At 49.1% G+C, this 60,981-nt stretch overlaps 4 protein-coding genes and 1 long non-coding RNA gene across 13 annotated transcripts; 4 read left to right on the top strand and 1 right to left on the bottom strand.

Moving 5' to 3' along the window:
- Positions 1 to 16,187: 16,187 nt before the first annotated feature.
- LOC120712829 lies at positions 16,188 to 18,704 on the top strand. The gene is made up of 3 exons (XR_005691027.1): positions 16,188 to 16,669; positions 16,903 to 17,002; positions 18,207 to 18,704. It is a non-coding gene; the product is annotated as an uncharacterized LOC120712829 (long non-coding RNA).
- A 4,350-nt stretch (positions 18,705 to 23,054) lies between these two features.
- On the bottom strand, positions 23,055 to 33,119 carry LOC120712830. 8 transcript variants are annotated; one of them, XR_005691033.1, is made up of 6 exons: positions 32,945 to 33,119; positions 32,668 to 32,726; positions 29,669 to 29,726; positions 25,689 to 25,806; positions 25,090 to 25,204; positions 24,616 to 24,813 (listed from the first exon to the last, which is right to left on the bottom strand). XR_005691033.1 is itself a non-coding variant. In XM_039998724.1 (2 exons), exon 2 carries the CDS (start codon positions 23,846 to 23,848, stop codon positions 23,126 to 23,128), a length of 723 nt encoding a protein of 240 aa, XP_039854658.1. In that variant the 5' UTR covers positions 23,849 to 25,204; positions 26,272 to 27,092; the 3' UTR covers positions 23,055 to 23,125. The 8 variants fall into 8 exon arrangements, 2 of the variants coding, with proteins under 2 accessions (XP_039854658.1, XP_039854657.1); XR_005691028.1 differs by having other exon boundaries at positions 24,620 to 25,204; XR_005691030.1 differs by lacking the exon at positions 32,668 to 32,726 and having other exon boundaries at positions 24,620 to 25,204.
- A 4,519-nt stretch (positions 33,120 to 37,638) lies between these two features.
- Positions 37,639 to 46,149, top strand: LOC120712833 (psbP domain-containing protein 3, chloroplastic-like). 2 transcript variants are annotated; one of them, XR_005691034.1, is made up of 9 exons: positions 37,639 to 37,997; positions 38,123 to 38,188; positions 38,348 to 38,428; positions 38,551 to 38,633; positions 38,739 to 38,814; positions 38,900 to 39,018; positions 39,126 to 39,173; positions 39,260 to 39,369; positions 45,987 to 46,149. XR_005691034.1 is itself a non-coding variant. In XM_039998727.1 (8 exons), the coding sequence occupies exons 1-8, from the start codon at positions 37,724 to 37,726 to the stop codon at positions 39,284 to 39,286; spliced, it is 774 nt and encodes a 257-aa protein (XP_039854661.1). In that variant the 5' UTR covers positions 37,639 to 37,723; the 3' UTR covers positions 39,287 to 39,447. The 2 variants fall into 2 exon arrangements, 1 of the variants encoding a protein (XP_039854661.1); XM_039998727.1 differs by lacking the exon at positions 45,987 to 46,149 and having other exon boundaries at positions 39,260 to 39,447.
- Positions 45,432 to 48,783, top strand: LOC120712832 (cyclin-dependent kinase B2-1). The gene is made up of 7 exons (XM_039998725.1): positions 45,432 to 45,666; positions 45,785 to 47,394; positions 47,531 to 47,704; positions 47,807 to 47,900; positions 48,001 to 48,070; positions 48,167 to 48,305; positions 48,391 to 48,783. Exons 2-7 carry the CDS (start codon positions 46,984 to 46,986, stop codon positions 48,481 to 48,483), a joined length of 981 nt encoding a protein of 326 aa, XP_039854659.1. The 5' UTR covers positions 45,432 to 45,666; positions 45,785 to 46,983; the 3' UTR covers positions 48,484 to 48,783.
- Positions 48,784 to 53,951: 5,168 nt separating this feature from the next.
- Positions 53,952 to 59,062, top strand: LOC120712834 (3-hydroxy-3-methylglutaryl-coenzyme A reductase). Its single transcript, XM_039998728.1, has 4 exons — positions 53,952 to 55,052; positions 55,442 to 55,623; positions 56,899 to 57,245; positions 58,216 to 59,062. The coding sequence occupies exons 1-4, from the start codon at positions 54,157 to 54,159 to the stop codon at positions 58,456 to 58,458; spliced, it is 1,668 nt and encodes a 555-aa protein (XP_039854662.1). The 5' UTR covers positions 53,952 to 54,156; the 3' UTR covers positions 58,459 to 59,062.
- The last annotated feature ends 1,919 nt before the right edge of the window (positions 59,063 to 60,981 follow it).

A 60,981-nucleotide genomic window follows, 5' to 3' on the forward strand; every position in this document is an offset into this window, starting at 1 on the left:
ATGCAAGACGGGAAAGTAGTTGCATATGCTTCCCGCCAACTCAGGCCTCATGAGCAGAATTATCCAACCCATGATTTGGAACTTGCAGCCGTAATGCATGCCCTTAAGATTTGGAGACATTATTTGATTGGAAATAAGTGTGAGATTTACACCGACCATAAGAGTTTGAAGTATATCTTCACCCAGCCGGACTTGAATTTAAGGCAAAGAAGGTGGTTAGAACTGGTTAAGGATTATAATGTGGAAATTCATTACCACCCTGGCAAGGCTAACGTGGTAGCCGATGCCCTAAGCCGGAAATCCTATGGACCCAAGGATGAGCATCTGCAAGAGGAAATAGCACGATTGAATGTGCACATTATCCCTCGAGGCTCCAGCCATGTGCTGAACGTCCAATCTACACTAGAAGACAGAATCAAAAAGGCTCAAAGTTTGGACAAGGACTTGATGGGAATCCGAACACAAACTGGAGAAAATAAGGCGCCATAATTTAGAGTGGATAATGAGGGAACCTTATGGTATAAAGATAGAATTTGTGTGCCCCAGAAGGGAGACTTACGATAAATAATTATGGACGAGGCTCATAACTCAGCATATTCTATTCACCCAAGATCCACCAAGATGTATATGGACTTAAGACAAAAATATTGGTGGAATGGAATGAAGGCGGACATTGCACGATTTGTCGCCCGTTGTGATACTTGCCAAAGGATCAAGACAGAACATCAGAAGCCAGCAGGATTGCTGCAACCCCTACCCATTCCGGTTTGGAAATGAGATGAGATAGGAATGGACTTCGTAGTGGGTTTGCCCAAAACACAAATAGGACATGACTCCATATGGGTAATAGTGGACCGACTCACTAAATTGGCTCATTTCATACCCGTACGGACAAATTACGGTGGAGAAAAACAGGCCAAGCTTTATGTAGAAAACATAGTAAAGTTGCATGGAGTACCTAGCAGAATTGTTTCAGATAGAGGGACCCAATTCACCTCTCGGTTTTGGAAGAGTTTGCATAAAGCCATGGGCACAAAATTGGATTTCAGCTCCGCTTATCACCCACAGACGGATGGCCAGACAAAAAGAGTAAATCAGATTATGGAGGATATGTTGAGAGCATGTGTTCTTGCCTATGGCAAAGATTGGGAGCAGAGTTTACCCTATGCCGAGTTTTCATACAACAACAGCTACCAAGCAAGCTTGGGCATGTCACCGTTCGAAGCTCTCTATGGGAGAAAATGCAGGACTCCCCTGATGTGGTCAGAGGTTGGAGAATGTGCCCTAGTCAGACCCGCACTCATAAAAGAAGCAGAAGAAAGAGTAGCAGAGATCCGCGAAAAATTGAAAGTAGCCCAGTCCCGACAAAAGAGCTACGCTGACAAGAAGAGACGGGAAATAAGTTTCAACCCAGGAGACTTCGTTTATCTCAAGGTTTCGCCTATTCGGGGAATGCAAAGATTTCAAGTACAAGGGAAGTTGGCCCCTCGGTACATTGGACCGTACCGAGTACTGAAGAAGGTTGGAGCAGTAGCGTACCGTCTAGAGCTACCAGAAGAAATGTCGGACATACACGTAGTGTTTCATGTCTCGCAATTAAAAAGGTGTTTGAGAGTACCCGAGGCAGAACACGTGCCAATGGAAGTAATAGATCTACAGCCAGACTTGCGATATCAGGAGATACCGGTCAAGATTCTGGACACTGTCACCAGGAGGACAAGAAACTCCGAAGTACGGATTTGCAGAGTCCAGTGGAGCAGACATGGAGTAGAAGAGGCGACATGGGAACGTGAAGACGCTCTGAAGAAAGAATTTCCCCACCTGTTTAGGAGCCAGCCGAATCTTGAGGACGAGATTCATTTTAAGTGGGGTAGGTTTGTAACATCCCAAAAATCCATAAAATTAAATCACGCGCTAAGTTATTTTCAAAATTATTTTTCATCGTTGAGCTCAAGACCCTCCGAAAGCCCTAAACCCTAAATTCCGGGAATTTTTCCTGTCCCGAACAACCGATGTCCCATCTCCTTTTTCCTCTCCGAGCAACGCGCTGCGTGTCGCCCGACAACGCGCGCGTGGCCGACAGCCGCGGTCGACACCGCGATCAGCACCGGCAAAAATCCCTCCCTCTCTCTCTCTCTTTTTCTCTTTCTCCTCTCCTTTTTCCTTTTTCATTTTTCATTTTCTTTTTCCCATATTTCTTTTCTCTTTTCTTCTTTTCTTTTCTTTTCTTTCCTTCTCTCTCCTTCCTTTCTCCTCTGCGCGCGCTCGGCCTGGCCCCCCTCGCTTCCTGCCCGCACGTGCCGCTCCACAGCCCGCTCGGCACACCGCCCCTCCTCCCCACGCGCACGACCTCGGCCGCCTCCTGCTCCGCCCGGCCATGCTCCCCACCCCTGCACGCGCGCCCCACCCCGGCCGTCCCACGCGCGGCCCGTGCACGCCCACGCGCGCGTGCACCGCCGCCAGTCGCTCTCTGCCTCATCGCGAGGGCCGCCGCTGCACGCACGAGCTCGCCGCTCCACTCGGTGCAGCCCGCGCACACGCGCGCGCACCCGCACTGCCTTTGCCCCTCTGCGGGCCACGACGCGCCCACCTGCCCACGCACGCGCGTGTACTGCTCGCCCCGCCTCGCCGCTCGCGCCAAGCATAGCGCCCGGCCCCCCACCTCACGTGCCAACACGCCTGCCCGACTCGTCCCGTCCCGCCTCGCCGCTTGCGCCGCTCCACGACGGCCGCAAGCAGCCGGAGCGCCATTAAAGGCACTCCGCGCCGCTTACCGGCCACCCTCACCGCTGTGGCCCTCCTCCAGCGACCTAAATCGCCTATAAAAGGGCTCCCCGCGCAGCTCCCCACCCCCCACATGCTCCCCCGCCACCCTTAGCTCTCTCCCAAGCCATGCAGCGCCGACGCCGCAAGCTTGCTCCGCCGCCGCGCCTGCCTCCCGTGGACCGACCTCCCTGCTCCACTCCAATCCAAGGTGAGCGGGGGAAACCGAGCCCCCGACTCCCCTGGTGCTCCTCCCCCACTCCCAGGCCGCCGACGAGCTCTGCGGTGCTGGCCCAGCGCCGCCCGCCGCCCGCTGCCGCCGGCCGTCGACGCCAGGCCACCTCGGGCCGCCTCTGGCCGAGCTGAGGCCAGGGATCAGACCCCCACACCTCCCTGCCTCTTTCCCCTCGCATCCCGACCACCCCCGAGCCCCCAGGTCACCGGCCCTGGCCGCCGCCGGCGAGCTGCCCTCCCTCCCCTGTTCTGCGGTCGGGAGGAAGGAGAGGGGGGCACATTTGCCCAAAACCCCTTCCTCTCTATTCAATTTAATTAAGAATCCTTCCACTTTGTGGCCTTTTGCAAATAAAGCCCCATCCTTTATTATATTTACAAACGAACCCTCCACAATATAAACTTATTTATAAATAGAACCCGACCCTTTTCCATAATAACCCAAACCTTCCCCGAAATTCTAATCAAGTCCTTTCACTAATTACAAGCAAGTCCCTGAACCCTTGTTTAACCCCTAAACCTTTATACAACCTATCATTTCATGCGCCAAACGACCTCGGATCGACCTAAAACTTTATCACGCCTCTCATAACATAGTTTTGACCGTGCCATTAGGAAACCACCCAAAAATATTACTCCGAACTCCATATCTTAAATGTTTCCGATTCGAGCTCAACGATAAAACTTTTATTTCTGTTTCTTGATTGTGTGCATGTTTGTATACGTCGTAGATCACGGTGTGAACGAGGGAGAACCCGTCGACGAGCAGTACTGTGAGCAGGCGAATGAGGACCAGTTCCGCAACCCCGAACCCGAAGGCCAGTGCTTCGATCAGGACCTCCCGGAAGGATTTGAAGACGGCAAGTTCAATCCCATCCTTTAATGCATGCTTTTGTCCTAGTTTTTATAAACACAACCTATTGGCCTGTTTTAGAAAATTGCATATGTTTTGCCTGCTGAAAACACGGTTGGATAGCTACCCCTTGATTTGTTATACCCATTCCTTGACCACCTAGATTAATGTCTGAATGTGTTTTGTTTGGACGTTAATCGCCGCTAGAACGCTTAGGATCTTATACACAATACAACTTGTTTTATAAAGAAAAGGTGTGTGTGGGAAGGGATAAAAGTGGAATTTTCGAAAGATAAGTTTAGACGGGATGGATGGCATTTCTGTGTGATTTGCCGATTGGTGTGCTCGTGCCTGTGTGGCAGGGCAAGGAAGGGAGATATCCATCTTGTCACAATTAAGGACCGAGTTGGTGTGTCATCTCACCAAACTCCACTATCGTGCAAACCACTCGACCGTTGAGTGGGCAACGGCTTAGCATAAACCCCACTAGTTAGTCTGATAGCCATCAGGAAAACTGAGAGCAACAGGTGATCAAGGAGAAGGGATTAGCTCTGTGTGACTTATACCCCGGTTAAAACCTCTGTGATAGGTCAATGACCCCTTGGTGGATCCCGTGATGGCTAGTCAGGTCTAGCTAAGGTGGGTAATGACTTTGTTGGGATCTGCACCGACACTACGGTGATCGTGTTGTGGTACCCACTTGTGGGTAAAGTTGCACACTTCTGCATAGTTAAAACCTATTCGAATAGCCGTGCCCACGGTACTGGGCGAGTTACGGTGTGGTCACATAACTAGTGTTTATTTTGGGATGGGTTGGTGTGAGTTGTTTCGGAAATGTGTCCGGCAGTTGTGCCGTGTGCTACGGCGGATGAGGAGTCCGGTAGCAGCTTAAAACTTGGATCCTGTGTGGATCAACCCTTCGTGTTACTCGGTACAAGAAAACTGGTTTTGGAAATGCTTTCTCTCAAACGAACCCATGCATAAAATCTAGTTTTCCGCAAAAGTAAACCTTAACCTTATCCTTGAATTACCCTGTGCATTATATTATGTTATTCCCCCTCCGTGGGTGTGGTTGAACATGCTGAGTACGTTTGTACTCACCCCATCCTTTATTTTTACAGAAGAAGATCCTGACTTTGTTCCTGACGACATTGAGTAGTGGTACCGTCCTGCACCCAGCCTTGCCTGTGGATTAGGGTCACCCGCAGGAGATACCGCATGGCGCAAGACTCTGATGATCCCCTTTTTATAATTAATATCGTTGTGTGGGTGTGGGTTTTAATCCTCGCGATAGGGGCGCTTCTCTGCCCATTACCGCGTAGAGTTGTACGGTGATGAACCATCTGATGTAATAAATGTGTCATCAGCCTCCTGGGACTGATGTTTGTGTCACATTTAAGTCTTCTCTTATGAGGGGACGCTTTAGGTGGTATCAGAGCCGTAGGTTGGCCGTAGGACGTGACCCTAGGAGCGAAACCCGTTTTCAAGCCCTTTCACACTAGGACCTTTCTTTCCTTAATCCTTCTTTCGCACAAACACTCACCACTGGTTCTTGCCCTGTTCCAGATGGCTGACAATGGATGGATTGACGGAATCTGTCACGCAGAGCCCGGCCTTCCTAAGTTATTGATACTCAGCCTGGAATGTATTGGAGTGGTTGACCCACCAGAGTACGTCTACTGAGAGTACGACTCCAAGGGCACTCTTCGGTGCGACGTGATGATTTTCATGGGAAAGAGCACCCGCTACCCTGATGTGGATCCCTTGTTCATCTCCACCACTAGATTTTGTTTCCCTGACACCTACCGGAAAGCCGACCGTAAAGCCCTCCGACGTCTGCGTGTTTTCTACAAGCATCATCTTCAGCAGACTCCTATGGGATTTTTCCCGCCTACTGAAGGAAGAGGACGCACATGGATTGCCCGGATGAGATGACTTGGAAGAGAAGAAGAAGACCTATAAGATACGGTCTCCCACCTATCCATCTATCTCACCGGTCTGGATGAGCTCTACCGCGAACAAGCGGCACAACTGAAGCAACAAGTCCACAGAGCAGAAAAGGCAACCCAAGAACTGGATGAACAACGGACAAGAGCCGCACGCGCCGAGTACTCCCTAGCCGCTCTCCAAGCCCAAATGCAAGAATGTGAGGCAGAACTGGAAGAACAACGGACAAGAGCCACACGCGCCGAGAATTCCCTAGCCGCTCTCCAAGCCCGAATGCAAGAATACGAGGCTCGCAGAGGAATAGGTGGGTGGATAGAGGAAGAAGAAGAAGAACCCGAAGAAACCCAATGGGATGTAGGCACTCAGACCGAAGAAAAAGAACCCGAAGAAACCCATTGGGACATAGGCACTCAGACTGAAGAGGAAGAACTCGAAGAAACCCATTGGGATAGGGGTACTCAGACTGAAGATGATGTGATGGGTCAGTGTCTTCCACTGAAGAAGCGCCCTATCAGGATCGAGGAAGAATCCCCATGATAGGAGTAGCACCCCAAGCTAGAACCTTTGCCCTAATAATCGTGTATCCATGAAGTCTGTATCCCACCATGTTGCAATAATAAATATCATCTACTCCTTTTGTGTACCCCAAATAATTGTGCAAGTTTATTCACCCTATCTTTATTTTCAGATGGCTGAGAAAGGATGGACCCAGAACAATTGCCAAGCTGCACTTGGCTTCCCCAGCCTCTAGATCAATGCCCTAGAAAGCTTTGGCGTCACGGAACGCACCGGTGCAACCAAGCGAAAACCCCAAAAACCAAGCAAAAACCCCAAAAACTATAAGAACACACCGGTTGATCCATTGACGAGCGTTGGTTCAACCGGTGATAAGGAAAATTCTTCCCGAGCGCAGAACTGCTTTTTCAGCCCGCAACCTTTGGAAAACTTGATGATTGGAGGATCAAATCAAGTCCAAAGGAGCTCAAATTTTGGGGAGATGAAGATGATGACTTCGAGGACACATCCCCAAAAGATTTCAACGAAATTCCTCACGAATAAAGAGGAATCGAAGGAAATCAGAGCAAGAACGGGGTTTTGTGAAAAGCTCAAGAATGTCAAATTAAAGGAGCTCGTGAATCCTGCGGGTTTTGCACTAGGCAAGAGAGTATGGATTCACTACAAGGTGCTCAAAGAATCACTACAAACTTGTGCTCAAGAACAATCAAAGCGGAAACGAAAATCAACGCAAAGACAAGCACACAAAGTATGGAATTGATTCGAAATCAAAAACCTGGAGGGCACGAGGAGGATAGGGCCTCATTTCCCAATCAATCCCAGTACAAAGTCTCAAGAACCATAGCCCTAAAATCTACTCCTATGAAGGGGAGGAGAAGAATAGGGAGGAGGAAGAGGAGACGCAAGGGGGAGGGGGCGGCTCGTCTGGGCACCAGGCAGAGAGAGAGGGAGAGGAGAGAGTGGGGAGAGATATTTAAGCCCACTAACTCTAGAACTAAAAGACTAAAATACCCCTAGACTTAACTAGACACTAGAAATCTCGTAGGGGCAAAACCGGAAAAAGATACAAGGACTCATTCGACAGCCAAGGTTCTTTCTTCGAGTCGAAGTCTTCTCCGCGATGCCGCCGTGGAGATGAAGATCCGGTTCGCGGTTTTGGAGGGTCCACGAAACCCGGTTAGGTGGCCGGTTTTGAGAAAACCGGCAAAACTCCACGCGCGGGAAGATTCCCGCCTCCACGCCGTGGCCCTGTATGCCGTTCCCGCCTCGGCCTTCTGACGGTCCTAGACGCCGCCCGACGCCCGTCACCTCCTCGCCCGCAGCGAGGCCCTAGACGCCGTCGACGTCTGTTCCTCCGCCAGTCCCGAGACCGACGCCCATGCCTCCACAACTTGGCGTCTTCAACCGCCGTCCGCCAACTTGGTTTTGTGGCACAAACCAAGAAACCCGCCATCCACCGGTGCTTGCGCCCTCGATCCAGGATTGGACGCCACAGCTGCCGCCCAGCCCGAGCTCCGGTCCCGGCTGCCCTTCACCGCCGTCCATCGCACGGTCCATTGGCCACAACACCTCCACGGCAGCTCTCCGTCGACACTCAACGCCCGTGTACCTGCAACCAAAGATCAAGCACACGATTATACCGCACGGTTGACAATTCACTCATCACAGCCAGGAGAAGGTACTCAACATTCCTCACATGTATAACTTTCTTTTAGAAAAGTTATCAGGGGATTTTTAGCATAACTCCCATGATAATATTATTAGCAAAATTTTCCGCACAACTTTTACGCATAAGTTCACTATCCAACTTTCTATGAAATATTTTAGCATAATTTCATTAAAACATTATTATCAAACAAAAACTTCTCAGGAGATAACGTAATAGAAAGTAAAAAAAGAACTTAGTTTAACAAAAACTCAAAGGAACGCCTTTAGAAAGAACAAGAAAAATAAAAATTAACTAATACATATGTATGAGAGTCTCACCTACAGGGACTCAAGCTGGAATACCCGAGTCACTCGCGCAGAGCGCGGGCAGCGTGCATCGCTGTCTCGTCGTGCGTCAAGAAGCCTGCTAACGCGTGCTTGCGGAATTGGATTCGCGGCCCCCTGGGCACCTACCAGCCGTCCAATTGGGCTTCTACGGCCCAGATCTGCGCATCGTGGGAGGTCTCCCTGTTCCTCGTCAGGCAGGCCGCAGCCGAAGGCTGTGGTGACGCTGAAGATTTGCTCGCTTCAGCGGTGACGGCCATCGGTCATGGCACGAGCGCGATCGGAAGTGCCGCAGACGCTCGGCCCTCTGGCGAGGGTTTTGTTTCATCTTGGTGTCGTGCGCCCCGGATGCACCGCCTGGACAGGAGGCGAGCCGCGAGCAGAAGATGCTCCGTCGTGACCGGGCATCGGCGTGCCAGGCGAGACCTCAGGCACCGAACTTCGGCGCGGCACGATGGCGGCACTCTCGCCAGCCAGGGCGTGCCGCGGGGATAGGCGCGGCGGCGGCGTACTGGCCGCCGCCGTACTGGCCGCCGAACCAATCGCAGGCGCGGGCGTTCAGCCGTCCACTCTGTCCTCGTCATGGTCAGAACCTCAGGCCATGGATGGAGGACGTGATCCGCCGTGCGCGCTACGGCGGCGGCAGAAACAGCTAGAGGCCATGGCAGCCGCCACCTCGCAAGAAGTTCGGCCACATGTGAGTGTGACGTGTCGGCATAGTCTTACTGACCGCCTGAGCAGAGTCTTTTTAAAAAAAAAGAGAGACCAGAGCCTTAAGATACAAAACATTTTAGGTGCGATGATCTCTTGAAAAGCGCCCGAACTGTTTAGTTTCTTCCAAATTCCAGCGTTGTTTTGCTTCACCGAATTAGAAATTACTGGTAGGGACTAGGTGAGCAGCAAGGGGACATCGTCTCTACTGTCGCCATCACAAATTGCAGGATGGCTGATCGGCACGGGCGAGTCCAGCGGCATCAAGTCCGTCACTGCATTCTACCCCAATCAGGCCGCCGACTCCACCGGTACGCCGCCGCCGCCGACTCCTCCTCCTCCTTCCGCCTTTGTTGACATCAATTTTGGCATAGTCCAAAATATGAGCACTAATTATACCTTATCAAATATTCACTAGAACATTGCGCGGCGTTGCCGCGCAGAAATATGCCCTCCAGTTCAGTTTTATTTTAAAAATTTGAACTACAAAAAGTCCGGGGGGATTTTCGTAAAATTGGTAGACTGCGGGGGTTATTTGATAAATTTGGCGTTGACGGAGTACCGGTCGATTATTGAAAAGTTCAAGGGGTTTTTCATAAAATTGATGGACTTCAGAATCATTTTAACAAAGTAAAGGGTTTTTCTTACAAAATTCACGGAGTACGGCACGATTACTAAAAGTTCAGGTTTTTTTTAAAGTAAGGCTCCACGAAGTCCGAGGGGTTTTCCATTAAATTGATGGACTCCGTGTTCATTTTAACAAAGCTCGGGTTTTTTTTTCAAAATTTACGTCCCTATCTATTCTGACCGTCGGATCGCGATCCGACGGCCAAAATTTTCGGAGCCGACGTGGCCCCTCTCCCTGGCCTTGAGCGCGACGCGCTTTCAGTAAAGAAAGATGACTAGATTTTATCCAAATCAAATAGCATAAATAAAAATGAATAAAAGTAAAGTTATGAATATGGCCCACTCGGCCCAAATACGCGGTCAGCAGGCCGGGCGTGAGTACGAGCAATATAGGGAAGTATATTTGTATATACTCCACAAGCAAATACGGTATATGTGTTTTGATAAGTATGCGGCTGGCCGGCCGACTACTATGGAAATATCAAGAATATATGAAAGAAAATATTGTCTTGATTCATCATTAAATAAATAACAAATTAATTGGCTCACGTAATCTACTATATGAGTTACGTGTTCATCAATGTAAATAAAGATAAGTTCTCAAAAAAAATGTAAATAAAGATAAAAGGAAAAGCAAAAGAAATAAATAAACGCATACGTGCTCAAAAGTAAAACTATGAATATGGCCCACCCGGTCCAAATACGCGGTCAGCTGGCCGGGTACTCCTCCGTGAGTCCGAGCTGGAAGTATATTTGTATCTACTCCCATGCAAATACAGTATGTTTCGATGAGTATGCCACTGGCCGGCCGACGACTCCGGAAATACCATGACCCGCGCAAATAGCGCGGGTAGCTATTTTTTTTCTTTCTAATCTCTATATTTTTCGATAATGTTACTGTAATTTGTTTTCCAAATAGTTCAAATTGAGGGTCATCTATATCATTTTACATCATTTATATTTTATGAAATATTTTTGGAACATGAATTTAAGAGAAAATAGAATCTCTTATGTACAAACATATATTTTTATATTTTCATGCTCATGCTTTAATATTATTTGTATGAATATTTTTAAAATTTTTGATTGGCGGTGTATACCAGTAAAAGCAAGTAGTCTTCTTTCTTTTTTGTATATGACTATTTTTTTTGTGTCACTTGTCGTCCATATGCGGTCTACAAATTTAGTATTAATGCTGACAAGGTACAAACTTCTCCTTTATGCTCACCACTCTTACACTGTTCGGCTGACTGCAAGTTGTTTGGGTTGAATTCGGCTGGGCTGACACAGCTCAGCTGTTCGGCTACAAGACAGCAGCCGTTCGGTTGGCCAACTTGCCAATTAGTAGTCTTGATCGCCGTCTGTCGCTCGCTCACTCAGTCCAGATCCAAAATTGAGTCCACGGCTCGCTCACATAGTCCACGGCGGAATCAGCAAGCTAGCTGCTCGTTGGCTACGACGGTCTACAACACCTCCAGTCCAGAGCAGCCATAAGTTGACCAGCCGAACGCAGAGTCTGTATATTCGTCATCACCCTCTTGGAATTCGAGAAATTTTTAAAAAAAATTCTTCGTTGTTCTCATCGTAGTTGTTCCATATAAGATATTACTGTTAAGTTGTGCTTCTCCGCAGCCACTCCAATGATTTTTCATGGTTGTTATTAGCACGCTCTCTAAATTGCACAATGATGGCCTGTATGGTAGGTTTCAAAACCTTCAAAAATAGTTTTAGCTTTGGTTTCATTTATAAAACTACTTTTTTGAGTCAAAGTTATTTTTAAAAAAATATTTAGGAAATCAGCTTCTTAATGATAATTTGGTAATTCTAAGAATATTTTAGAGCTAAAGGAAAGAGGATAAGTCGATGAAGCCGCTTTTTAGCTGCTTCCCTCTTTTGTAAGTTATTTTGGAAATCCATGTGGGCTTATTGTGTGAAGCTGTTTAATCTTTTTAACTTATTTGGTAGGACTTCATCTGATGTTAGAGAAGTCCAGTCAAATACACCCTAACAATCACAAGGATTACTTGTGGTATCATCAACAGCATTGGTGTTTGAGACGTTGCCAATATGATGTAAGTGCACATCAAGGCTCGATGAACGCCATGGTCGAGCCTCAACCTAGCTACTGATCTATGACGATTGATTCGTAATGTATTTCAAACTATATTGTAGAGTAAAGCTTGATGTTAGAAGGTAGCAATTACTATAACGTAGTTGATGTACTCCACGATACTGGACAATTGGTGAAGCAAGCAGTACACATACGCAAATGGACATGTGCTTTTATTTAACTAATTTGGTTCCAAATATTAATGGAAATAAAACATCATTTTTCGTTATATATTTTGTAATATAGTCATATATTCATTTGATATTTACATGGAATTTATATTTTTAATTCCTTCCAAATTCAAGTAAAATAGTACATTTTTTTCTATTTTTTATTTTCAAGTTAACCCATATATTAAATATATTTATAGAACCTTTTGCATTAGCCTAAAACATTAGATGATTATAAAAGTAACATTGTAAATATTTATCTATTATCTTGACAATTCAACCCATACTTTTGAACATAGCTTAAATAAATTTTCTCTATATGGACTATTCACACATGTCATTTTCTTTCCCAACTTAAAATAAATCAAAATATCTATTTTTATTATTTTTATTTCCAAATCTAGTTCTTTATTAATTGTAGTTCACAAATACTTTTATGTAGACATTTTTCCTAAAATTCATATACAAATTAACTACTTTTTTATTATTTTTATTCTAGATTTAACTATTTATTAATTATATTTGATATGAAGTATTTAGTGAATTCGTAGTTTTTCTTCTTAACTTCAAATTTATTATTTATTAGTTATATTTGACATATACAATTTATTAAACTATTTTCCTTCCTAATCGGTATACAAAATAACTACTGATATATTATTTTTTAAAATACAAAATTTGCTCATTAGTCATATTAAAGATGGTCTCTTCAGTCAATTGCTAATATTTTTATATTTTTTGTTTGTACTCTTTTTCCAATTGCTATTTTCATTTTTTTAGTTTCCAATTTAGCTATTGGATATGCTAATATTATTTTTCATGGACTCTTTGGTCAAGCTGTTTCTATTTTTTAAATTTCGAATTTAACTATTTAGTAAACATATTTGGCAATTATTATGGTATTTTATATAGATTATTTGTGTTAGCCTAAACAGATAGATCTTTATAAATGCAACGCTATAAATTTTTAGTTTTCTAAAATAACATGTGAATTTTAAAATATTTTAGCAAATGTGGTGGCTTTCTTTTAACGGTCCGTCGCTCCCTCAGCACCACAGCCGAGGAGGACAGACGATCTTGGGCGGGATGGCTGGGTCAACCTTGACGATCTGTGGTGGCTTTCTTTTAACGGTCCCTCGGCACCACAACCGAGGAGGACAGACGATCTTGGGCGGGATGGTCGGGTCAACCTTGAAGACCTGTGGTGGCTTTCTTTTAACAGTCCCTCAGTCCCTCGGCACCGTAGCCGAGGAGGACAGACGATCTTGGACGGGATGGCCGGGTCGACCTTAACGACCTGTGGTGGCTTTCTTTTAACGGGTCCTCAGTCCCTCGGCATCGCGGCCGATTCTTCTTAACTTCAAATTTATTATTTATTAGTTATATTTGACATATACAATTTATTAAACTATTTTCCTTTCTAATCGGTATACAAACTAACTACTGATATATTATTTTTTAAAATACAAAATTTGCTCATTAGTCATATTAAAGGTGGTCTCTTCAGTCAATTGCTAATATTTTTATATTTTTTGTTTGTACTCTTTTTCCAATTGCTATTTTCATTTTTTAGTTTCTAATTTAGCTATTGGATATGCTAATATTATTTTTCATGGACTCTTTGGTCAAGCTGTTTCTACTTTTTAAATTTCGAATTTAACTATTTAGTAAACATATTTGGCAATTATTATGGTATTTGATATAGATTATTTGTGTTAGCCTAAACAGATAGATCTTTATAAATACAACGGTATAAATTTTTAGTTTTCTAAAATAACATGCGAATTTTAAAATATTTTAGCAAATGTGGTGGCTTTCTTTTAACGGTCCGTCGGTCCCTCAGCACCACAGCTGAGGAGGACAGACGATCTTGGGCGGGATGGCTGGGTCAACCTTGACGATCTGTGGTGGCTTTCTTTTAACGGTCCCTCGGCACCACAACCGAGGAGGACAGACGATCTTGGGCGGGATGGTCGGGTCAACCTTGAAGACCTGTGGTGGCTTTCTTTTAACAGTCCCTCAGTCCCTCGGCACCGTAGCCGAGGAGGACAGACGATCTTGGACGGGATGGCCGGGTCGACCTTAACGACCTGTGGTGGCTTTCTTTTAACGGGTCCTCAGTCCCTCGGCATCGCGGCCGATTCTTCTTAACTTCAAATTTATTATTTATTAGTTATATTTGACATATACAATTTATTAAACTATTTTCCTTTCTAATCGGTATACAAACTAACTACTGATATATTATTTTTTAAAATACAAAATTTGCTCATTAGTCATATTAAAGGTGGTCTCTTCAGTCAATTGCTAATATTTTTATATTTTTTGTTTGTACTCTTTTTCCAATTGCTATTTTCATTTTTTAGTTTCTAATTTAGCTATTGGATATGCTAATATTATTTTTCATGGATTCTTTGGTCAAGCTGTTTCTACTTTTTAAATTTCGAATTTAACTATTTAGTAAACATATTTGGCAATTATTATGGTATTTGATATAGATTATTTGTGTTAGCCTAAACAGATAGATCTTTATAAATACAACGGTATAAATTTTTAGTTTTCTAAAATAACATGCGAATTTTAAAATATTTTAGCAAATGTGGTGGCTTTCTTTTAACGGTCCCTCGGTCCCTCGGCACCGCAGCCGAGGAGGACAGACGATTTTGGGCGGGATGGCTGGGTCAACTTTGACGATCTGTGGTGGCTTTCTTTTAATGGTCCCTCGGCACCACAACCGAGGAGGACAGACGATCTTGGGCGGGATGGTCGGGTCGACCTTGAAGACCTGTGGTGGCTTTCTTTTAACTGTCCCTCAGTCCCTCGGCACCGTAGCCGAGGAGGACAGACGATCTTGGACGGGATGGCCAGGTCGACCTTAACGACCTGTGGTGACTTTCTTTTAACGGTTCCTCAGTCCCTCGGCATCGCGACCGAGGAGGACAGACAATTTTGGGCGGGATGGCCGGGTCAACCTTGACGACCTGGATCAGATCGACGATAATGCTCGCTAAAGCTGGACACACCTAAGCGGTCATGCAGCGGGTTACCGGATGGTGCCGTCATGCCGCATCCCGGGGGGCCAAGGTCGCCAGCATTGAGCCGCACATGTTGTTGTGCTTGGATGTGCAGTAGCAACGTCAGCACCATCACGTCGTGGGCGGCGAAGCCCTCTACCGCTCTACGTGCTTGCCAACGCTCTCCACCCTGTTGCATCTCTGTCAGCAGCCGTTTTGCAGCACGCGATTATTGTTTTTCAATAGCTATTAGTTATTCTAATCGTATTCATTATGGACTCTTTGGTCAAGTATTTTTTTATTTTTAAATTATGAATTTAGGTGGTTACTTGTTATATTTGTTAAGGACTCTTTAGGTTAGTCTAGACCGTTAGATCTTCATAAAATCCAACGGTCTAAATTCTTCTTTTTTTTAGATTAATGTGGGAATTTCTAGCCTCTCTCAATGAACTGCATCTCTGTCAGCAGCCGTTTTGCAGCACGCGATTATTGTTTTTCAATAGTTATTAGTTATTCTAATCGTATTCATTATGGACTCTTTGGTCAAGTATTTTTTTATTTTTAAATTATGAATTTAAATGGTTACTTGTTATATTTGTTAAGGACTCTTTAGGTTAGTCTAGACCGTTAGATCTTCATAAAATCCAACAGTCCAAATTCTTCTCTTTTTTAGATTAATGTGGGAATTTCTAGCCTCTCTCAATGAACGTGGTGGCTTCTTTTAACACTCAAATATTTATATAATAGATATATGAAAGAAAATATTCTCTTGGTTCATCATTAAATAAATAACAAATTAATTGGCTCACGTAATCTACTATATGAGTTACGTGTTCATCAATATAAAGGTAAAAAGAAAAGCAAAAGAAATAAATAAACGCAGACGTGCTCACATGCATGACTCATTAGCCATGGCTTCATGCATAAAACTTGCGTGTTGGCCTAGATACGACAAAAGGAATTGATTTTAAATCTTAGAGGACTTTTACTTGCGTGTTGGCCTAGATACGACAAAAGGAATTGATTTTAAATTTTAGAGGATTTTTACTGTGCACAATGCTACTATCAGAAAAGGATTTGTATGTAAGCATTGTACGGTCTAGATTTATTCTATATTATTGAAATATTGATTAGTAGTATGAGGTAGTATAGTTAGGTAGTATAGGTAGTATATGGGTAATGTAGGAAAGATAATTATCATTTTTGTTGTTTAATTATCATAATCCTCTTTTCATAATTTGATTTCCAATCCTTCGTTTCTCACATTCGCCATTTCTGTCACGAGCGACGCCTAGGGTTCCTGCGGCCACGCCGGAATCGCCGCCAGGAATCGTCCAGCGGACGCCGCCGCCGGTCGCCGAATCGAGACCCGACGCCCTCGAATATTTGATTCCCATCCGCCGCCCCTGCCCAAAGCCAGCATCGAGTTGTCTTTGGGCGAGGGGGCCGCGAGCCGCTGTCCGCTCGCCGCCCGTTCCACGAGCACCGCCGGCCTCAAGTTGGACGAGAGCGCCATCGGCCCTCAAGGTGGGCTGCCTGCGTGCCGCGTTTAGGACGGATCAGCCATGGCGGCGGCCGGATCGAGCAGGCGCACATGAGGCCGACCACTTCCCAGGCGGCCGGATCGGCCATGGCGGTGCAGCGCTGGGGCCAGGCCGATGTTCTTGGCACCGTTGCCCCTGCGTGATGGATCAGGGGCCCTTGCCTCCGTCACCCGCCCCTTCTGGTCTTGCAAGTAAATTACTGCAGTTTCCTTGGTATAGTCATACAAAATTACATATAGCTTTTTGTGCTAGCCTTTGTGGAAACTTGAAGCATAACTGTAGAAGATTCTAGCCTATAGTTGTCGTTTGCCCTAGATTTTTTTCTGTCTTAGGTGCTCAAGATTTCTAGTCTTTTGTTCAAATTGCTATACAGGCCAGAGTTGGGTGCTCAAGATTTCTAATATTTTGTTCAATTGCTATACAGGTCGATGGAGTCTATGTTAGCTCCCCAAATGTAGTAGCAGTTCTTGACCATGCGAGGAAACACTCATTTGTCATAAGAGAGGAAGGACTTCCTGACTTTGGTAAGATATGTTGCCCTTGGTTACCTGCTAGAAAAGTTGTCAGTACCCCAGGACTGGGGTACCCCCTCTTGCTGTGGCTAGACAAGGGCCTTATAGTTATCCTTAACTACGTCCAAACAGCCGGACCCCTGTGGTCCGGAGTCCTGATCTCTCGACAAACAGTCCCGGACCTGTCTCACGACTGGGAAAGGCCCAGGAACGACGCGTGTCCCGGAAGAGGCGGGCCGCCCGAACAGCCGGGGCTCCGGACCTCCCGAGGAGTCCGGACCCCCGCGGAAGCCCCGGACCCCTCATGGGGTCCCAGACCACCTGTATAGTAACCGGACCCCTCACTAAGGGAAGAAGTCGATGCCCTACATCGGGGTGGTCCGGAGCCGACACGTGTCTACAAGCACGGACACGTATACAAGGACGCTTGGTCTCCATACTAAGCCTCACCCACCACTGCATTCATTGTGGTAGGTGGACACCCGCATTGATGCAGCGAAAGCCGAGGCGATTCTTTAACCAGGGGGCACTATTGATCGCATATTACCAAGGTGCATAATGGAGCCGCTGGCGCCGCCCACGCCGCGCCTGTCAGTCTGCCATAACAGATGGATACGACGGCTCGACTCCACCCATTATGACGCCTACATAATAGCCTCAGCAGGTCACGCCGCAAGCTACGTTCCCCCAACGGGCACCTTGCTGACGGGACAAGAGAAGACCTCCTTTCGTCAGAGAGTCAGCAGGGCATGGAAGCATATCGGAGGAAAGATTTGTAACCACTGTAGTCATTTGAGTACTCTGCGCAGTATGCTACACAGTACGTTGGGCCCACTTGTCGGGGCCCCAACATCCTATGTATCCGCACCCCTTGGTCTATAAAAGGGGGGCGCCCGCTAGAAGAAAACCTCAGGCTGGTGAAAGCCAAGACCCGGCAGAGGATAGGTTCATACACAACCAAGAACAATAGTTCTCCCAGTGGACGTAGGGTATTACGCTTCGGCGGCCCGAACCACTCTAAATCTTGTGTTCTTGTGTGCTTGTCTCAAAGCTAGATCAGCTCAATCGCCAAAGTACTTCCCCGAGTCCTCTCTCACTGGGAATAGGCGGGTGCGCTCCGCCACCCGGCTGTGGGTACCCTAGAAATCCCGCGACAAAAGTAATTGTTAACAGCATGATGGATTTCTCATTGTAATCATATATGTATTCCTATCAGTTGTGTGGAATCCGTGGGAAAAGAAATCAAAGACTATGGTGGACTTTGCTGATGAGGAGTACAAGCAGATGCTTTGTATTGATGCGGCCGTGGTGAAGAGAGTGATCGCCCTGAAATGAGGAGTGGACAGGGAAACTGGAGCTATCTGCAGTTTCATCCACCAGCTGCAGCGATCATCCCGTCAGCATCTAGCGTATAGTGTGGAAGTTCACATTTCATAGTGCTATATGGTGTTCGCATTATTAGAGAAGTGAGAACCTCCTTTGTACATCAGTAATAACTGATAAGTAGGTGCACGTGCACCTATGATCAGTCAGCTGCTCGAATTGATCTAGAATCGGGGCAACGGAAATTTGTGACCTGGTCTCTAGAATCTAGTGGTAGTAGTGCCTTGCTTCAGGCATAAGCATAATGCACCCAAATGGCAAGATTACGTTTTTGCCTTGTTTTCTCAAGATTTCTGGTCATATAATGTAGCCATCATGATTTGACTGGACATCTGAAGAAATTCATAGCATAACCAGTAAATGACATCCAAGAGTCCTTATTTAGACTAGCACCTACAAGTTCGGTTGTCGTAACTCATAAGCTGAACATCCTGGCATATAATCGCACGAGAATCCGTTGGTAGCTAGCCAGCGCGTGGAAGCGTTGATATGCCGAACAGTTACCAAATACCAACTGACGAGAGATCCTCCAGAGTGATGCCTCCAACAGTCAAGCTCTATGTGATAAGCATTTTTGGCATCCGTATGAAAGAAACGTTGAAGAAAAATAACTGGCATTCGAACACTTAGTCAGTCATTGTAAAAGAAACATCAATTGATATGCAAAGGTTCTAGTCACAGAATCAATTATTGGCACGACAAATGATATTGATACACATGCAACATTGGCCAAGAAGTCATGTCCCTACTTTCTTGCCGTTCCAGAACAGATAATGCAAGTCGACCTCTCCAGTTCAGTTCAAAAAGGAAATTAAGAAGGCATATCCTCACGAGTTCAGAAAGGGCAGGCAAAACTAAAAATACAGAGTAACAGAGAATGATAAGTGCCAGTAAACACTACTAGGCTTACTGATTTTTGCATTAATAATCATCTGCACAACACTACAGGATACAAAACAATCCACATTGTGTACATAGCAAAGGAGGTACGACTGAACTAAGAAAAAGAACAAAGTTCAGTTATCAGTAACGCATAATCCAACAAAAGTTGGGCTTGGGCATGGTCTTCAGACTTCAGTGTTCCTTTTGCATAGAGCCTCGGAAGAGGCACTAAGGCCCCGTTTGGCAAAGCTTTAGTTTCTCTTAAAACAGTTTGTGAAGCGGCTTTTCTGGTGAAGCAGCTTTTCTGGTGAAGCTAAAGCTGTTTTGAAAAACGTCTGGCGAAATAGCTTCTTCCTAGTGAAACTGGGTGAAGCCATGTTTTTTAGCTTCGCCCCACTAGTGGAAGCACATGGATGGCTTCACAGGTTGCTTCAAGGGAGAAACTGCTGCAGTTTTACCTCTTTAGCATAGCTTCACAGCTCTTTTTGAAGCTATGCCAAAGGGGCCTTAAGTTATCCCATTGCATCTTGCATAGTCAACTATTGCATCTTGCATAGTCAACTGCACTTCAGTCATTTGGACGTAATCCACTTCATGACATAAATATTAAACTAAGTGTTTCAGCAATGAAATTCATATAAAGCTATAGTGTGCCAGAAAGTATGGAAATTATAAGTATAAATAGACCCACAGTAATTTTCATGGATACTAACAAATATTAACGCAGATTCAGAGAGAGAGAGAGAGAGAGAGAGAGAGAGAGAGAATATTCACATTCAGTACAAACTAGTCCTACTTCAGTAACTTCTCAAAGATATATACGAACATTATTAAAAAAAATCTCTGACAAGCAAATGAGTCACTGAATTATAAATCTAGCATTTCAGATAGAAAAAAACGAGAAGCAATGCTACCAGTTAGTTAATGAAGACTCTGCAATTCAGATTAGAGCACCAAAACCTTTGCAAAATAGTACTTCAGTAGTTAATTAAGTAATCACAAGCATCCCCATGCTGAACTTGTAGTCATCAGTCTAAAACCAAATGAACATGAGGATGCAAGGGATTCATGATCAGAGTTGAAATGTCGTGCTAAGCCCCTTCATGCAATGAGCAATTATAAACATTCTATTGGAAGGAAAAACACCGATCACAAATTATAACCAAACTCAGCATGTTGTGACGTGCGAAGTAAGGGAAAGCAACGCGCGCGGCGGCGCCGGCGGCGCCTGTCAAATGGCAGGAACCAATCTTCAGGTAGGCGCCGACACCGACGAGGACGGCCGACGCAGGCGAGCGCGGGGAGGAGGCGGCCGCCGCTCAGGGGAGACGCCACAAATGGAGCACCCACGATGAGGGCCGACGGCCTGGAAGGGAGGAGGCACACGGCACCTGCGAGATGCAGAGGATTGGCGGTAGCCAAGAAGGGGGACGGAGATCGCTTGCAGTCGCTACTGCAAGATAGCGACTGCTCGCGATATGAGCCATCCATTCTCCTAGTGAACGGAACAGATGGATTGCTACAGTGATGCTACAGTTGTAAACAGTACCAATGAATAGTGATGCTACAGTGTTCCATAGTGTGAAGTGATCCCTATGCTCCGGCGACCGTTTAAGTTGCAGTCACTATAGCGACTGCACAGGGACTCGGTCCCAAGAAGGGAGGAGGCGAGCTCGTTGGGAGATGCAGATGTGCGGCGGCCTGGGACTAGGAGGGAGAAGGGACACAGAGAGGGGGATGGGGGCTAATTTGCAAAAAAAACATAAAAGTGCCCTCAATTTATATTAAACTACTAATGACAATCTTACCCGTTCTAATGAATGATTGGATGTTTTCTATACTACATACTAACAATTGGTAGTATTGTGCACTGTAAAAGGACTCAAATCTTAATCACCATCATTTAAAAGAAAAGAAAAGAAAATAAGTAAGAGAACGTATCAAATGCAAACCAACCTCTGTGCAAACTATGAAAATTTCTATATGAGTCATTGGATCAACATCACACTTAGCTGTGCATGCATAGCTAAGTGTGATGTGCAGCAAACGACGTAAGGGTACAAGCTAGCCGGAAATTAATTAATTAGCCATTTTCCTTAATCACACGATTAAAAGGAGAGCGTGCTAGTTGTTTTGATTGTGTACGTCTCTAGATGCAGAGAGGATTTATTTATACTCATGCGTTCTGAGGAGTCATGAGTTTTCGCCAAATGGTGCGTGATGCACGGCGAGATATCCAATGGCCGGCGGCGCCGGCAGGCGGCATTGTATCTGTATATCGATCGATCTTGTAGTCGTCGTCGCCGCTAGTTTGTCTCATACAGCTAGAGACGAAAGGGACCCATCGGCAGGTCTGATTAGCAACGCGAGGAAGCAAAAGGCATCGATCGATCCTCGCTTGATTGGCTTCCATCTATGGCGTCTCTGAGGAGGCACCGCCGCGGCGGAATCGCAGAGGCGGAGGATTACGACGACGGCGACGATGGCAGCAGCGGCACGGCGCCTGACATTGACACCGCCACGGAGCAGGAGGAGGAAGACCAAGAGGAGGAAGAGGAGGACCACTACCTGCTGCACCACCTGGGACTCCACTCCATGACTGCAAAGGTTCCGTTCCTCTCCGATCCATCTTAAATATTGTTGTTCGTTAATTACCAATTGGGCCTCTTCCATCTATCCTAACCGTTGTTTCAACTAATTAACCAATAATGAAAACTAGTAGCTAATTCGTTCGTTCGATCAGGGCATACAACACCTGTGCTCTGAGCTCCTGGAGATCAAGAAGGCCTCGGAGCAAGACTTCCGCGCTAATGTCTATCTCAGCTACCTCTCCTTCATGAGGTATGGACCGTATTTGCAATTTTGCATTTGCTTCATTCAGTTCCTTCCAAGAACACTTGACTCCATCTGACCGATCATCCATCGAGCAGGATGTTGCAAGAAGCTGGTGATCTGGACAAGGACGTCCAGCGCCTGAAACATCAGGTGATAGCACGCAGGCGGATGATCCAGCATGTGAGCAGCAACTGCTGCTTGCTGCTTGCTGCTGGTTCAGGTGCAGGTGGTGGTTCTTCCAAGGACGAGGAGGCCGACACGAGTATGATGGGGGCACGACGACGAGGAGCTGGAGCTGGAGCTGGACGTGCTTCTGTCCGAGCACCGGATCGAAGAGGCCCTGGAGCTCCTGATGCGTAGGCAGCAGGGCGGCGGCTGCGGCATCGCCGGTGACGCCGCCGCCCTGTCCGCTAGGAAGGCGAGGGTTGCCGACCGTTTGGCTTCCGTGGCCGGCAACCTGCGGACGCCATGGCCGGAGCTACTCAAGGCGCTCTCCGGCCTGTGCAGGCTCGGCGACCCGGAGCGGGCGAACCACCTGCTCTTCAGCTCGTACCGTGCGATACCATCACAGCAAGCAGCGGCAGCAGGTGACTGCTGGTACATCAAGGACCTGGCGCGCACGGTTTTCTTCTCCATTGCCGACGCGTCGAGGTGCTTCGTGGCGCTGCACGGGCACCCGTCCCCCCACACCCCCCAGCTGGTCCGGTGGGCGAGGGTGGAGATGGAGGATTTCGGCGCCGCCTTCTCCGAGTACGTGAGATCGTCGTCCACGCCGCCACAGGTGGTTGATGTCGGGCAGAGCCTGGGTCTGGTGTCCTACTCGTCATCTCCCCTGCTGAGGGCTCTCTGCATCGCCTCCCAGCAAGACGTGGGCGGCCTCATGGCGCCCTGCATCCGGGAGGCCCTGGCCGCGTACGGCAGGCATCTCAAGGAGGTGGTCCGGCTGCTGGTGGCCTCTGACGCCAGCTAGGAGCTGGGCCGGTTCCTCCTGATGATGATGCCGGCTGCTGCAGGTGATGAGCATCATCGCCATCGCTACTGCCTGCTGACAGCCAGCGGAAGGAAATTCGTGACCCTAGTGCAGGAGGTTGTGGACGGCGTAGCCTGCCCGTTGCAAAGTCTTGGTCTGGGCATGGACGGCGACGCCGCGCAGCTTGTTGCAGACTTATTCAGGGAGTACGTGCGCTCCATCCTAGACCTATTATTGTTAGAGGAGGAGGACATCCCGTCATTCCCAAACAAGAAGGAAGACGACAAGCAGCGGTACATGCGGCAGCTCTCCGTGCTGGTCAACTGCTCCACCTTGGTGTCCCTGCTCCCGACCATGGCGTGGACAGCGTCAGCGCAGAGACAAGTGGGCAGCCTGATCAAAGAAGCAGCCGGGCAGGTGTGGAGCTGCTTCTGCCAGCAATTCATACGAGGCACCATGGCAATGGCGGACGAGGCATCACTGTCTGCAGGAACACCACCACCAGCAGCAGCACCACCACCACCACCACCACCACCAGAGAAGAATGAGTTGATGCCATCTTTGGCTTTCCAGGTGGTGCTCCTTCGGGTAAGGTGGCTCAAGGATGCGTACGGTGGCATCCTGAGCGGCGAGGACGGAACCATGAAGGAGCTGCTGCAGGAGCTGATGGAGGCGCTCATCTCCTGGCTCTCGAGCAACCCGCCAGAGTCGTGGATCGGCCATGGCGCCCAGGCCCAGCTGGACATCCACTTCCTCCTAGAAATCGCGCGGCTTGGCGGTTTCGACATCACGGCCAGTGCGCAGGAGCTGCTTCGGAGAGCAGCGGCAGAGAATGGTGTCGAGGGCTGGGCTGCCGATGCGGCAAGACATGCCGTGCATCAAGTGCTGCTGCTGCTGCAGCAGAACATACCGGCTTCCCTAAATGAAGGAGGAGGAGGAGAGGCAGCAGCCGCAGCAGCAGAGGATGCTACGGAGGAATTCGAGTCCGATGACATGGCAAGCAGCAGGGATTCAGCAGCCGCGCACCAAGGGGGTGAGGATGCCAAGTCCAGCGATGAGTTCGTAAGCATCGAGGAAGCCGATAAGAGAAGCACAATATGCTTGAGCTTACTGTGGGTGTGGGCTGCGACGACAGCGACAGCAGGAGGCGGCGGCAGGCAACTCCTCCTGTTCCCGTCACGGCGGCAGCTCCCAGTTCCAGAGGCCGGAGCAGCAAGAAGGCGGCGGCGGGGAGCAGGCCCAGATGGCAGTGAACTTAAAGAGTACTAGTAGTAATAACTGAATGGATTGGGATGCATCGTCTGATGAATGAAATGAAATGAAATGCTAGGCAATGTCCAAGAACAAGTAATAACTAGCAGGTACCCCCGTGCTTCGCACGGGGCAGGAAGTCCGAAATATGGCATATAGAATTTCTGAAACAATTGAACCTAAGAACCAAAAGGTTGCTAGAAATATGGAGATCTGAGTCTCTGAGGTACCTCTCATAGAAATTGCAATGAACAGTTCATGAGGAACTTTGCGCAGGCCTCTGATCAGGACAGGCACATAGAAATGTAGACCATTAGAGCAGCTGTTTATTTCCCTATTCACGCAATGAAATAAGCTAGCTGATATGAAATGTTTTAAGATTTAAGAAACTGGATATGTGTCGAAAGCTAATTTACAAATATAACTAAAATTACCAATCCTAAATTGAAATACTCTAAAAAATTTGCAGCCGAGATCTAGTTTTGTTCAGTTAAATCCTGACCTGAAAATGGGAGCCAAGGAGGGCAGTAAAATAGAGAAGTACTTAGATTGTGAGGTATAGCGAAAAGTATGCCAAAATGCATGTATTATAGAAAGGTGTAGGTAATCAATTCAGTCATGCATTTCAGCTAAACCCAAGCATATAAGCCAAAATAATCATTTGGAGACAAATGGCAGGATAGACAATATAGACTGTTTAATGTAGACCATTGACCGAGGTTTAGAAGGCCATACCTAGATACATATTAGTTCAGAAGTATTTTCTCAATTACTATACCTATGCAATCAATCAAAGTCTGGAGGGCAGGAGCGAAGACCCATCCAGTGGAGTTCGCAAGCAGGTGGGACATTCCAGCGAAACTAAGCCACAACCTGTGAAACTGAGCAACAACCTGCAAAGCATTGTTAGAGTTACTCAATAAAGTACTGTATCAAGTTTGTTTCAATAAAGTGCGAAAGCATCAGCTGTCCTAGGATAGGAATGCTATCTGGTGTATGAAACATATAACTTATTCCCAAACCATGGCCAATATTCATGTGGTCCAAACTAACACCCTGTGCTCGAATTTAATCATCAAAATTCACTATATGAATTGCAACATCTGTGAATATATGAGCCTAAAAAAAATGGAAGCACACTTCAGATGGATGTACGAAGAAAGGAATAGGTATTCTACAAAGTATACAATACGAACTGTATATTACATGAGGATAGCTATATGCAACTATAAATGGTAAAATGTTTGAATTTAAACTGAGCTTGCAAATTGCAACTGATGTGGTCCATGCTATTACATATCTTCAGGATGTACCTCTCCATTCAGTCAAATATGCATCTTAATTTCCAAATAGGCAAATAGCTGTACTCCAACTTACCATTCAGTCAAATATGCATCTTATTTTCGCAATAGCTGTAGTCCAACTTAAAACCTTGTGCTCGAATGTCATGAACATAATTCAGTATAAGAACTACAGCATCTCTGAATATAACAACCTAAAAAAATGAAAGAACACTTTAGATACATGTACTAAAATACTGGAATTTTAACTGATTTTGGAAATTGCAACTATTGTGGCCCATGCTATTACATATCTTAAGGATGTACCTCTCCATTGAGTCAAATACGCATCTTAATTTTGAAATAGTTGTACTCCAGCTTACCATTCAGTCAAATATGCATGCTAATTTCGAAGTAGCTGTACTCCAACTTAAAACCATACGGTCTAATTTCATGAACATAATTAAGCATAAGGACTGCAGCATCTCTGAATACAACAACCTAGAAAATGGAAGAACACTTTAGATACATGGTCTAATTAAAAAGGTTTGTAAGCAAAGAGTAGTACTGCAGCACAGTAGCAGCGGCCAGTCATCTACACTAAGGGGAACACGGAGGGATGGAGGGCCTACGGGAGCAGCCATGGAATAGAGGAGGAGAAGAAGAGGGTGAGGGCTCACCAGATCCGGTCGCTGAGCTGAGCCAGGGCAACGGAGAGGAAGAGGTGACGCGCCGCGGGCAGACCGGGGTGCCGAGCGGAGCCGCAGCAGGGGCAAAAGAAGAGGCGACCACGCAGGTCCGTGCTGGGGCGGTGGCACCGTCGGGTGGCCTCGTGCCACCGTCCTAGCGCGGCCGCATGGCCGGGGCAGCCGGCGACCGGCGTCACCCGTGTTGGGGAGGCCACGGCCGCGCGTGACTGGCGCAGGGGGGTGGAGCCGCCGACGGAGGCAGGGGAAAGAAAGGGAGGCGGCGGGATCGGGCGGAGTCGTGCACGGAGGAGAGGAAGAAGCTGGGAAGATATTTTGCGGCGCGGATCAGGAGAAGAAAGCAGGAGAAGCCAATGGAGGAGCGCAGGAAGCCGCTGCCGATGGAGTTGGAGCGAGAAGCTGTTTCTGATCGGATCCATTCGAAACGATCTGAGCCATCGGATGGTAAATCGGATGGGCGACATGGAAGAGCGACGTGGCCGGCTGAGGGGCAAGAAGTGGTATACAAAAATAAGGAATATGGTAGATTAAGGGCATTGCTACGGTACTCCATTTCACATTTTCTTACCTCCTAAGAAGTAAGAGTGTTAAATAAATCTTAGCCCTTGATTTTTTATGGGAGGAAAAATAAATAGGGTGTATCTCCTTGGCAGTCAACTGATTTTTAGCTTATCCATCAGTCACTCCTTTCAGCCATTGGATTCTAAATCAACAACTCCGATCTGTGTTGGCTACAGACCCCCGCGTCGCTCCTTCCAGGGGCGGCTCGGGCGGAACCCTACCGCGGGCGCCGCCCCCCCCCCACCCCGACTCCCACGTCTCGCTACCGGAAGTCCGGCAGGCCATGAGGAAGGCGGCGACGGGGCTCCAACCTCCCTCCTCCTCTCCTTTCCTCCCCCTCGCTCTCTCTTGGTGGCTGCCTGTTCGTGGCGGCGGCGGCTGTTCCCGGTGGCCCGCGGCCAGATCCGCACTCCCGGTCGCCGGATCTGCCCTCCCTGGTGCTTGGCGGGGCGAGGCGCGGCCTCTGCGGCGGCGTGGCTTGTGGCCTGGTGCGGCGGTACGTTGGCGGCGGTGCTCGCGACCTGGCGTGGCGGGGCGCGGGGCGCAGGGCGTGGCCTAGCGCTGCTGGGCGCAGCGGTGGCGGCGCTCGCGACTTGGCGTGGCGGGGCGCGGCCTGGCGCTGCAGGGCGCGGCGGAGGCGGCGCCCGCGACCTGGCGTGGCGGGGCGCGGGGCGTGGCCTGGCGTGGCAGGGCGCAGCGGCGGGCGCTCGCGGCCTGGCGCAACGTTGCGCGGCGCTGCGGTGCCGGCTGCGGCGGCGCTCGCTGCAGCTGGCGCGCAGCGGCGGTGCGTTGCGGGCGAGGGCGTGGACGACGACGTCCGCGGCCTTGGCGGCCGGGGGGCGAGCGACGGCCGCGCTCGGCACCCCGCTTCCGGCGGTGTCTGGTCTACCTACGCTGCGATGTGTCAGCGGCGCCGTGGTGGTGTGTGTTGACAACGGTTTTGCTCGGGTGTTTGCTATTGTCGCCGTGGTGGCGTCGTTGGCTGCAGCTGTGTGGAGGCTCGCTAGCAACACCATGGTGGTGGGTTGGTGACGCTGGCCGTCTTTTCATCGTGGTGACGATGCGGGTGAAAACCCATCCCTTCTTAGGACGGCGTCGATGGCGCCATTGGTGCCATTTCCTTCCTGAAGGTGACAGCGAGCATCTCTGGCTCGGACCTATCTCTCGTCTATGACCAATGTTATGGCTGTCGGTCTTCCATGTCGGATGTGGCGGGTGAAAGCCCAACCCTTCTTGGGCTGGCATCGACGACGTCTTCGTCGTTCTGACCGTCTTGAAGGCGGTGTCAGGCTTTTCCGGCATGGAGGTGCCTCGGTGGTGGCGGCTTCCAAAAGGGATTTCTTCTCTTTTTTTTCTTCCTTTCTCTTTTCTTCAGGGTTGTGGTGGCTCGGGTCGATGTTCCAATCCGACTGGGTGGAGTGTAGGTTGTGGTGGCTCGTGTCGATGTCCCAATCCGATCGGGCGGAGCGTAGGTTGTAGCAGCTCGGGTCGATGTCCCAATCCGACCGGGTGGAGTGTAGATTATGGTAGCTCGGGTCGATGTCCCAATCCGATCTCGTTGTGGCTCATGTCGATGTCCCAATCCGACGAGCCAAAGTCGAGTGTGTCCCGATTGACGTCACAATCCAACCGGCGGGTGTTGCTAGTTGTAGGTGCTGTAGTTGTAGGTTTTGTATTTTGTTTGTGCGGTTTTTGGATCCGGTTTACCTATAAATAGGGTCAATTCTTTTCTTATTAATATACGCCGAACTGCAAGGTTCAGGATCTTTCGGGAAAAAAAAACTCCGATCTGTCGTTAGCTTCTGTGGTGTTGTGCTGTGATTTTTTTCCCTGCTTCCGCTCACATCAACCAAACGGTCCTGGCATAATGGATTTTGGACCCGTTATTAGGTTTCCTAGTGGTTTTTGACTTGGCTATAGCCGCAGTTGGCTAAAGATTTGATCTGTTGTCACCCAGGCCAATTGTGTTTCGGACCTATTCATAGGATTTTTGTTATTTTGCCCCATTTGGAGCTCAAACATATTTCATGTCTAAAAGGATCCAGGATTTTGAATTCTTGAAGCATTGGCACTCATAATTATTGTTTGTTTTGTTTTGAATGTTTCTGAAATAGAAATACCTGCAATTCGTAGTTGTATTTGAAATACATTTGCATTACAAATGTGAACATCTGGACAAAATCAAACAAAGATGAACTACAAGTGTTTTTGAATACACAAACACTCAATTTTGCAAACCATTAGATTCAGATCTAATGGCTGAAAAATATAAACTATAAAGGATAAGCATGACGGAAAGCCAAATTTATAATTTAAGACAGATCTTAAGTTCAATACATTTACAAGAACTAAACCAGAAATTGCAGATTAAAAAAGAAAATATGACAGCAAACTCGATTAAGAAGCTGATTTCTAAAACACCTGAAAATATGCCAAGAAAATACCAATCAGACCTTTGGGCCACTGAAAATTACATATATTCAATTCACTTATTACATGATCAAAAAATTGTAAAAACAATATTAAATCCATGTAACAACTAAGAAATTAATAAGATTGGACTAATATAGACAGATTGAACTTAACAGATTTAACAGATTTTAGGCTGCACTGATGTAGACCCACAGTCCACAGACATATATCAAACAAATAAATTATTACATATAATTTTCAAACAAGTTACATGAACTCAGCCAATGTAATATAAATGATGTGTGCATGTAAAAAAAAAACTTCTATATAACATAAGAGTTTGACAACGAAGTTGCGAGCAACATATAAAATAACAATAGATAATATAGTGAGTTACCAAAAGATAATTGAGCACATGCATGCTGAAAAACCTCTTTCAGAATAATCAATTCGATCTGCAGAAGTCATTAAATCTAGTTATAGAGACATGAAACAAATTATGTGACAATTAACAACAAATTATATAAACTAAACATATAAATTACAATTGAGCTTAAGATGTAAATTTAATACAATTTGGCAGTAAGAGCAACTATATGACATTAAAATGAAACAAAAGCATTCAGGGTGCAAAATTAACAGTCATCAAATAAATATTTAAAATTTCAAAACTGAGTTATAATGAATTACATATTAATATAACTAAAATTATAGTTTGAACTTACCTATAACTTTAAGCCATAAAACATGTAAGAATCAATGAGTTTTAGAGTTTGAATTCACAGAGACTATTATAGATGATTGCATCCCACAGTTAACACCGGCATACATTTTGAGTTGATTTAGTACAAATCAAAATGAACAGATGGAAAAGAAAGAACAGATTTGAATCCCAAAAAAGAACAACAAGAAGAAAATAACAGACTTGAATCTAAAATTCACAAAATTAGCTTTTATGTAGTGTAAATCCCTAGAAACAAAAAAAAAATTGAACAGATTTCATTTTATATTTAGCAAATAAACAAATCTATGGTTGATGTAGTGTATATCCCGAAAAACAAAGAGTAAAAAGACAAAGCATAACGATTTGGTTGTATAGTTATCAAATAATCAAATTTTTAGTTCTAGTGTAAATCCCCAAAAGCTGAGGACAGAAATCAAAGAGGACAGATTGGGTTGTACAGTTTCATATCTCAGTAAAATTAAATGAGAGGATCCTGCTGCTAATCTGGTACATAGTCACAGGATTCGGGGTCGATGCCTCGTCCCTCGACCCGGGAACACCGTTCCGATTCGAGGGTCGGGGTCGAAGAGGGTCAGTGTCCCATTCAAGGTTGGATCGTGTCCCGGTTTGAAAGGGGTCGCAGCCCCATTACTAGCAGATTTAGTTGGGATAAGGAGGTTAAGGACAGTGGATTGGTGTGGTTTTTGTTAGACAATGAGCTGAGTACGTGTAGCATGGTCTAAATGTACTCTTTTATACGTTTCTTATATGCTTGTGCAGATTAGTTTCTTCATTATTAGCACATATATAGTTTTTGTCTTTATCGACCCGAAGATATCGACCCCGATGAATCAGGGTCGCGTTCCACATAATAATTTATCGTTCCATAGATGTATACCCTCTTCGTACCACAATTTTATAAAGTGACGACCCTCGACCCTCGACCCCGTTCCTCGACCCGGTCGACCCAGGAACTTTGTGACTATGATCTGGTATCTGCAGGTACACACACACACACACAAAGAAAAGAATATCTGTCACAAGATAAAACACAAGAAACTGATGGTAAGAAAAGAACTAATTGTAACTTCAAAAGTTTAGTTTTTGTAGCAGAGGAGGGGAACAGGGGGTACTTGAGATCATTTAATTTCCAGTCCACCTTATGTAGTTCATGTAACTAAACAAAGTCACTAAATCAAAATATGAAGGAAAAGAAGAAAGTGTGATCTACACATCTTCCCTCAACTCCCAGAACTATGCCATGGTCAAGAAAAACTGACAGACCTCACCTACGAAACAGACCTCATAGAGTCGCAGGTACACATTAAAAGTTTCAGAGATCAACAAATGAATAATGTAGACATACAGAGAACAAAGAATGGCAGGATGGACATGTACACATGGAGAAACATTTTTTTTGAACTTAAATACACCCTCTGTTTGTTTATCACCGTCATATATAAATAAAAAATAGGGAGTAAAAAAATACGCCCATTCCAAAAGGCTAAAATTACATGAAACTAACAAAAAAGAATACTCGTCTTGAAACTTTGTAGACAAAAAAGTGAAAAACCAAACAGTCAGCTTATGGAAGCAGTATACATAGAGGAAAATAGCACATATGCTTTTCAATCATGCAACAGTAATCTAACAGTTATATAACTTACAGAATCGCCTTCAAAATTTCTGAAGTAAAAGCAATCCACTATCTTATCATTGATCACAGAAGCAATAAGCATTCATCTCAAACAAATACGCACCAACATGACATATTACTATGGCCAGGCATACAGCCGCCATAAATCAATGTGTCATTGGATCAAGGGTGCAGGGTACTATCTATCTATGTCACTATCACTAACAAACATAACTGCATTGACACGTATAACAAGACAACCTAGAGTAAACTGCCAAGTCACAACACTCACAGGTGTCACCATGAGCACCAAACATGCACAGACAGGTAGACATATAGTACCACATCAAATTTGAAGTATCAAAAAGGAGTATATTTATCTAAGCATTAGTATAATTTTTATAGCTTAAGGGTAAAAGTGAAGGCCTGCTACGGCCACAATGTTCACATCCATGAGACCATGATTCCACTTCCAGAAACACATGCATATGTAGTTCACATCATTGCAATTTATTTATACACCAATTTATTGGTACAAATATGAACCCATTTTTAACATTAGCTTTTAACAACAGGAAACTAAAAAAACACAAAAACAAAGCAGGAAACTAGCAATTTAATATATATGGATTTCTAAAGCCAACGTAAACTGATGCAGTCACATATTTGCAAGCTCATAACTAGTGGTGTTCACCAACAGCAGTAAAAGCTAGATGAGCAAATGGCCATAGCTGATGGAAAAAACTACAACACCTTAACATACATGATTCCTCGGCTAGTAAATTTACGGGACTGAGAGCACGTATGGACCAGGAATCTCCAAATCGAATCCCAAACATTCATCAATCCCCAAATCCATCCCCCCATATACGAACTGTAGACCTCAAACTGAACAAAGACCAAGTGCAAATTCCCGGATCGAGACCCAATTGACCATTGCTGCAGGAAATTCCCAAATCGATCATGGGATGAAACCGAAAAATGAATAAATTGAACTGAGACAGGGACGTGATGAAACTCTTGAGGAGGAAACTACATGATTTTGGTCCTATTCGTTGGTCTCTTCGCCTCCATCCATCAAACGCCTCGACAAAACTGAAACAAGAGAAATGGAAGATGGGAAGGGGGAGAGGAAATGACAGCAAGGTTGAGTGTCTTCAGCGGAATAGAAAATACAAAATATGACCATCTAAATGGGGCCACAAATAGGGACAGAAACCCCCCAAATCGAACTCTAACTAAACTCAATCGAACAGTAACAGACCAAAGAGCTCCAAACCCTAATCGAATAGATTAAGTGACAGGATAGGTACCTCAACGCCGGACACGAGCAGATGCTAGCACGACGAGATAGATGAACCGCCGGCGAGCTTGCTGAATCGCCCCAATGCTTCGCTCCCCTCCTCACTCGGCGATGAGAACGAAGTCCAAATGGATCAGACACCCTGACTGAGCGACATGGTCGAAAAATGGGTCGTGCGGATAATGGACCCAATAACCGCCAAATGGGCTGATGTGCTCGCAACACGGGCTCGAAAACACATTTTCCACACAAAGCAATCTTGTGCGTCCAGTGACGATCCAACGCTCCAAGACATCGACTGATAGATAAACGATATTTCAGTTGATTGACAAGGAGCAAATCTGAAATAATTAAGGGAAAATCCACTTCTTTCCTCCCTAAATGACGCATACTAGCTAACAGAAGAGCGCTTCTTTCGGCGGCTTTCAGTATAGCGTTTTTTCTCTTTGTTTTTTATTTCCTGCGTTGGCTCTCTGTATTCTGTTCTTTTTCTCAACATGCGCCAAAGAATTGTTACATTCACATATCCTATGGTGAGTGTTATACGATCATGTTCTAAAATCCCGTACATGGTTTGAAACGTGCATGTTATGGTGCATCGCATGCGATCTGATAATATCAGCATGGATTTATTATCTAGACTAATCATGTTACCATTAATGTGCCCGTTATGGTGAACTATACCAGAATGGATGAATTATTAGATTACCGTTCACTTTAGAAAAAGCTAATCACGTTACGATTAAAATTGGTGGTGCATCACGTAATTCTGCTTGGACTAGAATACTAGATCTAATGCGATTGGACCAGAGTTGGAGAAAACTCCACTCGGATTACTCCCACGTGATTTTTTTACTTTGCAGATAGATCCACTCAGAACATGGAAAAAAAAGTTGTACAAATCCTGTACTTGGCAAACCCATAACGATGTTATGTGAAACTAGGCAATTATGCCCATGTGTTGCTACGAACAAAGTTGGTATAAATATCGAATACGTATTGTAGGGATTTGTAGACGTATGGTTAATCCGACTCGCATATGAGATGGATTAAGGCCCATTTATCAATAACATAGGCGGATCAAACCAAACCAAAAAATTGGGTGGAAACCTTATTCGCTTTAGTAATGGATATATATAGATATGGAAGCGAATCATGTACATTATGTTGTATGATGTTACATCTAGTGGCATCAGATAGTTAGATAATTGGATTTTTTTTCTATTTTTCAAAAAAAATATTATATAAATATATATCTCCTATTACTTCTTAGGAGGTAATATGTGATAAGATCTATCTAAATGGATGGTCCATAATCATTTCGGAGTACGTACTGTCGGAGTACATGAATGAAGAAGCAACAAGCAGCTACAGTACTAGCTAGCATCGATCACTTTTTTTGCGCCGCCGCTCCCCGCATGCGCCGCCGCGCGTCAGCCCTTGCTGGCCGCCGCTCCTCCGCGCGGGGCACGCGCCGCCGCTCCCCCGCAAGCGCCGCTGCACGTCGAGCTCGCCTGACGTCGTGCCCGCACGTGTCGCCCTTGACGGCTGCCGCTGCTCTGCGCGGGGCACGCGCCGAAGCTCCCCGCCACCGTTTGTCGAGCTCGCCGGCCATCGTGCCCGCGCGGGTCGCCGCTGCCTCACATCGCCTCGTGTCGAGCTCGTCGGAGAAAAAGGCTGCTCATTGGAGAAGATGCACCTTCAACATTTCAATATAGTACTTTTAACATTTCGCCTTTACAGTTTCAATACAATTCAAACTCAAATGTTGAATTTGTTTATAGAAAATATTGAGTTAATTCTATTAAAATGTTAATATATTTAATACAGCTAATTGTGGCAAAAATGGAATTTTAAAGATAAATAATTTATCTATTTTAGACAAGACGTATAGGAGCCCTATGTTTGAGGGCAATGAAACTCTTCTTACGTGAGAGGGAATTAAGCCTGAGCAGAATGGCACTGACAGATCAGTAAGAGTAATCATGCCATCAAGATCAAGGCTTGTCCCGGTGCTCGCAAGCCGCCGTGGCACTGGCGCGCCAGGAGAAAAAAAAAACTTGCCGCGGCACCGGCCCGGCTGCTGCTTACGCAGCGGAGCCATTGCCGCCGGCAAACGTGGCAGAGACGCTGCTCGTTCGTTACTTCCTGTGACGTCCATCGTCATCCCCACCACCGCGACGTCAACTGTTTGCATACAGATAGGGGGCGTATTTATTGCACGTGCGAATAGAAGCTATACTATCATACACATTCGTTAGAGATATAAAAATAAAAATTATTCCAAAACAAAATAAAATGTTCTAAAAAAGATAAGTTCCGAAACAGATAAAAATGTTTCAAGAAATATCTAGAGATAGAAATTATTCCTTTCATAAATAAAAATATTTTAGAAAAAATATTCTCTTAATATAATCAAGTGCAATAGTATGACTTCTAGTCGCACATGCGATGAATAGACATCACGAACAGAGACGTATGGCTCCTGGTCGCGCACGCGCGAGCTCGGCGGCGGCGTGCGCGGCGAGAGGGAGAGCAGGCATGGAGGGCTAAGCAGTGGTCAGACGGCCGCAACTCTCTCTCTCCCCCCGACGAGGCCATGGCGTGATGAGGAAGAGGCGAGGAGCCGGCGTCTCTCTCGGCCGGGCTTTACTCGTGGGCGCACCACGCTTGGCATGCCGGTCGTCCAGCTGCACACAGCACCCTTTCGCGGTCAGCCGCCTTCGCCTCCGGCCATCACAGTTCACACAGCCACCAGGCGCACGAGCGCGGCGGTACATGATGGCGAGGCTCCGAGGCACTCCATGCTCTGTGACGACGAAGAGGCTGGAAGCTAGGGACGGCCTGAGTTCAGCGGCGCGGCGTGCCTCAAGGGTGAACGGTGTTTCAGGTACCGGCGGGGGGATAGTATTTAAAATACCGTCCGCCCCCTGGGCACTTACCAGCCGTCCGATCGGGCTTTTGCGGCCCGGATCTGCACATCGCGGGGAGGGTCTCCCTCTTACTCGCCAGGCAGGGCGGCAGCCGGAGGGTATGGTGACATGTAGGCTGAGGACTTGCTCGCTCCGGCGGCGACGGCGGCCGGTCATGGCGCCGCGCGAGCGCAACCGGAAGTGTTCGTGGAAGTGCCGCAGCCCCTCGGCCCTCTGGCGAGGGTTTCGTTTCGTCCTGGTGCCGCGCGCACTGGATGCGCCGCCCGGACGGGAGTAGGGGTGGTAATGGGCCATGGCCCTAATGGCCTCTTCACAGTCCAATAAAGTTCTTAAAATTTTTAGTTCAAAAATACATATGTTTAGAGCCCGGCCCTTTTAGGGTCCGATTCTTAGATTTTTTAGTTCAAAATGTTGGGTCCTTTACCACCCCTGGACGGGAGGCGAGCTGCGAGCAGAAGCTGCTCGGTCGCGACTGGCATCGCCACGCCAGGCGAGACCTCAGGCACCGAACTTCGGCGCGGCGCGACGACGGCATTCCTGCCAGCCAGGGCGTGCTGCGGGGATGGGCGCGGCGACGACGCATTCGGTCGCCGCCGAACCAAATCGCAGGCGCGTGGGTGTCTGGTCGTCCACTCCGTCCTCGTCATGGTCAGAACCTCGGGCCATGGATGGAGGATGTGATCCACCGCGCACACTACGGCGGCGGCAGAAGCAGCCGGAGGCTATGGCGGCCCGCCACCTCGGAAGAAGAAGGTCAGCCATGTGAGCGTGACGTGTCGGCAGTCTTACTGACCGTCTGACCAGAGCCTACAAAACATTTTAGCTGCGATGATCTCTTGAAAAGCGGCCAAACTGTTTAATTTCTTCCAAATTCCAGCGTTGTTTTGCTTCACCGAATCAGAAATTACTGGTAGGGACTAGGCCCTGTTTGGATTATAGGGGTATAGATTTACCTCAAGGTAAATATTTACACCTCACATTTACCTATAACTAATTTGGGAACATATTATGTGCAAATCAACATCTTCGTGCAAATATGAAAACTTCAATCTGAGCCATCGGATCAATATCCAAGGGGAGAGGCGCAGGGAGGTGGGAGGGGGGATTTGCAAAAGTGTAAAATTATCCAATCCCACATGCCCCTTGGATGTTGATCCGATGATCCAGATTGAAGTTTTCATAGTTTGTATGGAGAGATTATTTTGCACCTAATATGTTCCCAACTAATTTACTCCATGGAATGTTTGGATGTAGGGATAAAATGAGAGTAAAAGTGGTTGGAAATAGCAACTAATGTCTTCCATTTACTTAGTTTTACTCCAATTTGACACCCTCTAAGGGGTAAAAAGGGGGGCAAATAGGGTAAAGAGGCACAATACCTACATGTTTGGATTTTTAGGAGTAAATATGGGACAAATTTACACCTTTTACTGGGCAAATTTATCCCTTTTACTCTTTTACACCACTATCCAAACACGGCGTAGGTCAGCAGCAAGGCATCGGCTCTACCGTCGCCATCACGAGTTCACGACTCGAACCTGCGCCTCGCAGGGGCGGAGACAGGGGCCGGGCAGGGGCCTGGCCCCCTATGATTTCCAAATTTACATTGAACATTTGAATTTTAATTAAATTTTTATATAAACTAATATAGTTGGCCCCTCCTAATAATAAAAAAAAAATCCTAGCTCCGCCACTAGCGCCTCGGGTCCACTCCTGTTGGCCTGGCCAGCCGACCGGGCGACCACAAGTGCCCCGCGGCGTCCCGTTGCCATACATACGGCGGCCGAAACAAAATATCCCAGGAAACGGCGCGCGAACCACCACCAATCCGCACCCGAGGACGCGCGGCGTGCGCCATGGCCGCCATCACCAGCAGCACCGCTTCCCTCTGGTACCCGACCGCCGGCCTCCCTTCCTCCTCCTCGTCGTTCAGGCGCAAGTCCAGCAGCAACCACGGGAGGAGGCTGCAGGCGACAACAGCATGCCACTGCCGGCCTTCGCGGTACGGAACGACTGACCTTGCCAGGATGGAACGGGTGGCCCGGAGGGAGGCCCTGTTCGGCATCCTCCTCTCCGCCGTGGCGGCGCCGGCGCTCGCTCCGGCGGATGCTCCGGCGGCCGAGGGCACCGGTACGGCAACCTCCACGCTCTTGCGGTCTCGCCCCCCGCCTGCGGTCGGCAAATGTGTTCTTGTTCATTCAGTGCGTTCTGGCGAAACGATGCCTGTTTCTTCAGTCTTGTCGTCCGCTGATCAGAGTTGCAGGAGGGCTTCACCACGTACGAGGATGAGGCCAACAAGTTCAGCATTGCGGTTCCACAAGGTGATTCTTCTTCTTCTTCTTCTTCAGATTTTGCACAAGGAACGAACGAACATGCAGGCTAAAAATCAGGCGGGCACTGAAGAAAGAAAGAAAAAAAACAGCACCAGCAGGCAGAATCAGGTGACAGAACAGTTAAATTGATCCTGCGATTGTTTCCAGGATGGCTGATCGGCGCGGGCGAGTCCAGCGGCATCAAGTCCGTCACGGCGTTCTACCCCGAGCAGGCCGCCGACTCCAACGGTACGCCTCCTCCTTCTTCTTCTTCCGCCTTGTGCCGCGGGTAGCCAAGCTACCATGCGACGGAGCATGGAGCCATCGGTGCCGCTGTGAGCTCACGAGCTCCTGCCCTGCCACTCTCCCAGTCAGCGTCGCCATCACCGGGATCGGGCCGGACTTCACCAGCCTCAAGTCCTTCGGCGACGTCGACGCCTTCGCCGAGGGCCTGGTATGTACGCGCTCGGGGGGCCGAGCCTGCTCGAGTCTGATCACACCTGGACGCTCTGAATTCTGATGGCCATTGTTCACCTCCGTGTGCGTTGGTGATGAGCAGGTGAACGGCCTGGACAGGAGCTGGCAGAGGCCACCGGGGCTCGCCGCGAAGCTCATCGATTCCAAGGCTGCGAACGGTTAGTAGCTCGCCGCGAACAGAGTTCTGAGACGCGTGCACCCCTGAACTTGAGAACCTGACCAAGCACGGCACGGTGGGTGCAGGCCTGTACTACGTGGAGTACACGCTGCAGAACCCCGGCGAGCGGCGGCGGCACATCCTTTCGGCCATCGGGATGGCGTCCAACGGATGGTATAACCGCCTCTACACGGTGACCGGCCAGGTGAGCAGCGCCCATGCCATTGCCTGCCAGGCTCGGCCGAGCGTTACTGCAGCTGAAATCGCACGCTAAGCTTAGTAGTAACCCCGGCGTCTGTCTTGTTTATTCAGTACATCGACGACGAGGAGTCGGAGAAGTACAGGGCCCAGATAGAGAAGGTGAGCTCCGGCACCAATTCTGCCCTGTGTTCTTACACTGATGAGCGCTGAAATGTGGGGTTCTGTTTTCTCCGCCGGTTTCGCAGGCTGTTCGGTCGTTCAGGTTGACATGAGACGAGAGGGGTTTTTGGCCAGAGATGCACGGTATGCAGAGAAGAGATCAAGAGATGCAACCCAAGTTCAGTAACGAGATTCTTATGCTGTAGAGAAGGATTTGGATCAACCGTACGTTGTATTGATGCTCTGTGTAGTATATATACACGTTTACAAGAAACCTGTAGACGGGGCGTGGCGAGCGCGCGCGCGCCTTGCGGGTGACGCCGAGCGGGGGGCGCGGAGCGTGGAACGCGTGGAGCTGTGCGGAACGGAGCCGAGTGGAGCGCGTCGTCCGCGAGACGGGGAGCGCGTCGCGCGCAGGGCGCGTTGTGCGCAAGACCGCGTCGATCAGCACATGAGTTCCAACACCCCCCCGCAGTCTCAGCTCGTGGAACCGACGCAGAGACTGGATCGGAAGTCTTCAAACAACGCCGTCGGCAAACCTTTGGTGAATATATCCGCGAACTGACGGGCGCTCGGAATCTGAAGAACGCGAAGTTCACCAATGGCTACCTTCTCCCGAACGAAGTGGATGTCGATCTCGATGTGTTTGGTTCGCCGGTGATGGACGGAGTTGCGAGCCATGTACACACTGGAGATGTTGTCGCAGTAGGCCGCCGTCGCCTTCGGAACGGCGTAGTGAAGCTCGCCAAGAAGTTGTCGGAGCCAAGAGCACTCAGCCACCGCATTGGCGACGCCACGGTACTCCGCCTCCGCGGATGATCTGGAGACGGTAGTCTGTCGCTTGGAGGACCACGAGATGAGCGCGTCGCCGAGGAAGACCGCGAACCCAGAGGTAGAACGACGGGTGTCCGGGCATCCTGCCCAGTCGGCGTCCGTGTACGCGGTGATCGTTGGCGACTTGGCAGCATGAAGATGAAGCCCGAGCGTCGTTGTTCCCTTGATGTACCGAAGGATCCGTTTGAGCATCGCACCGTGACACTCCATGGGCGCATGCATGTGCAAACATACTTGCTGAACGGCGTAAGATATATCGGGCCGAGTCAGTGTCAAGTATTGCAGTGCACCGGCCATGCTTCTGTACCAGGACGCCTCCTTCATGGGCACGCCATCGCTGCTGGAGCACTTGGCCTTGGAGTCGGCCGGGGTGGTTGCTGGCTTGCAGTTGGCCATCCCGGCGCGTTCCAAAATGTCGAGGGCGTAGGCAGTCTGTGAGAGAGTGAATCCGTCGGCGGTGCGGCGAACATCCACGCCAAGGAAGTAGCTGACGGGGCCCATGTCCTTCACAGCAAACGCGGACTTGAGGTTGCCGATGAGCAGATGAAGCAGCGCCGGCGTGGAGGCAGACATGATGATGTCGTCGACGTACAGTAGGAGATATGCCATGGACGCGCCCTGGCCGTAGACGAACAACGACGAGTCGGAGCGAGACTGCCGGAAGCCGAGCGAGATGGCGTGTTCCGCAAACCTGGTGAACCAGGCACGTGGTGCTTGACGGAGGCCGTAGAGCGAGCGGGAGAGAAGGCATACGGCGTCCGGCTGGTCCACGTCCTCGAATCCCGTCGGCTGCTGGCAGTGAACGCGCTCCGAAATGTTGCCGTGGAGGAACGCGTTCGAGACGTCCAGCTGGTGAGCGGGCCAGTTCTTGGAGGCGATCAGTGTCAAGACGGTGCGGATGGTCGCTGGTTTGACGACGGGGGAGAAAGTTTCGCCAAAGTCGATCCCCGGTCGCTGATGGAATCCACGCACCACCCACCGAGCTTTGTAGCGCTCGAGAGTGCCGTCGGAGTGAAGCTTGTGTTTAAACACCCACTTGCCGGTGATGACCTGCGTGCCAGGAAGTCGAGGGACCAGCGTCCAGGTCTTGTTGCGTTGGAGAGCGTCGCATTCCAACTGCATGGCCTGGCGCCAGTTGTCGTCCTTGAGAGCTTCACGGACGGAGTGCGGGAGGGGTGACATTGCAGGCGCGGTGCTCGCGAGGGCGTACTTGGGGTTTGGCTTGAGGATGCCGGCCTTAGCACGCGTCACCATGTGATGCTGTGGTGGTTGCGGGGCTAAGCGTGTTCCGACAGGTGTGGGCGTCATCGGTGTGGGCGAGGCTGGCGTTGGCGAGAGGCCGGAGTCGGGTGACGAACGCAGGGTGTAAGGATCACCGGGGTGTCCGACCCTAGAGGGGGAGGGGGTGAATAGGGTCGCTAATCGCTTTTCTATCCTAGGGCTCAATCTAATTGCATAAGATAAACCTAACACGTCCTACACATGCTAGTTATGACTAAGGTTTATCTATGCTACCCTCTACTTACCCCAAAAGACTTGCAACCTATAGTCAATCCTAATCAAACTAACTAGGAAAGTAAAGGTAAGCAAGAAAGAGTAAATGCGGAAACGTAATGCGGTAAGTAAAGCGGTAAGGGAGAGGATATGCAAACTCCCGTGAAGACACCAAGACACACGATTTAACGTGGTTCGGTTAGGACACCAAAGTCCCTCCCTACGTCCACGGCCACTTGCTCACAAAGAACAAGTGTGATACCGAGTCTCTTCGCTTGATCACCGTCTTGCCACGCCTCCAAGGCTCCCGACAAGCAAAGGCTAAGTGACACCAAGTCACAAAGACGAGGTCACCGCCACCGTCTATCTCGAAGCGTCACCACGGCACCGTCTTCACTATCTTGGAGCTTTAACACCAAGTAGGGGCCTCCTTCCCCGCACAAAGTGTCGTTGCCACTCCACACCAAGTCGGAGGGTCACACGACGAGTACAAGTGTTTGCTTGCCGCAGCAAGACTTCTCTCAAGGGAGCTCTCGCAAGAACTAATCCCTAATCAAGCACTAAGCACTCTAACAAGTGTGCTTAAGCCTATATGATGTACAATGAAGCTCTATGGTGGTTGGAGATGATCTTTAGCTCTAGTATACTTCTTTGAACTCCAGCACACTCAAATGGTGCGGCCTTGGGGGTATATATAGGCAGCACAAGCAAATATAGCCGTTGGGGAAAAGCTGCCAGAAATGTGCTTAACACCGGTTAATCCAATGCTCCCCAAATCGCCATCGTCGGTTTAACCGGTGATACTAAACTGCCCACTGAAAACTAGCCGTTACGTGTACGGGCAATCAACCGATGCAATCGACCGGTGTATGTAATGTTAGCGTCGGTTTAACCGGTGAGTGCAACTGTCCTCTGATCCTTGAAAAACAAACTCTCTGGACAACTGCACCGACGCCATTAACCGGTGCATCATCGGTTCATCCGATGTATGCATTTTTCTTGGTCTGCTTCTGCCATTGCACCGACGTATTCAAACTTCCTATCGTCGGTTCATCCGGTGCCAAACCCTAGCCCACAGGCCATCTCTGTCATTGCACCGATGAGTACATTTTGCCTTACGTCGGTTTAACCGGTGATACTAAAACTCCCAGACGTGCTCAAGTCAATGCACCGACGTGTGTAATTTGCTTGGCGTCGGTTCAACCGGTGACTTGATTTCTTTTAGGTTTCAGGGCGCTGCCCTGAGACCCGCGAGGGGCGGCTCCCCCTCGACCCCCGTCCGCTAACCGGGTAGCGGAACCCCCGTAGGGGCGGCCCTTCGGGCCTAGCTTCGCCTCTCTTCTCTTTGTCATCACTTGAACCTAAAAGCCTGAGTATATCATCTAAGCAAACACATTAGTTCAAGTGTTGCGTGTGTCATCAATCGCCAAAACATTATATTGAAATATGGCATGAGAGGCCATTTTCGCTACACAGGGCCGACGTGGTGGGGACGTGTGGCGTCGGTGGAGAGGAACCGGTGGCAACCGAGGAAGATGACGCCGCCGTTGGTGGGGATGCAGGGACGGCACAGTACACCCGGCGGTGAGGGCGCGCGGGCCCCGGCGTTGTCGAGGTGGGTGGAGCGTCGTCGTCGGTGTGCACAGCCGTGGGTGTAGACGTCATTGGCGTGCGTGGGGACGTCGCGTTCCGGAACGGGAAGACGTTCTCGACGAAGGTAACATGACGCGAGATGTAGACACGTCGCGTCTCGATGTCGTAGCAACGGTATTCGCGGTGGTCGCTGGGGTAGCCGAGGAAGACGCACGCCACAGAGCGCGGATTGAGCTTGTGCGCCGTCATTGGCATGACGTTGGGGTAGCAGAGGCAGCCGAAGACACGAAGCTCGTCGTACAGAGGTGGTGCACCGAGGAGGAGTTGGTGTGGCGTCATGACACCCGTGGCGCGGCAAGGACGCCGGTTGATGAGGTATGTCGCCGTGTTCAGGGCCTCCGCCCAAAGAGAACAGGGAGCTGCACTGTGAATTAGTAGCGTGCAAACACAATCGTTAATTGTACGTAAGATCCGCTCGGCCTTCCCATTTTGTTGTGAGGTATAGGGACAAGAGAGGCGGAAGCAGGTGCCCTGTGCAGCAAGGAAATTGCGCAAGGCGTGAGTGTCAAACTCGCGTCCGTTGTCGGTCTGGAGGGCAAGAATGGGCAGCTGAAACTGAGTATGAACGTAGGAGAAGAAGGTGCGAATGACATCCTGGACATCAGACTTATTGCGAATCGGGAAAATCCATATGTAATGAGTGTAGGCATCAATCAAAACAACATAGTACTTATAACCCGAATTGCTGTAAACTGGAGATGTCCAAACATCGGAATGCACTAGCTGAAAAGGGAAATAAATGGGTGTATCTGAAGAAGCAAAAGGGAGCCTAACATGTTTGCCCAGCTGACAATGATGGCACGAGTGAGCAGCTGATTTATTACACTGGAAATCAAAGGACTGGAGAATCTGATGGAGAGCGCGCGAGCCTGGATGCCCAAGGCGGTTGTGCCACAGCTCCACCGTTGGTGACGATGAGGCAGTGAGAGCTTGGTGCTGTGGCAGCCGCAAAGGGTAGAGGTCGTCGGAGTTCTCACATCGGAGCATCACCGTTTGAGTGGCCAGATCCTTGACAGAGAAACCGACGGGATCAAATTCAATGGAGACATTGTTGTCACGGGTTAGCTGTTTGACTGAGATCAGATTCTTAATCAGAGAAGGAGTAACAAGAACATTATGGAGATGCAGAGAGGAGGATGATGTAGGAATGGTGGCGTCGGCTGTATGTGTGACAGGCAACCGTGCGCCATTTCCGACAGTGACAAAGGAGGGAAAGGGAAGAGGCCGAGGGGAGGAAGTGATACCGGAGGCGGATGACATGTGCGAGGAGGCGCCGGTGTCGAGGTACCAATCTGCAGAGCTTGGTGGCTGGGTGGCGACGCCGGCGTTGTTGAGGGCGGCGTAGAGGGCGCTGGTGTCCCAGGCTGACGCGCCGGAGGAGGAGGAAGGGCCCGGCACGGGAGAAGGTTGGTGGTGTGCCATCATCGCCTGTTGGGCCGGGAACGGTGGACGGGGGCCCAAGACACCAGAGGCAGGCGCGCGGAAAGGCATGCCCCAGGCCTGGACGAGTCCAGTCCATGGGTTGAAGTTGCCCATCCACGGCGCCGGTGGGCGCTGGGAGGCACCACCTGTGCCGCCTGCGCCGCCGGAGGGCGTGAATCCACCGTTGGGACCGCGGCCGCGACGCTTGTTCTTGGTGCGGTAGCCGCGGTTGCCACCGGTGTCGCCGCCGGGGGAGCCGCCGGTGCCGGAGGGAGGGGCCCCATGGCCAGAGGAGCCCCCGTGAGAAGTGGGTCCGCCAGAGTTGGCGGGACCGGCGTGGCCGGCGAGGAACGCCTGACCGGCCTCCGTCTTGTCATCGTGCTTCAGCTGGAGCTCCTCAAGGGCGAGGAAGGAGCGCGCGCTCTGGAAGGTGTGGGGCGGGCGCCTGGAGGTGATCACCGGCTTGACGTGGCGGTACCTGGGGTTGAGCCCGCGGAGAAGGTTGAGCACTTGGCTCGTTTCCGAGACGGGCTGGCCGATGTCACGAAGTTTGTCGGCGAGACGCTTGAGATGGGAGCAGTACTCGTCGATGCCGGCGTCGCCTTGCGTGATGGACCGCAGCTCGGTCTCGAGGAGGACAGCACGGTGCATCTCGTTGTCGTGGAAGATGTCCTCGACAGCGCCCCAGAGGGTGAACGCGGAGACGCGCGGGCGGTAGACGATGTCGAAGACACTTTTGTTGACGGTGGTGTAGATCCAATTGACGACCGTCTGGTCGATCTGCCGCCACTCGGCGGTGCGCTGAGCCATGGGCGGCGCCGAGCGGACGAACTCATCGAGACCGAACTTCCCAAGGACGGACTCGAAGAGGCACCGCCATTGCTCGTAGTTCGCGGTCGGCAAGTCAAGGAGAACGGGAACGTGGGAACGGATGTTCACTTGCTGCACGACGGCGGCGGGAGCAGGCTGTGGTGCATCTGGTAGTAGGTTGGAGGAGGCAGAAGAGCTGGAGGAGGAGTGCGCCGGCGACGACATGGCGGCGCGGCGCGCAAAAAAGAGGGAGAGCGGAAGCTAGAGAAGAGGATCAAAGGTAACTGATACCATGTAGAGAAGGATTTGGATCAACCGTACGTTGTATTGATGCTCTGTGTAGTATATATACACGTTTACAAGAAACCTGTAGACTAACAAGCTCAGCTAGATTACAGGAGTCAGCGGGTGAGCCATGCAGGGCGTGGCGAGCGCGCGCGCGCCTTGCGGGTGACGCCGAGCGGGGCGCGCGGAGCGTGGAACGCGTGGAGCCGTGCGGAACGGAGCCGAGTGGAGCGCGTCGTCCGCGAGACGGGGAGCGCGTCGCGCGCAGGGCGCGTTGTGCGCAAGACCGCGTCGATCAGCACATGAGTTCCAACATATGCCAGTAAATCGACCAGCATGTCTGCCACATTCAGGGGCACATTCAGCGTTCCTTAGGAGATGCGATGCCCATTTCTCAATTCTCAAACACTGTAACAAATGAGTGATCACGTCTTTCACAGGTGTATAACAAGTAAATCTTTCTTTCTTTTTTTGTTTTTTTTTCCAGAGGTCAGACAAACGGGGGCTCCTATATATCCTGTGGAAGATGTTTAAGCAACTCATCTATAAAACCCACTAAGGCCCATCTATTGAAAAAAATGTTGAACCGATGTTTCAAAAAATGTTGAGCCAACTTTCGAAAAATGTTGAATTATTTCGAAAATGTTGAATCAACGTTTAAAACTCATCTTATCTGACGCCGGCGGCCAACGGGCAGGCAGCGCGTGGAGAAGCAGGGCACGCGGGCAGCGGCGGTGCGAGGCGGGTGGTCGGCGGCGGCAGGGTTGGAGGAGAGGGGAAGGGGAGGGAGGAAGCTGGAGTTTGAGTATATTTAAAGGCTGAAATTGTTTGTACGAATCTCAAGTATTGGAAGGTCGGAAAGAATTTTTCGGAAGATGTATAGAATTGGTGCAAACAAGCAGACTGAAATGATACGGCCTTTCCACGTTCCCACGGCCCATAGGCTTCCTTACACCACCATCGCCGACGTTGGGCTGCAGCTTCATCAGGCCTGCTTTTCAGTTCGGCCCATAACTCGTGTGGAAGGAAAACCGGCCCACACCTCCACCGACCTTGGCTTCCCCTCAAACGGCGTACAGGATTCGAAATTCGAAGTCACAAGGAGCCGTTGGAGCGCCTCCTCGGCGGCGTCCTCACCTCCCCTCAAACGGCTCTCTCCTCCCCCCCGCTCCCTCCCGCATACAAAATCCTCCCCCAATTCCAACCCCTAATCCACGCACTCCAGATCCGCCCACCACCGCCACCGCCGTCCACCACGCCCTGCCCCAAATCCGCCGCGAGAGCGAGAGGACCGGCCCCCCGCGCGAGAGCGATGGCGACGCTCCAGCACCAGCCGAAGCCGGCGGCGGCGCCGTCGACGACCACGGGCGGAGAGCTGCGCGCCATGGACCTGTACGAGAAGCTGGAGAAGGTGGGCGAGGGCACGTACGGGAAGGTGTACAAGGCGCGGGAGAAGGCGACGGGCCGGATCGTGGCGCTGAAGAAGACGCGGCTCCCCGAGGACGACGAGGGCGTGCCCCCCACCGCGCTGCGGGAGGTCTCGCTGCTGCGGATGCTGTCGCAGGACCCGCACGTGGTGCGCCTGCTCGACCTCAAGCAGGGCGCCAACAAGGAGGGCCAGACCATCCTCTTCCTCGTCTTCGAGTACATGGACACCGACCTCAAGAAGTTCATCCGGGGGCACCGCGCCAACCACGAGAAGATCCCCGCGCTCACCGTCAAGGTAAATCACCATCGTCTTGCCTTCTCGTGTTTTCACCTCCCTCATCCTACCCCCGTGCACGCGAGGTGCTTGTGCGAATGCGTTAGCCGTGGCTGATCCCGGCGGATGGTGATGATCTGATGCGGCGCGTTCCCAGGTCCTGATGTACCAGCTGTGCAAGGGTGTGGCCTTCGTCCACGGCCGCGGGGTGCTGCACCGCGACCTCAAGCCGCACAACCTGCTCATGGACCGCAAGACCATGGCGCTCAAGATCGCTGACCTCGGCCTCAGCCGCGCCATCACCGTCCCTTTGAAGAAGTACACCCACGAGGTATGAATCCTGCTGGTCCCCATCAGCCGCATGGATGTTTCCGCTTGATCCCTGCTCTTTGGATCCGATTCCCAGCAGTACCTGAAATTTCTGTGTCTGCAGATCCTGACCCTGTGGTACAGGGCACCCGAGGTTCTGCTTGGCGCCACTCACTACGCCACGCCGGTTGACATCTGGTCCGTGGGCTGCATATTTGGTACGATTCCGATGAACTCAGAGATGATTTGTCCATAAGAACTGTTTGTTTCAGAACTCACCGTGACACATACATGTTCTAATCTGGCGGTAAATTGCAGCTGAGTTGGTCACTAACAACCCACTATTCCCCGGGGACTCAGAGTTGCAGCAGCTCCTGCACATCTTCAAGTAATATACTCATCAACCTTTCGTTGTTCCTTTGCTTAAATTATTGGTGGGTGTTTGAATACTGACGATGATCCGTCTTGCTTTTGTGGACGCCAGGCTGCTTGGCACCCCGAATGAGCAGGTGTGGCCAGGCGTCGGCAAGCTCCCCAACTGGCACGAGTACCCGCAGTGGAAGCCCACGAAGCTGTCCACTCTTGTCCCCGGTCTCGACGAAGACGGCTACGACTTGCTTGGGGTCGGTACTGAACCATGAAATGCTGGGCGGCGTTACGCTGTGGCGATTGCATTCTAACTTAACTTGGTTGCTGCTGTTGCTGCAGAAAATGCTCGAGTACGCGCCGGCGAGGCGGATCTCTGCGAAGATGGCCCTGAAGCACCCGTACTTCAATGATGTGAACAAGGAGCAGTACTGAAGCGATGCGAGAAGCAGGAATCAGGAATCCGCTGCGAGCCTTCATGAGTTGGCATGAAGGTGAAGCTGCTTCTTGTATAAGCTAATTCTTGGCCTTGTTGGTGTGCAACTTGATTGCCCTGAAGCAGTGCTTTTGCTTCCAGGACAGCAGTAGTAATAGTAGTAGTAGAAGAAGAGTATGTCTGTTTTCTAGTACCTGCTTTCTTCCTGTGCTGTGGCATTCACTTTGGTTGTGATGGATAAACTAGAAAGAAGTTCAACATAAAGTGAACTAGTATTGACGAGTTTTTTTTTTCGCGAACGTGACTGAGTACTTATTTTGTTAAGAGCAAGCACTTGTATTGACGAGCGGCAATCTTCTCCTTTCTGGTGTCTTTTGTAAAACTTTTCGTCGTGGCTTGATCGTTTTGCTCGAGCTGTCTGGACATTGTTTGTGCAGCTGCTCCTTGTCCGCGTACAGCTCTTGATCGTTGCGGCTCGTTGTCCTTGGGCGAGGAAGGCTGTCCCGTACCCCAGGGGAAGAGGTGACGTGCCGAGCGGTATGTTTTCGTTGTATCCATGGCGTGAAAAGGAGGCAAAAAAGACCAAGAAAATGATTGAGAAATGAGACAAGGGCGCCAGGCCCACGGGAGAGGCGAGCGTAGAGGGCCTCCCGGTGCCGGTCCCCGGTTGGCCTCTTCCCGAAAAGAGCGAGCAATGATTCCTTCCCCCGGCGGCGTCCATCCCATCTTCTTCCGTCGATGGATCATGGATGGTTGTGGAGCAGGCACGTTACTGCGAATCTGCAGCGCCATTGAATCATCGAGCTCTGAAGCCAAATGGCGTTCAGGGGACGGTCAGGATGGCCGTGCTGTTAGATCTGTGTCTGTGGGCACGCGCGCGTCGTTTACGTGCGAACGAGACCGACGGCCAACCACCACCCAAACCTACCAAAGGCACATCAAACCAATAGCGAGAGGCCCATGACCAGTAGTCCAGTATCTGGTCCAAGTGCAAGGCGTCGTATTTGTGGGCCGATCACAATAATTAGCCACGCGATCCACGAGATGCCTACATCCCCAGCTGGATGATGCACCTGTACTGTGTTTCTAAAAAAAAAAACAGAAACCTTACCACCGCACCGCACGAGCATTTTCGACAGTGAAACTTCATAAATAGCCGTGCATCATCGAGCTTAGTGTAAAATTTGATGCAGAGAAATCTGCTCACCTAGGTTCAAATTCTCTAATCGAACAATAGCTTACACTTTCTACTTTTTTTTCTGAAGTTTAACCTGCAGTATTTTTTTTCAAAGGTAGTCAGCGTGTCTCTCGACACGAATTTGATTGCTCAATCTCTCGAATATGTTATAGGAATAGGGTTGTAAGGGGGCGAAGCTAGAGCTAAATCAAAGAAGTGCATTGTTCATAGTGATAAATATTGAGTTTTTTTTTTTGGTGGCTCTTGTAGCGTGAAATGAATGTGCATGCTCCCTTTAAGTAAATCAAAGCTTTTGAATCCCTTTAAGTAAATTTATGCTAATATTCATATAAGTATGCTCCAAACTTTTGAGCTTGCTAGATCACCTGCTATGTGCATGCTGCACAGATAATTAATCTGTTACCAGCCTGCTATACTCCATCAATTAATTACTTTGATCAAGAAGATGGCCGCGGCCGGACAATTAGCAGAGGAGGAGGGGCGATGGGCAACAGCCACCGGCCGGCACCGTGTGATCCGGGCGCCATTGGTGATCGAGTTAAGCATGCATGAGGAGAAGTTCTTTACGAGCAATGCATGAGCCAATGATACTATTGTATGGTATGGGGCCCCGATACGCATCCCATGCCGACTGCCTGCGCAGAAAACTAGTACGTAGCACCTGGCCGGAACACGTACGCATCCCGGCATCCGTACGTCGTCCTCGCAACGGCACTACCCGTACACGGCGTGCTCGTGGCACCGCCGTGCCGGCCGCTGGGCGTTGGCGATGACCCGGCCGAGCGAGACGTACGCGCGCGGGCGTGAATTGACAAGGAGCCGTACTCCATTGCCGCGCCACACCGGCCGGAACGCCGCACGCCGGCGGCGACCCGCGACGCATGCGCCTGCCGGGGCTTATCGAGATCTCGTCGTCGTCGGGCAGCAGGTTCCGCGCGCACGGGGACACGGCAGTACGGCACGCACGTTGAAGGCACAAGCTAACATGTCGAGCGCGGCTGGCGGCGTGGCGACGACTCATCCGATCCATGCCCACGTGCACGCGGCGGCCTGCGGCCTGCCAGCGCGCGCCCGCCGGGCGACCGTCGCCGCTGCCAGCTAGCGGCCGGCGGCCGGAAGAAGCACAGTGGCGACGACGCAAGCTCGGCGCGGACAACGCGTGGTGCGTCCGTGCATGCCGCAGGCAGCAGGCGGGTAACGTGTTGATCCGGCCGGATCGTCCTCGACCGCGCCCCCCGGAGACGATGCTACGGCTAAGCCCTCGGCCCTCCCTTTTTCGAATCCTTTCAGCTACCAGCGGTCTCAAAAGATAGATATATATTCCCTCCATTCCAAATTAAAAGAATGCAACTCTCTTTAAAATTTATATCACCAATATATAGATTTGGTATAAAGGTATATTACATGATCAATACTCATTTTGTACTATTTTATATAAATTTAACTAAATTTAAACTTTTTGAATGTTTGGAAGCGAGAGTTCCAATTTTTTAAGAATGAAGTATATGTTGTATGTGTATATATAAGTATATGAGTAAATTTCACTGTAGGGCCATAAACTTTTCCCGAAGTCCCATCTAGGTCCATCAACTTTTAAATGGGTCATTTAGGTCCACGATCTATTTAAACGTTGCTGTGGAGGTCCAAATGCCTACACGGAGGTTTCTCTTGCCTACGTGGATCGTCCAGCGTGGAGGCTGGGTCATGCGAGCTGTTAGATGCCTGGTTTTATTTTGCAATCGTCTGGAAGGCCTATTCCTCCAACCACTGCCGCCAAATCTGGAAGGGTGTCAAGACCATCGGCCAAGAGGAAGGCTATAGAACAATCAACAAAGAAGAAGGGTACTGAACCGGCAACTAAAAAAAAGTATTCTGGAGCAGCAGCAAAGAAGAAGGCTGGATAGTAAGGTCCGAGATGGAGGCTGGCCAATATTTTGTGGATGATAGTTGTCTTTTGTGTAGTTATATACACCTGCAAGCATCTTCTGCGGATGATACTTGTCTTTTGTAAATGGCAATGTTGCCTTTTTGTGTCATATTTAGGTAAAGCTACCACCTGAAACTACAAACATGATGGCATATCAGATAGTTTATCCTGTAAGATGAAACTACTACTACATTATGCAATGCAACGCATTGTATAACTTGCTTCTCATAGTATTGTCACTGCATTTCAAATGATCAGATAGATAGAACTTGCATTCATTCAAACAAAGATATGAACGGAAGAAGTCCATGGAGGGCTGCATTGCAAAATAAACCAGGCGTCCAACAGCTCGCATGACCCAGCCTCCACGCTGGACAATCCACGTAGGCAAGAGAAGCCTCCGTGTAGGCATTTGGACCTCTACAGCAACGCTTAAATAGATTGTGGACTTAAATGACCGATTTAAAAGTTGATGGACCTAGACGGGACTTTGGGAAAAGTTTATCACACCATCGCTTTGCGGCGCTGATGTACCTGATGTTGATGGGTGTCCTCACAGCACGAGCATTTTTTTTCTTTTTTTAGTACAGTACAACACAGACGCTCACAACACGCACGCACACTCATCCCTATGAACATACGTACGCAAACTCTACCCCTATGAGCACTTCCGAAGGACTGGACCGGCAGATTTGGAGATTTCCGAAGTCACTATTGGCGCTCTCACAACACTCACGCACACTCATCCGTATGAACACACGTACGCAAACTCTACCCCTACGAGCACCTCCGAAGAACTGAACAGGCAGATATGGAGATTCCCGAAGTCACTATTGGCACCTCGTTGTCGCCGGGAACGTCACTTAACACTTAATGCATAATGCCGGAAAATTCTGAAATAAATCTAGAAAAATGCGAGTACCCATGCCAAGTCGAAGATTTGAAGCAGGGTGAGTATGTTTTACCACAAGAGATCTAACCATTTGATCTAAGATCAGTTCGCCTCGCAGCACAAGCGTTGCGTGTGACGCGTGGTGCGTACAAGATCAACGCACGAGGTAGGCGTGCTAATTAAAATATAATTGCCATGTACTGTACTCGTGGCGTAGCCATCCGTGTCTGTTTGGAACCTCATGAGATTCAATCAATCCTCCGACCGTCTCATCAAACGGCGGGTCCAACAACATGCCGCGGCATCAGACTTGTGGTGCGCGACTTGTTCGTCACCGCACCCCCGTTTGCATCCGGCAGGCCTACTTTGGACCTACGCATGAGATGTTTAGTTACTAATTAGAAATATTAAATATAAATTAATAATAAAAATAATTACATAACCTCTATACTAATTAGCAATATGAATCAATCTCTACTATTTCAAGTGAGCAATGATTCCACAGTCCCAATCAAAATTCTAATAGGAACCTACATAAATCAATCGAATATTGCTAGTGAACCTGGACAATTAATTGAAATTCCGATCAGAACCTGGACAATTAATACCTAACGAAGTCACGACACTGACTTGTACACGAAATAGCACAGAATTGATAGTCTCATATAAATCTGGGTAAAATTTATATTACCCGTATCAACGCATGAGCACTATGCTAGTGAAGTCTAATGAGCAGTCCATGTGTTGCTACAGTAAACATGTGCTAACTATAAATTAATTAGACTTAATTGATCTATCTCACGAATCAGCCATATACTTGTGCAACTAGTTTTATAATTTGCTCACATTTGGTGCTCCTAATAGCCTAGTTACCGAAATATCCAATGTTCCCCTTTCAGCGCTAATCTAGCACGTGTGCAGCCCGTGGTAGGTGTGCTATGGCCCTAACCAAACAGACCCAAGAAAGGCTCTCTCCTGCTCTAACTGATAGTGAGGTGGACACCACGTGTAACGCCAGCATGCCGGTGACCCCGCTGAAGTGTCCAGAGCCCAGTGACTTCACCTCATGCACTACTATATCAGTAGCAGTACTGGAAAATCAAGCGCTCTGATGGTGCCGCGGCACAAGCTAACAATTTTTAGATTAACTTATAATGGTAGAACATAACAATAACAAATTAAAAAAAAAAGCGTTAGCCCGATAACGATATCTCCTCCCCTTCCTCCTTCCCTCCACACGTTTCCAGAGCCAGAGGGCCGCCGATGGGCCCACGCCGGATCGCTCGCGTCGCGAGGCTCCTCGGCGCGCCGCGGGCCCGACAGGCCTCGTGCCCTCGTGGGTGGGTCTCTCGTGGGCCCTCGTGCCAGCGGTAAGCGCACCGGGCTCCGCGGGAGGGTTGGGTTCCACTCCGCCGCTATTAAAAGGGCCCGCGCCGGCCGCTGCCGGCCTCGTGGCCGCCCGCGTCCCGAGGAGCTTCCCGAGACAGCCGCTCCTCCGCCGGCCTCCTCCTCCCACCTCCTCGCGGCTCGCGGCGCGGCCATCCATCCCACCCCCGGAGCACACCCCCGACCACTGGCACCTCGCGCCACGCCCCCCCGACCACCGCCACCGCCGCCTTTGACTCGTTGACCGACAAGTGTGAGCGCCGCCGGCCATGGATGCGCGCCGCAAGCTGGGGCAGCAGGGCGCCGCCGCGGTGCCGCCGGCGGCGGCCCGGCTGCCGAGGGTGCAGGCCGGGGACGCGCTGCCGCTGCCGATCCGGCACACCAACCTCATCTTCTCGGCCCTGTTCGCGGTCTCGCTCGCCTACCTGATGCGCCGCTGGCGCGAGAAGATCCGCAGCTCCACGCCGCTCCACGCCGTGGGGCTCGCCGAGATGCTCGCCATCTTCGGGCTCATCGCCTCGCTCATCTACCTCCTCAGTTTCTTCGGCATCGCCTTCGTGCAGTCCATCGTCTCCTCCAGCGACGAGGACGAGGACTTCCTCGGCGTCGGGGCCGGGGCTCCGGCGCCGCCCGCCCCGTGCGCGCTGCTGGGGAGCCCCGCCGCCGCGCCCGAGAAAATGCCGGAGGAGGACGAGGAGATCGTCGCCGCGGTCGTCGCCGGGAAGATCCCGTCCTACGTGCTCGAGACCAGGCTCGGGGACTGCCGCCGCGCCGCGGGGATCCGGCGCGAGGCGGTGCGCAGGATCACGGGGAGGGAGATCGAGGGGCTCCCGCTCGACGGCTTCGACTATTCCTCCGTCCTGGGCCAGTGCATCGAGCTGCCGGTCGGGTACGTGCAGCTGCCCGTCGGCGTCGCCGGGCCGCTCCTGCTCGACGGCCAGAGGTACTACGTGCCCATGGCCACAACCGAGGGCTGCCTCGTCGCCAGCACTAACCGCGGATGCAAGGCCATCGCGGAGTCTGGCGGCGCCACCAGCGTCGTGCTCCGCGACGGGATGACCCGCGCTCCCGTCGCCCGCCTCCCCACCGCGCGCCGCGCCGCCGAGGTCAGGGCGTTCCTCGAGGATCCTGACAATTTTGAGACGCTCTCCATGGTTTTCAACAGGTGAATCCCGAAACTTCAAAAAGGGGACAAATTTGCTTGATAGCTGATGCCGCAACTGCGTGTGTACGTTTAATCCCAATGGCCTTTTTGACTCGTGCGTCTGGAGTGCGACAGATGACACTAGATTAGCACGCAACTAATGTTCGACGACCCTGGCGTGCTAATCTAGTGTCATCTGTCGCACTCCAGACGCACGAGTCAAAAAGGCCATTGGGATTAAACGTACACACGCAACTAATGTTCGACGACCCTGGTGGAAGATACCTATGTCTTAATCAAAACCACCTTTTCTTCTCATCTCGTTGTTTCTCTTTTTGCAAGGTTTTGAAATTGTGATGGCACTGGAGTAATAATGATATGAGTATGACGTGATGGTTGAATATGAACAGGTCAAGCAGGTTCGCTAGGCTGCAGGGGGTGCAGTGCGCGATGGCAGGCAGGAACTTGTACATGAGATTCACCTCAAGCACAGGGGACGCCATGGGTATGAACATGATCTCAAAGGGCGTGCAGAATGTGCTGGATTTCCTTCAGGATGACTTCCCTGACATGGATGTCATTAGCATCTCAGGTTCGCTTTGCTGTCCTGCTTTGGATAAGTCGAATCTCAGTCCCCTGAATCACTCCTGACTGCTTGATGCTTGCAAATTTCAGTGCATTATTCGATTGCTAATAAGTAAATCCTAATTTCCTTGCCGCGTTTAATGTGAAGTGGATATAGCCCCCCTAAAATTCTTCATCACTTGCTCTTGTACTTGCCTGCAAATGCCATCATGTTTGAAATCAGACCATGCTGAAAATACCTCCAAAAAAAAAAGATCATGCTGAATAGTCTTTTGTGAACAATAAGTTATAAAGACTGGTAATTCAAATACTAGTACCAAGTACTACTTGTCCTGTCGAATTACTGAGGGAAACATGAGTAAAGGATATTGGCTTGTTCAATTCAGCTCTACCTTTTCAAACTTGGATGGTCAGTGAAACCAACATGGCATGACATATGTATTTCTAGTACTTCTTCATTTTTGTGTTGCTCGTCACTATGAATAGGATGTAGAAAGTGACAGAAAGGGCATTTGTAATGTCCTCTTGGTACAATGATACTGCACATAAACCAATACTGACTTTGACAGTATTGACTAAACTTACTCTTAATACTTAATAGGTAGAACTACCTTTTCTTGATCGTCATGCATACTACTAGAGTGTTCAGGAGAAAGCACACAAGCTACCTTTACTCATGTTAGCAGCCTTTATATGCCATGTTTTTCTTTTTTTTTCCTCGAACACGCAGGAGAGCTCTGTATCTTTGTATTAAGAGGAAAAAAGGGGTTGGTCCAAATTACAGAGTCCAGTTCCTCTCCTTGGACCAGAGAGAGGGCTGCAGAAACATGCTATAACTATTACATAAAAAGGAATACACTAGGACCTGACCACATCGCACTTAATCGCTTACACTTGTTCTACCATCCACCCCGGGTCCAAGGTTTTGGACCCGAGGAGGATGGTAGAACAAGTGTAAGCGGTTAAGTGTGATGTGGTCAGGCCCTAGTGTTCTTGTGGCCATCTTTTTCTTATTTGACTATACTAGTAAATACCTGATTTCATTAGCATAATGTTTTAAAAGCACAAGAAAGAATATTTTAAGCCGGCGCATCACTAGTTCGCCACTACCAAGTTGGCAGCTTTGCGTGCTATGACGTGCTGGTCAGACCTAATTCCATAAGCATAATTTTGTACATCAAACGACTGTACATAATTGTAGATACAAGAGCCCAGAACATATTTAAAATTGTATTTATTTTATTTTCCCAAGATAATCAATATCTTTTGGTCCTGAAATCAGGTAACTTTTGCTCTGACAAGAAGCCCGCTGCTGTGAATTGGATCGAAGGGCGTGGGAAGTCTGTGGTTTGTGAGGCGGTTATCAAGGAGGAAGTGGTGAAAAAGGTTCTAAAAACCGATGTGCAGTCACTAGTTGAGCTGAACACGATCAAGAATCTTGCTGGCTCTGCTATTGCTGGAGCTCTTGGGGGTTTCAACGCTCACGCGAGCAATATCGTAACAGCCATCTTCATTGCCACTGGCCAGGATCCTGCACAGAATGTAGAAAGCTCTCACTGCATCACAATGCTGGAACCCATAAATGATGGAAAAGATCTTCACATCTCTGTCACAATGCCATCTATCGAGGTACGCAACAATGCTCTCGTTTGTATGAAAGTGCTAGCATATCTGGGTCTTGTGTTGGCGATATTCTTTGCCTACATTATGATTGGTCCCACTTTGATTTTGTTCTGCAACAAATGCTCTGCACGTATCTTATGGTCCCCAATGGGTTATAATACTTAACTTGCGCATCCTTTTCCATGAATAATTGACCTTTAAAATCTCTTGAGCATTTCCATCTAGCAAGTTCCTTTGTTCATAAAGAAAAGGCGACATAATGAATGCTGATATTGTGCCAAACTGGAACCTTGTATTTTAGTTCTACACTGGTAGGGCAAACAGAGTTGGTGTGGCTGGAAACCAATGTGCTTTGTCCTACTTATAAGTTGTAGTCTAGCTATATGAGTGATTTTTTCTAGAGAGTTTATTTATTAGGTTTGACTACATTTCTTTGTCGGCATGGTCAGCTGCTTTGATCCCAAAGGATATTTTTCTTTTGGGGTGTGTTTAAATCCCACAAAACTCCAAACTTTCCATCACATCGAAATCACATCGAAACATTAAATATAGCAAATGACCCATGCATGGAGTACTAAATGTAGGTAAATAAAAAAACTAATTGCATAGTTTTGATGTACGTTGCGAGACGAATCTTTTGAGCCTAGTTAGGTCATGGTAGGACAATATTTACCACAAACAAACGAAAAGTGCTACAGTGTGCTACAGTGTCCGATGTGACTTTTTCTACCACCTTTTCGCGGATCTAAACACGCCCCTGGTCCCAACAGAAGGGAATCTTTTATTTTTGTTTTCCGGTTCATCTCGTCTCTTATGATGATGTTAGGATGAGGCACATTATTGTAGTGTCTTTTCTTTGTTGATTATGATGGCATAACCCAGTATTGAGGCGCCTCAGATTGTTTGTTTAACACCCTTTGAAATTATGCTCCCAGTATACAATGATCATCATGCTCTGAATGTTTCTGAAATGCAGGTGGGCACAGTTGGGGGAGGGACTCAGCTGGCTTCCCAGTCAGCATGCCTAGACCTCCTTGGCGTGAAAGGCGCGAACCGGGAGTCCCCCGGATCAAACGCGAGGCTGCTGGCCACCGTAGTGGCCGGCGGGGTTCTCGCCGGGGAGCTATCCCTCCTGTCCGCACTCGCTTCTGGCCAGCTCGTGAAGAGCCACATGAAGTACAACAGATCCAGCAAGGACATGTCCAAGATCGTGCCTTGATCCTGGACTTGGATCGTCGCAGGGGGAAGATGGACGGATCCGGATAGTGAAAATGCCGTGGAATAAGTTTTTCATGTCCGGTGGAAGCGCAGAGGTGGGGTTGGAAGGACTGGGCATGGACAGGGCAGAGGTTGTTTGACACCTGGTCACTTTCCCAAGAGCCAAAAGAAGAATTCACCGTCAACATCAAGTGAGCTGCGAACAGTGTGCATCAAGCGAAACCGTCAAGATTGTGAATTGGCCAGGTCCTTGTTCTGGAGCTGACCCATTTCTTTCTTGACGCCGGCCACTCCAACTCGGTCATGAAACCCTGCCACCGCCGTCCCCTGCGCGCTGACCACCGGAGAAGCGAGCTAACCAACCTCCTCTGTGTTTCGTGTTCATAAAAGCTTTGATCACCTTGGTGCAGAAAGCGTTGTTGTTATTGTTGTAGGCCCTTGTTAGATCTCTCGCCCCTTGCTTCAGGAAGCAGCAGCTTGTGAACCTTTTTCTATTCCCCCTTTAAGATCTGTATCTATTATTTTTCTCTCTATCTCTTCTCGTTGTTTGACCCGTTTTCGCAATCGAATCTTCTAATATCGAAACCTGGGTTCATTCCCCGGCACTAGAGCATGTCACGTCGCGTCCTCTCCTCGATTGTCCGATTGGGCGCGCGGACAGTCCAGATCTTGCATTTGCCGATTGTTTTGCAAAAGGGTCCTCAAACTTTAACGAAATCAACTCGTGGTTCATCCTCCTCTCTTAGTTTTTTTTACAAACAAACCTCATCTTTCAGCAAAATCTTGAGAAACCCCATTCCAAACTCTCCTCCCTCCCTCCTCTTGCGGCCCTCTCCCTCCCTCCTCTCGCCACTGCCCCTTCTGCATAGGGCGGCGTGCCGCGTCTGCCGGCGCCCCAGCGTTGGGGAGCGACGCGCAGCTCCGGCTCTGGCGCGAGGGCGCACCAGCGGGTCGAGCTCGGCTGGGGCGTCGACGCGGTTTGTTGATGAGTGCAGCGTGCGTGCCTCCCTCCAGCTCCCCCTCCCGCTCCTCATCCTCGGCGCCCTGCTCCTAGCCGCGGCCGCCGCATTCTCCCTCGCCGCCGCCGAGGCTGTCGCACAGTGCGAGGCCCGCGCGGGGAGGCAAGATACCGAGGCCCAAGCGGAGGCAGAGACGCGCGGCATGGGGACCAGATGGCCGTGCCGGAGGCCGGCGACAGAGGGCAATGCGACGCCGCTTGCCGCCCCGCCCACCGGCTCCATCTGCTCAGCCGCAAACGTCATTCCCCCTCGCCTCTCTTTGCCGGCGACCGCATCTGGGCTCAAGTAGTCTGCGTAAGCCGCCGGCGACGTTCCCCCTCGCCTTTGCCACTCGCGCCTCCCTTCGCTAGCGACCTCGTCCGAGCTCAAGTAGTCTGCGCACCGAGGGTAACTGCTGCTGCACCAGGATTGGCCACCGACACCAGTTCCAAGCGAGCACGTACCTATCCTCATCCACTACCTCAAGGAAGAAGGGCCCTCCATCTAATCTGAAGTCCTGAACTACCATCGCCGATTTAGCTGCGCTCATCCGCGCAACCAGCAGGATATATTAGCGAGGTAACATCATAAGCTTTCCCTTGATTCAATTTAGCACCATTCGGACTAACTTTTGTTTGATGAATTTGTCGATTTTGGCAGTTATGCAGTTCTGAGATTGCATCTTTATACAATAGGAACATATTAAGTGCAAACCAATCTCTTCGTGCAAACTATAAAAACTTCAATCTGAACCATCGGATCAAGATCCAAGGGAAGGGGCACAGGAGGGTGGGAGTGGAGATTTGCAAAAGTGTGATTACTCAATCCAAGAGCGGGTCCAGATTGGAAAATTACCCAATTCACCATGCCCCTTGGATGTTGATCCGATGGCCCAGTTTGAAGTTTCCATAATTTGCACGGAGAGATTGATTTGCACCTAATACGTTCCCTTATACAATAACTCAATGCTTTGTGTAACTCCAAATTCTGAATAGACATTCAGTTTTCCCCCATTAATAATTAGACAACATTTGACATCTCGTAAATAAGCATACATTCGGATGGTTCTGATACAAGGTAAATATAATTCAGGATACAAAATTAACCCTCATGCTGTTACCCTTTATTTTAGAGAAAATAAAATGTTTCAGCATATCAATATCGTACGTCGTAATAACCAATTTATTTTACTACCTTCATTTTTTGTGGTGTATTATCAAATCAGTACAAATCAGAACATCCAATGCATTACTTGGCACAAGTCCATCATGATTTATGACAAGGACCTATTCAAACTATCTCTGAACTTTCCTTATTGCTTTCCGTATATGCTAGGTTCTGAATAAGTCAGCTTATTTCTCATATATTTCTGGGGGGCACCGAGGTGCTATCCTCTGTAGAGATGTTTAAGGTTATAGTGATAGTGATAGATGATAATATTTGGTAACTTTGCAAATGTCATTTCATGGCACCTTCTATCCATATATGAATCAGCATTTTTAAAGAGTAGGGATGAAAAATAAAAT

The sequence above is a fragment of the Panicum virgatum genome, chromosome 6K (assembly GCF_016808335.1).
Source record: "Panicum virgatum strain AP13 chromosome 6K, P.virgatum_v5, whole genome shotgun sequence".
Taxonomy (NCBI): domain Eukaryota; kingdom Viridiplantae; phylum Streptophyta; class Magnoliopsida; order Poales; family Poaceae; genus Panicum; species Panicum virgatum.

Bases quoted from the DNA above. Each gene is read 5' to 3' on its own strand.
- LOC120712832 (XM_039998725.1), top strand. From the start codon at position 46,984: ATGGCGACGCTCCAGCACCAGCCGAAGCCGGCGGCGGCGCCGTCGACG. The intron at 47,901-48,000 runs GTACGATTCCGA...GGTAAATTGCAG, and splicing joins GTCCGTGGGCTGCATATTTG to CTGAGTTGGTCACTAACAAC. The intron at 48,071-48,166 runs GTAATATACTCA...TGTGGACGCCAG, and splicing joins CAGCTCCTGCACATCTTCAA to GCTGCTTGGCACCCCGAATG.
- LOC120712833 (XM_039998727.1), top strand. From the start codon at position 37,724: ATGGCCGCCATCACCAGCAGCACCGCTTCCCTCTGGTACCCGACCGCC. The intron at 38,634-38,738 runs GTATGTACGCGC...GGTGATGAGCAG, and splicing joins ACGCCTTCGCCGAGGGCCTG to GTGAACGGCCTGGACAGGAG. The intron at 39,019-39,125 runs GTGAGCAGCGCC...TTGTTTATTCAG, and splicing joins TCTACACGGTGACCGGCCAG to TACATCGACGACGAGGAGTC.
- LOC120712834 (XM_039998728.1), top strand. From the start codon at position 54,157: ATGGATGCGCGCCGCAAGCTGGGGCAGCAGGGCGCCGCCGCGGTGCCG. The intron at 55,624-56,898 runs GTTCGCTTTGCT...TCCTGAAATCAG, and splicing joins GGATGTCATTAGCATCTCAG to GTAACTTTTGCTCTGACAAG. The intron at 57,246-58,215 runs GTACGCAACAAT...TCTGAAATGCAG, and splicing joins TCACAATGCCATCTATCGAG to GTGGGCACAGTTGGGGGAGG.
- LOC120712830 (XM_039998724.1), bottom strand. From the start codon at position 23,848: ATGTCGAAACCGCCAAGCCGCGCGATTTCTAGGAGGAAGTGGATGTCC.